Source organism: Peromyscus maniculatus, chromosome 4 (genome assembly GCF_049852395.1).
Source record: "Peromyscus maniculatus bairdii isolate BWxNUB_F1_BW_parent chromosome 4, HU_Pman_BW_mat_3.1, whole genome shotgun sequence".
Taxonomy (NCBI): Eukaryota; Metazoa; Chordata; class Mammalia; order Rodentia; family Cricetidae; genus Peromyscus; species Peromyscus maniculatus.
The window spans coordinates 116,665,871-116,737,959 of NC_134855.1; the positions used below are offsets into that span (position 1 = coordinate 116,665,871).

At 40.1% G+C, this 72,089-nt stretch overlaps 1 pseudogene; it reads right to left on the reverse strand.

The window, feature by feature from the left end:
* Nucleotides 1-1,208: 1,208 nt before the first annotated feature.
* LOC102908354 (heterogeneous nuclear ribonucleoprotein M-like) lies at nt 1,209-33,248 on the reverse strand (annotated as a pseudogene).
* Between the last annotated feature and the right edge of the window lie 38,841 nt (nt 33,249-72,089).

Genomic DNA, 72,089 nt, shown 5'->3' on the forward strand with positions numbered 1-72,089 from the left:
GATACACTTACATGTTGTGGGATTTTTGAACACTTTGTGAAAATGTATTGCTGTTATTGGTGTAATAAAAAGCTGAATGGCCAATAACTAGGCAGGACTTCTGTGCAGAGAAAGGAAGTAGGAAAAGATAATAGAGGCACAGAGAGAGGCCAATGAGACCCAGAGGGAGTTGGACACATGGAATGTAAAAAGCTAGGAGGCAAAACATAGATTAAAATAAATGGGTTAGTTTAAGTTATAAGAGCTAGTGGGACAAGCCTAAGCTAAGGCTAAGCTTTCATAATTAATAAGAAGTCTTTATGTTTTTATTTGTGAACTGGTGGCCCAAAGAATAATTTGTCTATATCTACATATCACGATAAGCACATCTTGTCTGGGAAACAGATAAGCATTTGTACCTGGAAAAAATAGTACTTGACTTGCTTTTAATAATCAAGTTAGAAAAAAAAGTGACTAGTGTTCACCAATACTATACCTATCAAAGGTATTATGTGCTGGTAACAGCAAAATATATTGATGATATCGTGGCATATGCATTTTGATTGTTACCTGTAGCTCTTGGCTCATAACTCCTACCTGAAGGCCAAAGAGTGAATACTTCAGTTTTCCCTTTTCTCTGTTCTGTGGCTACTCAGAAAAAAAATCTGGCATATCTTGATCACAAGACCTTATTGTAGGAAGGGTCCTGGAAGAAGGAGTGCTGTACATAGAGAAAAAGAAGAATCTGGAACGAGAAGTCATATACCTCACTCAACCTAGTAGCATTAGGTCATGACTCTGTAAGAAGTTTTCATAAAATTTTAAAATAACACAGTTGAGGGAGTTCTAGATAACTGAATACATGGAAGCTCCATAGGGTGTCATGCCTACAGGGGACAGTTATGCCCCCCACAGCTTCCCATGTTCCTGGCCCTCAAATATTTTTATTTTTTATTTATTTCATTTTTTAGTAACTGGTATTTATTATCAAAGTCATATTCAATGTCAACAAGATGCCACAACTACAAAAAAGTTGCATACATTGCAGTCTCAGTGCAAACAGTGAAATGGAACCACAATCATTAAGAAATTAATTCTAACTATCCCAAAAAAGCAACTGAATATTTTAAACATCTTTATACATCCAGCCAACAAGTTAACAAAGTGGTTAACAAGAAAAAAAATACAAATTCAGAGGACTGGTGTTGATGTTATAAAAAGGCAACTGCTTAAGTATTTCTATTGATTCGAACACCAATCTCTGTGCCACTCAGCTTCATGCCATTCATCATCTGGTAGGCTCTCTCAGCCACCTCAGGAGACTCAGACTTAACCACACTGCAACCTTTGGACTTTTTGTTCTCCATCTTGATATTGGAGTACAGCACTGCCCACATTCGTTTAATTGCCCTTTAGCAATTTTCATGTACAATCAAATGGGAGATTTCTCACAAGTATCTGGCAGGACTTCCTGGCCACTGTTGGTGCATGACCTCCATGCACCTAGAGTAGCCAGTAAGTTTACCCCGCAAAGGAACCTGCAAAGCTTCCTCCAAAGTTGCTCTGCTCCATCTCAATGGCTCGATCAAAGCTAGCACCTCCTGGCACCACGCATGGCCAGGCCCATTAGCTCAATGCCAACACCCAAAGCCAGGCCCACAGTAGGGCCCATATGCTTCAAACTATTGACACCCATTTGCTCCAGGCCCATGCGCTCCAGACTGTTGGCTCCCATGCTCTCAGGACCCATATGCTCCAGGTTGTTGGTGCCTATGTACTCCAGGCCAGGTGCCATAGGATCCATCACAGGGCCTATGTGCTCTAGGCCAACCCATACCTGTGGGCACCATGTGATCTATATTCAGGCCCATACACTTAATAGCAGGGCCCATACATTCAAAGGTTTGGCCTACATGGTCAGTGAGCTTGGCCATGAGGTCCAGGAAAGCCAATGCCAGCACCCATGGGTTCCACACCAGAGCCAATGTGCTCCATGGTCTGGCCCATGTGCTCAGGACTGGAGGACACGTGGTCAAGACTTAGTGGGTCCATGTGTTCAATGCCTGAGCCCATGCCCTCAACTGACCCCATGCAGTCCAAGACCAGGCTCATATGCTCAATATCACCTGATCCATGCCATGGCCTAGGCCTGTGCCCAATCATTCCATGAGAGTACTGCCAATGCAAACAATGCCCAAGGTCCATCCTCTTGATCCCAGGGACACTTCCTCTCAGCTCCATGTCCTCCCTGCTTTGCAGTGAATGATCTCTTCTCTGTTTGGTGCATTACTTAGGATTTCATTTGTTCTTGGGTGTATTCATCCCAGATCCAAATTGCCCCATGTTTTCAATGCCACCACCAAAAAGTCCTTCCATGCCTCCAATTTTATTTATTCCAAATCCTATGCCTTCCATTCCCATTCCTGCAGGCCCTAGGTTTCACATTCCAATGCCTTTGTTCAAGTGATTGGCATCAATATGCTTCCCTCCAGGCCCTAGCATCATTCCAGTAGTACCAAGTCCATAGGGAAGCTACTATGGGCATTCAGGAGGTAAAACTTCTCCCTTTGTTAAGGCATTCTCATTCGTTTTGACATGCCTTAGTCTATCAAACAGCAGTTGACTGTTAAATATTGATGTAGTTTACCCAGCTTCAGTGGATTATTCAAAAAGTCATAGTTCCTATTCCACAACTTTGTCCATCTTTATATTCCAGAATGTCTGTTTGGACCACCCCACCAACCATACCAATGCTTCCTTCAGTTTCTTCAAGCCAGTTTTATAATCCAGATTTGCTACAAATGTTCTGCTTCTAAGTCTTCCAGCCTCAAATGCATGGATAATCTCATTTAGGATGTTAGGATTATTAGGATATTAGTGGGATATTAGTCATTCCTGGGCCACCTGGGCCCATATCCACCCCACCAGTTGTAGCTATTACCTTTTGCATTGCTCTGCTTGTGTGTTCACCAACAGGATCATCTTTGATTTTCAGTGGTCATCCACTCAGACTATGCTTGTTTAGAATTTCAGCAGCTCTTTTCATATTCTCTTCCATTTTGAATTCAACAACGCACATCCCCTTGACTTTCCTTCAGTGTCCATTAAGAGCTCCATGTATGTTATCTCACCAAGTTTTCCTTTAACCAGGTCTTTAAGGGACTGCCACTTCACACCAAAAGGTATGTTGGTAATGGAGGCTCTGTATCTTTTAGTTGGATTGGCATATGACTCAAAGCGATTACCTCCTCTTTTTGTTTTTGTCCTTCCTAGTCTCATTCTGAGTACGTCTTGGAGCAGGAGCCTTTGGACCTGGTGCTCCGCTGCTACTCAGCAAGCAGAGCACGTTGCTCTCTTCCTCTATTTTGGGCTCTGTTGCTGCCACTTTGGCCTCTGCTTTGACCCCTGCCAAATTTGCTCTGGGATTTCTGTGAGAGAGCAGGTTGTGTGGAGATGCACCTGTGTGCTCATGTGACCCCCACACCTCATTTCTTTATTTTCTTGTAATATCCTTTATAATAAGATAATAACAACCCCAAAGAAGATTATGAGACTCTGATCTGTACCTTACTAGAATCACAGGTGAAGTAATCTAGAGCTTATGACAGGAGTCTGAAGTGCGTGTAGCTCATGTCCCAAACAGAACAGCTGACTGTGAGGCCTCATGTTGCAAAGAGATGGTTTCAGAACTGAACTATATTAGAGGACAGTGAATACCCCTAAAGAACTCATTACCTACTTTACAGTGGCAGGAAAGCTCCAGACTTTATAGGTTCGCAAAAGTAATCTGTCCTGTGAATGTACAATAGTATAAACTGAGTTTGAGTTTGTATTTTCTATTCGTGATCTATGCTCAGATTGCAAACTCTCAGCCTATAGGATGAAATGTGACCTAAAAATGAAACTTCACGAGGACAATATTTAGGGACACTAACTAATAATTGATTCATAACATGGATCTCTAAATAAGGCAATATGCAAAGTACAGATATGCAAGAGTAAAATAGCCCTAGATTTGTATGCTTATAATTACAAAGGAAAAGAACATGATGCAACAGAGAGCAAATAAAGTAATTTGTATAATTATATCAATTATTCAAATAAACATCAATTATTCAGATAAATATCAATCATCTAAATTCTGTCAGAATAGAAATATTATAGATTCCCGTAACATTACATAACTGTGAAAATCAAAAAATAAATTTTCTCATGCATTGCCATACATAAAATACAATAAAGATAAAACAGAGATAATCAAAACTATAATTAAAATGTACCAAGAAATCAAGTTAAAATGAAATTAAGGTGAAAATATCCAGGTCAAATAAATGAATGAGACATAGGAACAAAACCTTAAACAGGGAAAAGGAAAATAGATGATGGTCAAGGGTTTCTTCAATAGGGGGAACACAGCAGTTGTGTAAATTTATGCATTAAAAACCTCATCTGTGAAACACAAGCCAAACTAAGCAAACAGACTATAAATACAAGGAGGCTGATAAAGCTCAATGGTAATTAGCTGGTGATAAACAGCTGTATGAATTCCAAATGTCAAATAAGTCAGAAATTGGGAGCAGTCTGCAGTAATGGAGAGCATAATCAAGAAAGCCGATTTAGTTCAAGATGGTAAGATGAAGCTCCTGGAGTGAATGTATTTCTTTTACTTTGCAAACTGTTGAGAGGGAATGCATGCTCTCCCTATTTTGCTGGAATATCTACGAATATTGATTACATATTTAGCCACAGAAGAAATCTTAATAATTATATCCCAAATAGAGATCTTACCTGCTATATGCTCTGATTATGTATAATTAAAAAAGAAATGAGGAATACAAGGGCCAGAAGGCACATTTCACGGAATTGAACTTTCTCCTCTAACCCTGGAGCAATAGAGTAATTAAGTTTAAGCTACACAGTATATTAAGTATTTCAAAAACAATGAAGAAATGAACATTTGGTATACCGGCCTTTGAATTGGTTAAAGCTATATTATACAAAAATGTCATTATTTCTCTTATTATTTTTTTAAAAAAACTATGAGGACTGGGAAGCAGCTCAGTGATAGAATGCTTTCCTGGAATACATGAGGCCCTAGCACTGCAATCAGCAAATAAGTAAATATAAATAAATAAGTAAACAAAAAGTGAATGAACTCCATTTTCAAACTGAGAAATTTGGAGAAAAATGATGTGAACAAAAAGAAAAATAAAAACTGGAAGAAATATAATTATAACTTTATTTTTAATGATTTATTTTATTGTTTTTTAAATTATGTGCATTAATGTGTATCTGTGTGTGAGTATGTGCAGGTGTTCTATGCATGGGGCCCATGAGGCATCCTCACACTCTGGTTCTTATAATCTTTCTACACCTTCTTCTTCAATGATAATGAGACTTGGGCCATTTGGGTTGAGCATTCTGCAGTCTCATATTCTCTGTACCTTGACTAATTGTGGGTATCTGTGTTAATTACCATCTACTCCAAAAAGAAACTTCTTTAATGAGAGTTGAGAGATACAGTAATCTGAGTATAGCAATAGGTCATTAGGAACAGGTTTAATACTATAACCATCTAGCAGAATAATATCAATAGGTTTTCTCCTATGATCTATGGCTTATTTAGATAGGTATGTTTTTAACATATGGAGAAGATCCAATCCTTAAATCCAAGCAGAAAGTGATTGGTTACTCATATGACATTAGTGCCACCATTGCTCCAGTGGATTTGTCTTAATAGGCTGGTCATTATTGTAGCTCACAGGGTTCACAGGTAGATGAGATTGGTGATTCCATTTCTCCTCTGTTAGAGTGTAAAGGATTTTCCATCACTGAAAACTATCCATAGGGATGAAGCTGCCAAGTCAGTACCAGCTTCATTTCTTCATGTTCTATGACTAAAGTTTGTGGTGTAGTCATCAATAGGGTCATACTGTCAGTTTTCAGAGGATGACCAAAAGCATTGACACTAGTCTGTTCTTTGGAGTAGAGGTATATGGGATTTCACTGGCCAACAAACCCTAAAGAGGTAACCTATTCTTGGCACTGGGCTTTCTATTTGGTAGCCTGTGCTGTCTAGTATGCACATTGTTGTCCAATAATAGGACAACTCAATTTAAATTCTTTTTATACATGTGTAAGCACATATTTTAGGAAGCTTCTACAGTAGAAAGTTTCCATATAACTTTTGTGAAATGTCTTTAGTGTTAGCTATCCCTCCCCGTATTTCTTCTACTCTGTCTTCCCATTCTCCACCCCATTAACTCTCCTGTTCACTATTCCTCTTCAACCCTGTAGATGTAACCAACCATCTTATTAAATAAGAAACACAGAACCAATGTAAAAGAGAACGCTAAGAGGTCAGAGCTCAGAGCTAAAACCTTACCCTTCCTCCTGCAGTGGTCCTACCTCTCCAAAAGAGAGCTACTTCCTGTGTGTTTGTCTTGATAAAGTCTTTCTGTTCTGCCTCCTCATTGGTTGTAAACCCAAACACGTGACTGCCTCTGCCTCATCACTGCCTGTAAGTACAGCCCTCCAGGTCTTAAAGGCATGTGTCTCCAATGCTGGCTGTATCCCTGAACACACAGAGATCTACCTAGCTCTTCTACCAAGTGCTAGGCTTAAAGGCATGCGCCACCACCGCCACATTCTTGCTATGGCTCTAATAGCTCTGACCCCCAGGCAACTTTATTTATTAACATACAATTAAAATCACATTTCAGTACAAATAAAATACTACCATACAACCCTTTATATCACTATGTTCTATATTCTATCTCCCCACCCTTGAAAAAACCCTCCATGACCCCTAGTTAATTTCCTGAACTTTATGGGTATTCCAAATGGAACACACATACCTGAAGATTTTAAGCCAATATCCACAAATGAGAAAAAAAAAAAACCACACTCAGTGTTTGTCTTTCTGGATCTGACTTTCTCACTCAGATGAATTGTTGCCAGTTTTACCCATTTAGCTGAGGATTTCATAATTTTGTTACTATTTTATTGTATAAATGTACCACATTTTTATTATCCATTCATCAGTTGATAGACATCAAGGCTGTTTGCATTTCCTGATTATTGTGACCAGAGCAGCAATGAACACGGGTGATTAGGTTAGATCATGGAAACTGGGGATGCATGGGATTACATAAATATGTAAAACCAATAATCTTTATTTATAAGAGAAATAGCAAGTTAGAAATAGGAATAAATTATTATTAGTAACAAAAACAAGAGAATGAGTTAAAAAAAAAGTGGAATAGTTCAGAAAAGACAAAAAAAATCCCTCAAATATTATTCAAGGGTATAACATAAGATTTAAGTTAGTTAAAAGAAAAACATCATATTCCTGGAAGGGAGACTAATATTTTAAAAGTACCAATTTACCCCAATATAATATATAGATGTACTACAATTTTAATATGAATTAGCCCTGGCCGAAATTCCAAGTATATTGGAGTACTAAGTGATTTTAAAAGCCAAGAAAGTTTTGAAAAAGAATAATGACTAGGAATAGGATATAAAACTTTCTTTCCTATCACTTTCTGCCTATTCCTTTAAGGGAAGGTCTCTTCATGAATCTAGTTATCCCTGGCTAGGCTGGAAGTCAAGAAGCCTCAGTGATCCTCTTGTATCCAACCTCTGCACAACTTGGATTACATGTATGCATAGAATGCTTGGCTTGTTACATGGGTGCTGGCATCTGAACTTTGGTCCTCATGTTGTATAGCATGTGTTCTTAACTACTGAGCTATTTCTTCAGCACATAACAGCGTTTATTAAAATTTTGTTTTTGTTTTTGTTTTTTGTTTTTTTTGAAAGACCTACAGCATTGGTTTCCTATTACTGTTGCAAGAAATTCCTGCCTGATCTGGTGGCTAGAGATAATAGCAATGCATTTCCTCAGGCTCTGGAAGCCAGCAGTCAAAAGTTCAGGTGTACCTAGGGGAATCTGGGGTCTCTCTCTCTCTCCTTGTCTCTTTTAGCCTCTGGCACCAGTCTTCAGGGCTGGAAGCTGCATCCCTGCAGTTTCTGCCTACAGAGTCATGCTGGCTATCCCCGTCCGTGGCTTCATTGAACTCTATCTACTCTCATAAGGACACAGGTGGTGGTACAGATACCACACCAGTAATCCTGGGTCATTTCCTCCTGTCCACTCCCTTAACTGAATCACATTTGCAAAGGCTCTTTGACCAATTGAGATCAATTATGTAGGGCCCAACATTAATGCTCATGTATCTCTAGTGAGGAGGCCCTCTTCAGCCTACTATAATCATTATGATCAGAATATTTTGCTTGGATGACAGACAAATAGATCAGTGGAGTAAAGAGCCCTGAAACAGACACAAACACAAATGGGAACTACAATTTAAGGAATGTTTGGAATTCAATTCATTACCAAAAGATGCTTTATTTGATCATTATTTGTAGAAGAAAACAGAGATTCATTAGCTTTATCAAAGGAAAGTAAGTCCAAGGTGTATCAGCTTGCAAATGTAGAAGAAAAATGAACATACATTCTGAGACAATAGTAATAGCCAGTAGAAGAAAACAAATGTGTTTATATTAACATATAAATACAGGAGACTAACATTCCACAAATACCTCTTAAAACCTCAAGAGTCTAATGTTCAGTAGCAATTATTATCTTTTCTTTTCTGAATTTAATATAATACTTTTATTAATTTATTGAAAATTTCATACAATGTGTTTTGATAATATTCCTTCCATTTCCCCCAACTCTTTCTGGATCCACCCACAACCTTTTCCAATTTCATGTCCTCTTTTTCTTTTTAAATAATGCACAGAGTTCAATTTGTGCTGTTCATTTACTCCTGGGTGGGTTCTGTCCAAGGGAGTGTGGTTGACTTACAAGGGCTACATTCTTACAGAAAATTGACTCTCCTTTTTCCCCCCGAAACCCTCATCATTACCTGTCGATAGCGCCTCAGCTAGGGTTGGGGCTTGTAAGCCTCTCCAGGAACTTTACCTTTCTCTTTACAGATCTTTCTGCTTTGTGTTACAGTGAACATTATTGTACAATAAAAAGTAAAGTGAGTAATTTTGAAGGGGGGAATTTTACTTGTATTTTAGAGTTCCATAAATATAGGTTGGAGTCCTGGCTATCACATTATTGAATATTTATGAAGCTTTATTTGATCATTATTTGTAGAAGAAAACAGAGATTCATTAGCTTTATCAAAGGAAAGTAAGTCCAAGGTGTATCAGCTTGCAAATGTAGAAAAAAAAATGAACATACATTCTGAGACAATAGTAATAGCCAGTAGAAGAAAACAAATGTGTTTATATTAACATATAAATATAGGAGACTAACATCCCACAAATACCTCTTAAAACCTCAAGAGTCTAATGTTCAGTAGCAATTATTATCTTTTCTTTTCTGAATTTAATATAATACTTTTATTAATTTATTGAAAATTTCATACAATGTGTTTTGATAATATTCCCTCCATTTCCCCCATTTGCAATATTCAATATTCAATATTTATGAATAGGAAGCAACATTTTCTTCTGTAGGCTGAGGTATTATATGTCTTCAATTGTTTTATAGTGTAGAGTTCTAAGTACAGCACGCTGTGGAGGATGAGGGGGCATGAGTGAGGTCACAGGTCTTATGGTTGACCTGTGAAGGGAGAGTAATCCATCTCTATTGTTTGGATGTGGATTGTTCACCAAGGCTTTGTGTATTGGAATCTTGTTTCTCAGTATGGTGTATTAAATGGTGATTGCCTTTAACAGATGGGCCTTATTGAGAAGTCATTAGGTTATTAAGTCATTGGAGTTAATGTCTATGAAAGATTATTGTGATTCCTGTGAGACCCTTTTTAGTTCTTGAGAGGGAATAATTATATAAAGAGGAAGACTTTCTCTTCTCACTCCCTGTCCTGCTGTCTTGCTACATGGTCTCCTCCCTTTCATATACAGGCATCTCCCATTGTGATGCCATCTTCTCAGGAGTGCTCACTGGAGTCAGTGCTCACCCATATCCTTGAGGGAGATGAATGCAAAATACCAAATATGCAAAGTAAGCCAAATGCAGTTATTCTTGCACATTATCCAGCTTCATGTATTTGGTTATAGCAATGATAAATGGACCAAAATACACTTACAAATAAAAACCTGTGAATGTATGTATCCACCCACGTTGAAGAATAGAAACACAGAGTTAGGGATGGGCTTGAAGTCCCACTTCTACCCAATATACGGATTACTGAGATCACTTGTATCAGTTATACCTACTTCCAGTTGGCATGATGATAAGAGCACATAGCCTTTTAAAATGAATGCTTCTAAGTTTATTGTCCAGCCATCAATGCCTTGTGAGGTTTTATACATATCTTCTCTTTTCATTTTAAATTCCTAGGTTCTGAACTTATTTTGCTGAAAATAAGATATATTTTCTGAATTCTACTAGTAAGGGATTTTGGAAATTTCTTAAAGGGCTTAGGTTAAGAGGGCTTTGAATTACAGAAAGCATAATTTCTCAAACCAGTATCCATCATTTAGGACATATTCAAATCCCAGGAGATTGTCACAGCCCTACTTTGACAATTCCCATCTCTGACTTGAATAGTAAATTAGTTTTACTGTTAGAGGCCAGAATTAAAGAGGGAGGGATTTTCTAATTTCAGAAAGAAACCAAGGCCAAGAAAGAAGATTGCATTGTCCTTTTGGTGTCACACAGCTCACCAATGCCGACTGGTGACAGCACTTACACTTCTAACTCCTGATTCAAGTTTGTTCCCATGTTCATGCTCCCACTGCTTGGTAGAAAGACTTTGAGAAGAGAGACTACTCTTGGCTGTCTCACGTGGTCTTTTGTCCCAGTCACACACCAACTTGAATGGCTATTTTTCGTCTTTGAAGGTGAATCAAAAACACTGAACGTGCATTATCTACCTCAACACATAACTTTAGTTTGTCCAGATAGGTATAATGAAGCCAAGAGTCACTAAAGAATTTTTAGAGAACCTACTGAAGACACTGCTAGATTAAATGGCCAATTCGACCTAATATGCTGGCTTGAAGGGTCTGGGGGTAGGAAAAGAATGCCCTCAAAAAGGTTTTCTATTTAAAATTTACTCTAAGTCTGCTGGGGAACAACCAATTTGTTGTTGGACACATCATACACCTACCTGTCCTAAAGGAAGGCTAACACTGTAAGGATTTATTTTTCACATATTGTGGTAGTTTGAAAGAAATTGACCCCCAAAGGGAGTGGCACTATTGGGAGGTGTGGCTTTATTGGAGTAGGTATGGCCTTGTTGGAGGAAGTGTATCACTGTGGAGGTTGGCTTTGAGGTCTCATATATGCTCAAGCTTCACTCAGTGCAACATGGAGACAACTTCCTGTTGCCTGGAAGATGTAGGACTCTAAGCTACTTCTCCAGCACCAAGTCTGCCTGCATGCTACTATGTCCCACCATGATGATAATAGACTGAACCTCTGAATTGTAAAGGAACCACCCCAACTAAATGTTTTCCTTTATAAGTCTTGCTGTGGTCATGTTGTCTCTTCACAGCACTAGAAACTCTAACTGAGACAGATATAATTGTTAAAAAAATATGAACTTTATAGGCATACTGTCAAACAACTAGGCAATTTCTATCAACAAAACCTCTCTATTAAAACGTCAGTCTTGTCTGGTGGTTCTTAACCTATGAATTGCAACTCCTTTGGAGGTCACATATCAGATATCCTAAATATAAGATATTTTCATTATGATTTATAACAGTAGCAAAATTACAGTTATGATGTAGCAACAGAAATAATTTTATGGTTGGGGGTCACCATAACATGAGGAACTGTATTAGAGGGTTGCCGCCTTAGAAGGTTGACAATCACTTATCTAGACTCTTCCATTTTATAACAGTTTTTACTTCCCACAGTTCAGCAGGCAAGCCCTCATCTCCAGTATTTATGTATTTAGAGATAGATTCTCAGTACATTATTTTTCCTCAAACACAGAATTTTCAATCAAGATCAGGGCTTGGATCTGAGCAAACTTACGTTATGGGAACCTAAGCTTGAGTCTAGGTTTGAGGTGCAGATAAATTACATGTGTTCAGATTGCAGAAGCATCAAGCAGAGAGTGAAGTGTTGACAGGGAAGGCAGAGAAGCTAACTTCAGTGTGTGCTGGTAGTAAGGTACACTGTAGACCTCCAGGGCTTGCTACCACTGGAAAGCACTAGGAGGCGGAGGAGAACATGCCTCCTAAGAGAGGACAGTCTGGGTAACCATCCACCAATTCTTTCTCCTCATTGGCTGGAATATGCTTCCGAAGGTATGAACTTCAACTGCTTCAGGCCTGCTTGTCAAGAGCAGAGAGAAAGCCCCAAGGGAACAAGTTGGCTGCTGCTTGCAGAAGGTCACCATTACTGGGGCACCAACACCATCTGCCGAATCAACCTTGTGGGAAATGAGCTCACATCTTAATTTCAACAACTTTATTTCATAAATATTTTAGGCCTTCTACTGTGACCTCACAAAAATAATTTAGGCATACGTTCTTAAGCAGAGTGAAAAGCTAAATTTCTTTATTGATTGGATTTTAATTCTGAGGAGAAATACTACTTTTCATTGTGGTTCTAATTTTTATTTTATTCTTTTTTTAAAAAATATTTAATACATTTATTAGTCTTTGAGAAAAAGTAGGGAACAATACGAGATTAAAAACAATCTTTAATATACCGCCTTCAAAAAATTAAAATACTGGCAATATAATGGCTATATATATATATATATATATATATATATATATATATATATATTATAATCATATAACACAAGAACCAAAATCCTGTTCTACCAAATTTCACACAATAATTATTCAGTTGTTTAAATTTTTGTATGCTGGTAAATATTCATCTCCTGGCATGAATCCTTATGTCTCAAATTGATGTTGTTTTAGAGATTTCTAAAATGAATTCTATACCATTAATGAGCATAGACATATTAATAATCCTATCTGAAACATTGCTGCATGTATAGATTGTTTTTTACATACCATTTAGTGAGCACAATGTTTAATCTGGATAAAATATTTCCAAACTCATATCAATTGTAGAACTTCCTAAAGTGATATTTGTGATTGATATTGATTAAAATTTTGTATATTCCTCACATTTTGAAAGACATTATTATATTTGCATAATCATTACAGAATCCATACCTGAGACAAATCTTATAAATGTGAAAAATATAAAAAGTTCTGAGCCAGGCGGTGGTGGCACACGCCTTTAGTCCCAGCACTCAGGAGGCAGAGGCAGACGGATCTCTGTGAGTTCGAGGCCAGCCTGGGCTACAGAGTGAGTTCCAGGAAAGTCACAAAGTTATACAGAGAAACCCTGTCTTGAAAAAAAAAAAGTTCTTTGTCCAGTCTTTCCATTTTCATGATCATCACAGAATCCATAGTAGAAAGAAGCATTAAAAATGTCAAGAATGTGGAAAACCCTTTACAAAAATCCTCAACACTTCAAGTTCATTAATAAACACACACTAGAAAAAACTTTGTAAGTGTAAAGAATGTGGAAAACACTTCTTGTAAGCTGTCATACTAGAAGACATCAGAAAATTGGTGCAAGAAAGAAACTTTAAGAAATCCTCTGATAATAATAATTTTAATTTTTGTTATTACTTGAAAATATCGAGATTGGTTGGATCCTGAATCCGAAATTAAAGAAAGACCCATGAAGTTCCCTCCGATTCTGACACTTCAGCCTTCATTATCTTGTTGGTAGGAAATGAGACTCTTACCCACATTTGCTTCTCAAACAGACAAGTAATTAGAGCTGGCAAAGAAATAAAAGTGAAAATATTCAGTAAGTTTTCATTGAGAGTAAAAAAGAAAACACCATAGTTATACAGACCTTAAGAATCTATGCCATGGAACAGACATGGGCCTTTCTCCAGTGTTCCATGGGATGTCCACCATTCTTGTTCTTCTAATTATGCCTTGAGTGAGAACTTTTGCTGTCACTGTTTTTTTAAGATAGTCCCATTTTATTTCTTTTTTAAAGTTAACTTTTTTTGAGAGTTTCATTGTTTATTTGCCCTTCCCCAACTCCTCCCATATCCCTCTATTTCCTCTAAAATTACTGACCTGTTATTTCTCTCTCTTTCTCTCTCTCTCTCTCTCTCTTTCTCTCTCTCTCTCTCTCTCTCTCTCTCTCTCTCTCTCTCTCTCTCTCTCTCTCTCTCTGTGTGTAGCCTTATGAGATTTCCTCCATCTCCATCTGCACTGGCTAGTGCAGTTCTTACTTAGGCAGCCATATTCTCAATATTTCTTAGGTTCAGCTTCCATGTCATAAATAGAAGATACTGTCTTGCAGCAGGTGTCCATGTTCACTGGCTCTTATACTCTCCCCTCCACATAATGTTCCATGAGCCATAGGTTTATGGTGGTATTTTAGGTGTATCAATTGGGTCTGGGAATCATATGGTCAGTAGTTCTCTACATTTTGACAGGTGTCTTTTTGTAATTGTTTCCATATGCTACAAAGGAAGCGTCTTAGCTGAAGGGAGAGCTTATTTATCTGTGGATATAAAGATACATATTTAGAATTAAGTCAGAAGTTATACAGGTTTAGAAAAGTGGCTTAGTAGTAGGCTCTCTTCTAGGGTCTATGACCTTACTAGCCATGGGTGGTTGACTAGGTTTGTAGGAATAAACATGAATTCCTTCCTCTTGAGCAGACCTTAAGTCTAATTAAACAGCTTCTGTTTACCTCATGATATAAGTGCTACTACTGTACCCTGCATCTTGCCAAGCTGGTATTATTGTGGATAGTCTACAGTTGGGTATGATTGTGGGTTGCCTTTCTCCTTTGTCAGCTTAATAGCATCTGCAGATACTATGAGGGCTAGTCCTCAGGGAAGGAGGCTTCCAGAACATGCCTGCATGTGCTCAACAAGAGGAAAATCATGCCTAACACTGAAAACCTAACCAACTAACCAGAGCTAGTAAAGTCATGGATCTTGGAGGAGAACCTATAACTGTCACTTTTACTAAACAAGCATAATCCCTGACTCCATTCTAAACATTTGTCCTTGTGCCCACAGATAAGTATAATTCTTACACCTCATCAAGAAATGTTCTGTTTGCAACAAATGGAAACCATTACATGCAGAGTAGTAGACAGTCCCAGTGAACATCTACAATACAACTCCCATATCCAAGTCTCAGGGATCATTGTGGAAGAGGAGGCAGGAAGATTGTAAGAGACAGAGGAGAAAGGACTTTGCTACGAGATTGTGTCTCTTTGTAACATCAAAAGGTACATCCATAAAGTCTCACCAATATTACTGACTAAACATGAGCTGAACAAGGAAAACAGTAACAGACATGTTAGCCTGAATGGCATAAAGCTCAGGAGGTCTCAAGCATACACAAAGAACTACAGGCAACTAAGGAATGGTGAGAATGGAAGAATCAGTCTTCCTCAGGGGAGAACACTCCAATTGGCTATGCACTTCCAAATGCTCAGCTCTGAAAACATACATAAATGAACATTAGATAGACTGAGTAAGTTGTACTTAATGTATTTAGGAATATACACAGACACATAATAACATTAACATAAAAAGACATGGATTGGAAAGAGAGCAAGGAGGAATATGTGGGAGGGTTTGGAGGGAGAACTGGAGAAGGTTGGGATGATATAACTATACTATAATCTCAAAAACTAAAATAAATAATTTAAAAAATCACAATGACTTTAAGTCTGGACTTGCTCTTACATTATTAAAGCTGTTACTATGTGTGTATTGTGGCTATCTGAGGCCTATCTCTTTGCCAAAAGGTTTCATATCCTAGTTTCTGTTGAAGGTATGGAAGCAGCAACATTATTTATGGGTAATTACAAATCACCTTGCTACATTTGATTTAATGGAGAAATTTCAATCAAGGTTTAGAACTCATCCCAGGAAGCCAGTTATGCTGATAATATTTAATGATTTATTGACTCAGTTCTTCCTGCTTTTTGAGTTGAAGTTGGTGGATGTGAGAATGTTTTCATATTTCAAATGGACTGAAGGCAATGGTGATGTGTGGTAGATGCTCTGACTTCACCATGAAACCCTATCCTTGTATTTTCCACTAGTATGTGTGGATCAGAAGGGATTCTGGATTCTCTAGTGGGTCTTTAGTGGAGAATCTACAGGATACAGTGGTGATGTAACTGAAAGTGACAGGGACCCTTGGAATGACTGAGTGATTGACTTATTATATAACTTCACAAAGTGAACTTTTCAATTGCCTGAGTATAGAGTCAGTTAAATGTGAATTTTATTCTTCAGATAAGCCAATAGTACACTGTTTTTTTAAGTTCTTCCTATTGTTGAGATATACTTTCCTAGAGTCAAATTTATCAGAATTACATTCATTGATGTGTAAGTATATATATTTACACAACAGACACCCTTCCCAAGACAAAGAACACTTTCTTCACCCTAGAAACTCCCTTCTCAGGATTTCTAGCCAGCTCCTCCCACATTCAGCCAGTTATTTTATGTGTTTTGTTACCGTCAAACTATTTTCCTTATTCTTGCATGTCATATAAGTAGAATTATGTAATATACACTTTTTTTGCTGAACTTTTCCCACCAATATTATGTTTCATTCTTTGAAACTCAACTGTGTGTAGTTGTGCACATCAAGTTTATTTCTTCATATGCGGAATAGTATTCTGTTATGTAAATATAGAACACTGTATTTCTCAACCTCCTGTTGATGGATATTTGGTTTGTTTCCAATTCTTAGGCTATGTGAATAGAGTTGCTCTAAATATACTTCTATAGCTTTTTGTGGTCATATATTTTCATTTCTTTTGGATAAACCCTAGTGGTATGGAAAGTCTATGTGTAAATTTACATTATTTTTATGGCATGAGTGGCTTAGGGATAAATATTAAAAGATTAAATATAACAGCACTCATAGACTATTCTTAAAATTACGAATTTTTGCATATATATGTGTATGTACAGGGAGGGGGAAGATTTTGATTACATGCAACATTTTACTTAGTAATGAAAATGTACATTATTTGCTTTATTGGCATGTGGAGGTGTGTTAAAAATACCATTTCAAGTGTATATTCATCATCCTGAAATGTCATTCAAATTCATCTGTTCTCTTGAGCACAAGCCAATAACATCAATGAACACTTGCTGAGATATCTTGATTGCATGTGCTGTTTCTTATCTGGGAAGCATTCATTCTAGGACCAATGATGATGACTGTGGATGGCCACTCACAGATTATGTGTGTGAAAACAATTTAAAGACTCCTAAATAACTAAAGACAATACAAACAAGAAAACATTGGAGGAAGAACTAAGAAAAAAGTCAGAACTGCAGAATAGATAATGATGATAAGATTTGATGAACTATATTAATTAATTAGTCTATGTGAGTTACTTTTCCATCATTATAACAAGTGCCCGTGATACCCATGTTTTAAATAGAAAAGATATATTTTGGCTAACAGTTTTGGAGGTTTCACTGCATTAGCCCAACTGCTATGGGCCTATAATGAAGCACTGCATATCAGCGGGTAGACAGCAGAACACAAACATCACCTCATAGCCTGGAAGGAAGAAGGAGAGGAAGAGAGAGGGTCTAGGATCATACTATCTCCTTCAAGAGCATGCTACACATGACTCAAAACCTCCTAGTAGGCCCTACTTCTTAAAGGTTCTGCCACTTCCCAGTAATGCCACATTGGAACTAAGCCTTTAATATACAGGCTTTGGGTGTCATCTAAGATGCAGTCTATGGCAGGCTTCTCCCTTGTTTTCCTTACAGTGATTAGTAAAGTACTAAATAAGCAAGGGTCACAGTAGAACAAGGACAGGGATCTACTGAAAAACACATTTCATTCTGAGTTCTGCATAGAAGGGCACCAGACGGAAATTACTTCAAAAGACCTTAGGAATTCATGATTAATAGGCTTATGGTGATAGGTTCTTTTTAGCTTCCAGAGGTTCAGGTTGGGAGCTGTGGTGCACAACTTGTATTCATTACTAGGAATTGCCAACTTCTTCCAGGAATTGGTCCATTTAACTTTCTCCCTCTCTCTCTCTCCCTCCCTCCCCCCATCTCTGTGTGGTTTCTTTTCACTGTTGTATTATTGTGTGACCTCAGTAAGTTCATATTTTGGGAGTTTGGCAGTTCCCTTGAATTTGTTTTTTTATGAGTGCAATACTACAGATTTTTGCTGTAAACAAGCAAAGATATTAAAAAAAATTAAATTCTTAATTAAATGTTGGAATTTCAATGTAGGCTCTCTATCAGACTATGGATCTCCTACATGAAGAGAGCCTAATTTCATGATATGGGCATTTTGTTGTTGGGTCCTAGCTCCTGCTGACATTTCTGTGTGTTTAAAAGCCTAGAGTGATCTTTGTTGTCCCACTGATATCAAATGCTTGAATGGACATCTATTTCCTCCTCATCCTCTCTCTTGATTTGTATCAGGTATGAAACACCACCAGACTGACACCTCAGCCTCACCAGGAAGATTTGTTAAGATTAATTTATACCTTAAATTGTTTGGAAGACAGAGGGATGTCACTCTCCACTTGTGGGAATGCCAAATTTTGGACTTACTGAACATAGATTACTCAAGAACCAGGTCCCCATGTTCCAAGAAAGTATTAGTACCAAGACTTCTCTCTTCTTTTTGTGGGAACTATCATTTGTAAAATTCAATGTTGGATTCCAAGTTTTGGCAACACTGTTTTTTTTTTTAATGTTTGTTTGTTTTGTTTTGTTTTATTTATTAAGGCAGAAATCCAATTCAGTGTATTGGATTTTTTTTTTATCACTGTATGTCTCCCCTCACCTGTTGAGAATGGAAGCAGCAGGCAATTTCATTTACCCACAATATAATCTCAGGTCCCTTTGAGTAAGAGCTTTTAGCAGCTCTGTGCTCTAATTGTTGATTTACTACCTGCTTCTAGTTGGAGTGGCCTGCCTGCCTCTACTTAAACTCAAGCTTTCAGTGTTAGCTGAAGTATTCAAGACACTCATGGGAGTGCAAAGGGCCCAGGAAAGGTGGGGGGCAGTGCTTATTGATCAGGCTCCCACTTTTCCTGATACACGTTCTCCCTTGTGCTATTCATGTTGTTGTTTTCAGGAGTTCAAAAGAGTAAGGAAATAAAGGCAGTGATAATAAAATCAAGGAAAACCTTCAAGGAGAGGCAGAGAGGGGGAGAGGAAGGGAAGAAGGAAAGCATAGAGTTCAGAAGAGCCCGGGACAGAGTGAATCCCCCTGTTCTCCCAGGCCTTCCCTCCTACTTCTCTGTAACTACTATGAATTTAGTGCCTTTCTTAATTCGATGACGTTTCCATGTATCATTGAGAGTTCTTTCTGCTGAGATACTTATTTGTTTCAAGTTGAGCTAGATGAAACCTTAATCATAGCTTTAATAACCAGCATGCACTAAAACACCTTGATCTTGCTGGGAGTCTGCCCTGGGGAGGGACACAAACCCCTGACAACTCCCATCCCACCCTTGAGACTTAGCTCAAGTCTGGAAGTTGCAAGCACATGACATCTGTCTAGAGTAGTGTCACCCTTAAGTCTCTGGGACATGGATTGGGATGCAGCACTTTTCCTATGTCACTGACTCATTCAATGTATTGCCTGCACAACACAGAGAGATCACATTTACAAAAATTCTGGTAAAAACAAAGCGGCAGATTTACAAATGTGATTTCATTGTAAGTTTCCCAAGGGAGCTAGAAATCCATCCCCACTGCTATACAATGGGGTTCTCTAAAGACACACCAGTAATGGATGTCACAGTACTGGGTTGGAGACGTTTGTGAATATCAGAGCTCCTAGTGACCTGTTTTAAGGACATAAAATGTTATGATGAATAAAAACATCTTCCTAGGCAGTGGAAAGAAATGGCCAATGGCATTTACAAATATGCCCACTCACACCCACACACCCCTTGACATCAGTAAGTTAACAGCTGTATAATTTCACAGTGAGAAGATGCAGATGGCCAAGCAAGAACCTAGGGTTCCAAGAGACTCTACTCAGCTCCTTGTATAATCCACTTATTTATAAGACACTGGAAAATTTAAGGTCAGGAAAATAGCTACTCACAACCAAACATGAAGACCTCTTGTCCCTGGGATGATGTATGAAGAAGACATAATCTAGAGCTCACCAGTTTACACAGAGATGCTTCCTACATCTGTGGTGTAGTTTCCTCTTTTGCAATTATATTCAGGAGGTATGTAAATAGTGCATTCTCTGGCTGTAACTATTAAGTCTGGATAGTGAACTTGGGTTGTAGTTTTTATAACCAGAAATGCTACCATATCCTAAGTCTTATGTAGCTAGAGTTTTCCTGCCTTGCCCACAGTCAGGTCAAATCTTTGTCACCTGCCAGTCCCACAGCCGCTCAGACCCAACCAAGTTAACACAGAGACTTATATTGCTTACAAACTGTATGGCCGTGGCAGGCTTCTTGCTAACTGTTCTTATAACTTAAATTAATCCATTTCCACGAATCTATACCCTGCCACGTGGCTCGTGGCTTACCGGCATCTTTTCATGCTGCTTGTCAGGGTGGCAGCTGGCAGTGACTCCTTCTGCCTTCCTGGTCTTGCTTTTCTCCTCTCTGTTAGTCTGCCTATACTTCCTGCCTAGCCACGGACTAATCAGTGTTTTATTTATTGACCATTCAGAGCAACACATTTGCCATACAGACCATCCCACAGCACAGCCAAGTGCAGACCATCTCAGACACCTTTACTCAGGCCCGTGGTCCTAATCATCCTCTATGCGGACCTGCTGGGTAAAGCCACGAGGAACCCGAGAACGGGCTCCCACAGGACATACAGAACATCCCACAGCATTCTTACATACTATTCTCTGGGAATGAATATGAGTGGAACTCCTCAGAGATGTGGGGTGTCAGCAAGTGAGAGGTCTACCTTAAAATTGTTCTTAAAGTAAATTGTTTGAAGAAATTGCCAGAAATCTTCCAGTGGAGAACTTTGAAGTTGTGATGACTATGGTGGCTTTAATTCAGGGAGATATAAAAGAATAAAGGGCTGATAGCATAACTAGATTAAGTATCTTTCTTTGAGAAAGGGCTCTTTTCAGAAATTTTGAACCCAAGTGACCTGGATGGACAGCAAAGGAATTGAAATCCCTTAAATAAAATTTTAAGTCAATTTTGAGATAATAATATAACAACATTTCTCCTTTCCCATTCCTCCCTTCAAACACTACCATATAACCCTCCCCAATCTCCTCCAAGTTCATGGCCTCCTTTTTCACTAATTGTTATTACACACACACACACACACACACACACACACACACACACACACACACACACACGTATTCCTAAATTAAACCCATTCAGTCCAGATGATGTTACTTGTATGTGTGTTTTCAGAGATGACTGTTTTTTTCTAAGAAGGGAATGAATCCATTCTGGAAATTTCACCCATCCTTACAGTGTTTCACCTTACATGGCACCTTCTCTGAAGGTGAAAAAGGACAAATTAGGTGGAGAAGGCCTGAGAACTAGATAGCTTTGGAGGATCAGACTGTCATAGGAACATGAAGAAGTTGGAATATTCAGCATTGGAAGAATCACAGCGTTGAACTACTGTCAGGTAGACCAGAGATTCTGAGAGGAGCAGTCAAAGGTATGGGCTAGAGGAGTATTTCTCAGCTTTCCTAATACTGTGAACCTTTAATACACCTCATGCTATGGTGACCATCAACAACCATAAGATTATTTTCATTGCTACTTCATGACTATAATTTTGCTACTGCTATGAATAGTATGAATATGATATACAGGATATCTAATGATATATAACCCCTGTGAAAGGGCCACTGGACCCTGAAAGGGGTCATGCCCCACAGATTGAGAACCACTGGGCTAGAGGCAGATCCTGAATTCCTCAACTGGATGTCAATTCAGATAGCATGCTGGATAGTTTTATGCCAGTTCACACAAGCTAGAGTTATCTGAGAGGAGGGAACCTCAATTAAGAAAATGCCTCCATAAGAACAGGCTGTAGGCAAGCCTGTGTAGCATTTTCTTAATTAGTGATTAATGGGGGAGGGTCTAGCCCATTCTGGGTTGTGCTATCCCTGGTCCTGTGGTCCTGGGCTCTATAAAAAAGCAGGCTGAGCAAGTCATGAAGACCAAGCCAGTAAGCGGCACCCTTTCATGGCTTCTGCATCAATCCCTGCCTCTAGGTTCCTGCCTTGTTTGAATTTCCCTTCTGACTTCCTTTGATTATAAATAGTAATATGGAAATGTAAGCCAAATAAACCCTTTTCACTCCATTACCTTGGTCATGACATTTCATCACAGCAATAGAAATCCCAAATAAGACAGTGAATAGCATTCCCATTTTGCATCTTGATACTTGCACAAAGATTAGTTAAGATGTCAGCCAATAGCTCATCTTCCAATATGTTTTAAGTGGATGAGTAAGGCTTGAGTATCTTTCTCTTGGACCTTTGTGGGAGAAAACTGAGATTCAAAGAGCTAGATGTATTAGTATACCTGTAATCCCAGCACTTGGGAGGCAAAGGCAAAAGAATCAAACGTTCAAGGCCATCTCAAGCTACATAGTTTTAAGTGAAGAAAACAAAGGGGAGGAAAAGAAGAAGGAAGAGGAACAGGAGAAGGAGGACAGACAGCAAGAGGAGGAGGAAGAGAAGATTCTCAACAGAGAAGGAACTTCCTTAAAATCCAGTCTGTTTGCCATAAAATGCTCCACACAGAATGTGAACTGAGATGGATCCCAGGCTCCCAGAATGTGAGTTGCATATGTCTAGGAGATAAAGCCTTCCAGTCTATTGTGCTAGGACTGGCTAGGTTACAAGCTGAAGATATTCTCCTATATATCTATATCCATAGATGCCTGACACTGCGGTGACTGAAAAAAATATTTATGGATCTAGTTCTTAAGCATGTACCTTTTTCATTACTCTTACTCATCTACAGATGCGGGCTAGCCCAGTTTTTTTCCTAGCTCCTTTGCCCCGCGTTGCCCATAAACAGAAATAATTATAAATTATACCACAGGCTAGTCAATAGGAAGCCTTCTGAACCCTGGCTTTAATTCATCATGGGTGATAGTTCATTTCACAATGCCCCACAAGACAGGAATAACTTATTTTAATTGGCCATCATTTGTAGTCCACAGCATGGTCTACTTTAGAAATGACACTGCCACTTTATTGTAACTGTATTTCTCTGACTCATGGCTTTCTAACCGAGGGGAATAGATCAATTTTTCATAAATCATAAAAAGTACATAGAAAAATAAAATAGATTTCTGTCCCTAGCTCTTTCTAGCTCTCTTATACAATGCCAACAAATAAAAGACTGTCCAGTTTGGTGACTATCCAGCTTACTTGGAATTCTCCCAAGGAAGATGGCTGAGGAGGTGACAGCAGAGAGAAAAGGTCACAGTTTGGGCTTGGAAAAAGGAACAACATGAACCATTCTCCAAGTTTCTTTGACTCTTTGTTAGTGTGGCTGACAGTCTAGACTCTTGTAGCTATAGTGAATGTGATGGCTTTGTCCTAATGGGTCTTTGTTCTTCATTAGAAACACTCATAGGCTAGTCCTAAGGTTTTGACATATCTGTGTGATGTCATTAGGATTACTATAACTTTCAAAGGCCAAGGAAGTAGCAAAGTTATGCCTAAGGTATGAACAAAAGAGGCAAGATCTGGCCTCCCATGTAAGGGTTCTCTAACCAAATTTCTGTGTGAACAGAAGCTAGCTAGCAGGAACTTAGTGGTAACTCCCCTCCAACCCCCCCCCCATCCATTTCTTCCTCTCCCTCCCCTTCCCCCTCTCTTAACAAGGGATCTTTTGGGAGGAATTGGGAAATGGAAGGAAGACAAACTGTTGTCAAAAAATTGCCATTGTAACAAAGATAAGCTGGCAAGAGGAGATTGGTCCAAACAGAAGCAGAAGTCTCCATCAACCATGTTAATTTCACCAATTACTGGTGTTCCCATGGTGAATGGAGCCTGTCTTCCGGTGTATCCCATACTGCCCTTGCTTTCCTTGTAGCCAGTCATGGTCACTGCAGTCCCTACTTAGCAACTCATATGCTCTCCCCATGAAGACCGGCGCATTGAAAGATAACTTTAAAATCATTAGCTTATATTAATTACATAAAAGAATGGATGATATTGAAGGCAGACACTTTTGAATGACACTAATACATTTGAATCATAAGCTTCCAAATTATGGAAGTAGACCCATGAGGAGTTAGGAACACATGTTTCCTGTTAGGTGTTACACTTTTCAAGAAACAGAAAATGGAAAATTAAAGGATATGTAGGTATGCTTATGTGTACAAAAGCTTTGCATCCTATCCAAAACTTAAACTACTATTTAAATAAAAAGTGTTTCAACAATGACCAAGAATTAAACCTACATATGTCTCTCAAGAGTGCACATTTGTGTGTGCGTGCACATGTGTGTGTGTGTGTGTGTGTGTGTGTGTGTGTGTGTCTATGTCTGTGTCTGTGTATCTGCATGTTCTGAATAGTTTCTCACTATACAAACAGAAACATTTTTTAAGTCAGATGTTCAAATATGGAACGTGATTCCTCATGAAAGAAGTTAAAAAAGGAAGATTTCTTAGCTTTCTCGTTCCAAAAGTTAGTAAGGCCATGAGACAGTTGAACTCTTCTGTATCTTCAAAAATATTCATTAACAATAACAATGTGGGCTTTTTTGTCTGTTAAACATGATAAGGTAAACTTGCAAGTGTTGAACTGTTGGGAATTTTTAGTGTCACTTTTTTCTTTTTAATTTTTTAAACATTTCCAGCATTTCCAATCAATTGAACAACTCAACTTCTTAGAAAATACAAGATTCTCACTATCTCAGTTCCAGTTCCCCACACAACTGTTAGGAAAATAGTGGAAGCCATCATTTAAATGCAAGGATGTGGTTAAACTGTTAGTTTGGGGTGGCTTTTCAGGCATTTGTGTTAAACACCTTCACTTTTACATGTTATGGTTTATGTATAGGCACATAATTACACAGATGTACAGTGTGGTGGTTTGAATAGTAGTGGGCCCCATAGACTCATGTGTTTGAATGATTGGCCCATAGGGAGTGGCACTATTATAAGGTGTGGCCTTGCTGGAGGAAGTGTGTCACTGTGGGGGTAGGCTTTGAGGTCTCATATGCTCAAGCTATGGCCAGTGACACAGTCTTCTGTCACCTGTGGATCAAGATGTGGAACTCTCAACTTCTTCTCCAGCACCATGTCTGTCTGCTTGCCTCCATGTCCCTCCATGATGGGCTAAACCTCTAAACTGTAAGTCAGCCCCAATTATATGTTTTTCTTTAGAAGAGCTGCTATGGTCATAGTGTCTTTTCACAGCAATATTAACCCTAACTAAGACATACAGTTTACCTGTCATTGGCAAATACTCAAGTCATCATAAAACTGATGTATTTTGACTTAAAATGTTTAAATTGTCAAGCCTTCCTTCAGAATTATAGACTTGGAAATATTTTAACTGATCCACTCAGTCTCTATTTTTTTCTCCTCTCAATAACTGGTACAGTTTAGTAATGAATTAGCTGGTTCCTGGAAATATACATTATATATAGCTTCTGGTTTCTGGCTTGTTTGGGGAGCTTTGTTTGTTTGTCTGTTTATTTTGTTATTTTGTTTGTTCTGTTTTTTTTTCTTGTTGTTAGTTAGATTGTTTGTTTGGGGGGAAGGCCTGACTATGTAGTCAGACTAGCCTTGAATACAGAATCCTCCTGCCTCTGCATTCCAAGTGCTGGACTGTTAGCAGTGTGCCTCCATGCCTAGCTTACATTTGAATTCTAACTGAGTAAGTGTTGTTTGGCTGTTTTCCGGCATCCCCTGTTCAAGAACAGCAATTCTAGAATGTTACTTTAGTATTCTGAATGTATGTGTTTTGTTAGACATCCCTATTAAAGCACCCAGTGCTATACTGTGTAAGCAACGTGAATTTGGGTCAGTTTTACTATGTATAACTTCTAATGCTACAATTTCATTTTCAAATGTGCTGTAAGCATCCCATGAAAAAAGTGGATTGCCAAAACATAGATAGAAAGAAAAGGTGCAATTCCCCAGCCAGGAGTTTTAGGAGACATCTCTGAGCAGAGATGAAGATGTCTGAAATGCTTACTGCCTCTAATTTGCACAGCATTTTCACCCAACCCCCATCTGTAGGTGTAAACTCCATCTTTAAGGGAGTTTGACATTTAGCTTTAGAAGGAAAACACTTTGGGGGCTCTTCTTAACAACCACAGCAAGTTTTCGTAGGTGATTTAGCAAATGTCAAAACTTTTCTTCTAACGATAGGTGTGATTTATACAGCCAAGCTGGTATTTGCATCATCCAGATGACTCAGAACTCAGGTGGCTTTCCCAGCATGATAGCCCCCATTACTACTCACCTTCAAAATTCCTCTGCCCCAGGAGGATGGCCTGTAACTGCTCCTCTTCCTCTTAGCATCTCCACAATACTTGCTCTCTAACCTGCTCCAGTCTCTCTTCCTCCCAGTCATGATGCTAATGGATAAGCACAGTAGCACTCTTGTCCTTCCTCATTTCTTCTTCCTATGAAAACAAAGCTCACTTATTTTCATAATGACATACATTCTTGTCTTTCAGTGATAAAAGCAAAGTAAGCTAATTAAGCTCTTACCAGTAAAACAGCACATTTATTATGTGTCCATCACATGCACGACCAAGCCTTGGGGGTGGCAAGGAGAGCTGGCTCAGCCAGCTTGCCTGGAGTATGCAACTCAGTGGTAAAACCAAGAAAGACCCTTCCTCAAAACAAGGTAAGGAGAGAACCAACTCCCCAAATAGTTGTCCTTTGGCTAACACATTCCCACCGTAGTGTGGTGCCTCCCCCCTCCAAATAAATAAATACATTCATAATCCAGCTGTACATAATTCTTATTTACCCACTTAGTATCAGCTTCCATTTTTTCAATAACAACTCCCAGACTTATTGATGACCCTTTCTTTTGTTTAGTGTTAGTGCTGGTCATTTGGCCTTTGTCAAATGCCTAAAGGTGTCATGTATCCAGCCTAGCCAATTAGAGCCCAGTACTCCCCTGGCCTCACTGATAAAAATGAGGATGTTAACTTCATGATGACCAGTCAGAACTGACGTTGATGGTGGATAAAGACCTTATTTTTCTCATTGGGAATGAGGAAAACACAACCTGAATGTTACACGCATATGTACGGTTGTCCTGCTTAACACTGAAACCACTTCTTAAAAAACTAAAGGAGAGGCCGGGCGTTGGTGGCGCACGCCTTTAATCCCAGCACTTGGGAGGCAGAGCCAGGTGGATCTCTGTGAGTTCGAGGCCAGCCTGGGCTACCAAGTGAGCTCCAGGAAAGGCGCAAAGCTACACAGAGAAACCCTGTCTCGAAAAACCAAAAAAAAAAAAAAAAAAAAACTAAAGGAGGAGAAGAAGGCAACTCTCAGACTGTGGAGTCATCAGAACAGACACAGTCTGCCTTTGCATTTTCTTTCCTTTTTCCTTACACCAATTTTAGTTTTCTTTCATTTGTAATGGTGTGTGGTATACTCCTCTCCTCCGAGAACAAGTGTGGTGAGATAAAGCCACCTGGTTGTGTTTGATAGATGGGCTGATGTCATGCTTCTCACTCCATTGGTCCAGTTTATCCCTTTTCCTCAGGATTCTGTCCTTGGATGACTTCCAGGACTGCTCTCTACATCTTGGTTCCATTTAGCATCTATGGTTTAGAACAGCACCTCTGCAGGCCAGTGCTTCCTAAGCTCCTTCCTCCCAAGCCATCAATCAGTTATGCATTCTAGACTTTTTTCAACTGCCCCAAATCTTCAAACTTTTAAGTCTAAGAACATTCACTTTTGGAATAGTAGACTGAATTCCTCACCTTCTTCATAGTCACCTCTAATCTGTCACAAGCTCTAGCTATTAATGCACAATGGGGCTACACTGTCTTCTTCAAGGAATATAACCTGAAGTCATTCTATGTCCCTTTCTTTGCAAACTTGAAAGCAATAAATTTATTGTATTTCACTATCTCAATATCATAGAGATATTCTCTATGCAACAACCCCCAATTTTATAATTTCTAAAGATTTTTAAAGATCTTTTTAACTGCTTTGCTTTATGAATTTTTTTACTATGAAAGTTTTTTTGTGTGTATATGTATGTGTGTGTGCATGTTTCTCTGTGTGTATGCTTATACATTCATGTATATATGTGCATGTGTTTGCTGTGGCTATGGCTTGAATACTCAAGCTATGGCTTACATGTGGCTCTCCTTTAAAAAGTCTCATGTGGGAATTTATTTCCCAAAGACATATATGAATGATATAAAGAGAGTAGAAACTGGATTCCACTGTGGCCTTTATAGTTAAGGCCACTGGAAAGTGATTGAGTTTAAATAAAGTCACTAGAATTGAGTACCCATTATTGTATCTTGGTGGCTTTATAGCAGAATGAAGAGGCTCACACAGGCATGCATTTGCACTCTCTGTTCATTGCCATGTGCAATGGTTGATCTTGGTTGGCAACTTTACTAAATATGTTATCAACTAGAACCCATACAAGTAGACATGTTTGAGAGAGACTTCCTTGTGTGGGCCATTTGTCATGGGAGAACCACTCTAAATCTGTGACATGCTTTCTGGTGGCATACCGCAAAACAACATGGTAGACGGAAAAGAAAGCTTTTTCATTTTGTCTGCTTGCTCTTACTCTTGCTGGCAAGTTCATCTACTTTGTTGCTGAGGTACTCCTTCACTGGTATTAGAACCTACATCTTCAGGATTCCAATGCAGACTGAAGACCAGCAGCTCTCTAGGAATTATCCAGAACCTTAATACAAGAGTGGTGCTATTGAGACATCCAGTGTCATGGACTGAACAACTACCAGATTCTTTACCTTCCCATTGGAAAACAGCCATTATTAGACCACCCAGACCACAGCCTGGAAACTACTTTAATAAATTCCCTTTTGATGCTATGAACCATACTGGAACTCTGCCATGAAGAAGGTCATCACCAAGTGTGTCCCCTAAACCTTGCACCTCTATAACTATAACCCTAAATAAACATCTTTTCTTTATAAAAGTATCTTCCTAGAGTATTCCTTTTTTTTTTTTTTTTTTTTTTTTTTTTTTTTTTTTTTTTGGTTTTTCGAGACAGGGTTTCTCTGTGTAGCTTTGTGCCGTTCCTGGAGCTCACTTGGTAGCCCAGGCTGGCCTCGAACTCACAGAGATCCGCCTGGCTCTGCCTCCCGAGTGCTGGGATTAAAGGCGTGCGCCACCAACGCCCGGCTAAGAGTATTCCTTATACTAGCAAAAACCATGAAAATATATCCATACGTACTTATGTTTTCAAGTATACTTTTATTGCATCACAACATGTCTTAAGTTCCTTTTTGCCTAAATGAGATTAGATCTAAGTTACTAATAGCACTTTTCCTGATCTGGCCCTTGAATTTCTTTTTTATTATCATCTTTTATAAATCACCAACTTTATCAAGCTAGTTACACTTACTGAAAACACTATGCTCCAAACTAGAAGGATAACTGATATTGTACACTGAGAGGAGCAGAGAGATCAAGCATCAGTCCTCCCAGATAAGCGAAAGATTAAAAAATAAACAACAGTCATGTATAGTCAGCATTCAAAGACAAAAAGATTGACTACTTGTTCTAACATGGGTGGAAGCAGAATCCTCTGGACCACAATGTCATCCAAGGAAGATCACAGCAGAGAACAACAGTGTGTGAGTAATGGACAGTACATACCAGAAGCTCATGACGTCTAATTACCTTCAGGAAGCCAAGCTACCCTGGCAGAAATAAGCTTACATGCATGAAACTGGGATAATTCTCTCTGTTCAATGACAAAGATCCCTTCAGCTGAGCCAGGTGCCCCACATGAACCTTGGAATCAAAAGTAATGTGCAGAATAGTCAGACCTGAACAAAACCTCACAAGTCACTGTTTTGCTCTCCAGGTTAACGATACAGAGCTGAAAAATTAGTCCTGACCCGGGGGTGATTACTCACTCATTGGGTCCATGGTATTGAGGTCTTTATCCTGTAAGATGGACATTGTAGCAGGATACAAGGGTCCCTTTGTCAAATTTACATTGTCTGTTTTAATCTCTCTTCCTCTACTTGGTGAAGAGCTACTCACCTCTTGAAGTCTAGAGTAGTTGTCCCACCTTTGTAAAAACACCTCTATCTTTTCACTGTTTTGTCCTTCACTTTATTTTTCACACCTCCACTTCTAGAACACACTAGGAAGGGCTTTCTCCTGACTGTATTTGCTCTGCTTGTCTTGACATCTCAAGGATATAGGTCTGTCTGACACATAATAGGTACTCACAAAATTTTTTAAGTGACTGAATGAGATTAGATAGAATAAGAAAAGGTAACAGGTCCAGAGAGTGAAATGTACACAGACTGTTTGTGAGATCCTATTAGGGATTTGATGGAAAATATGTTGCTGAAACAGATCAGGGACATCAGTTTTATGTGAGTAATGAAATGTTATTGTAAATATATAGTACATAGAATCTGGTTGAGAAAAATGTGAAATATTTAAACAAATGCACTAATGAATTACTATTAAGAGAATATGGTAGAAATATATTTCTTGGTAAAAAATATATTTCTTGGTTAAAAACTGTGCAGTTTAAATGTGAGTGTTGACATTTGACAATATCACATAGTATTGATTCTGGGAATGAGCTCAGCCTGTTAGTGAAGATTTAGCTACTACATAAACCCTCAAATCCAGTGTCTTCCCACAATAGAGATTTGATTCTTGCTCAAGCAATGGGAATAGTTTTTGCTTGACTGTTCTGCTCTGTGTTGCAACTCAGAGACACAAGTGACTTTTACTTCCTAAGTATTCAATGTCAGACCTTCAAGGTGGCTTTGCCACTTTCAGTTTGCCGCAGGAGTTGGCAAGGGGTCATTAAAGTTGAGGGTTGGACTGACGAGGATTACTGCTGCCCAAAATCAGCTATGTGGCCACACTAAGTGCACAGGAGTAAAAAAAATCATTAGAATACATAAAATGTTTTAATGATTACAGGCCTCAGTCCCTTCTGCACTGTGAAAAAGGAAGGAAGAAATAAGAAAGAAATGAAATAAAAAGTAGGAAAGGGAAGGGGAAAAAGGAGTCATAGAGAAAAGGAAAATCATGTGGATGTTTATATGAAGGAAATAAAACATCAGTAGAAAATAATGTTCCTAGTCCTATTTTGCCTATCATAAGAAGTCTGCTTTAAAAGATGTCTGGAAAAAATTTTAAAAGCCTGTGCATTATTTTTTAACTTAGTAAATGCTCTGTCCTTATTCAAGTTGACAGGATGATTTAAATATGGTGATTCTATTATTACTGCCACCACCACCAGCAGCAGCAGCAGCAGTAGCAGCAGCAGCAGCAGCAGCAGCAGCAGCATTATAATCACTGTCATCATCACATCTTCATTGCAAGTCTAACATGATGTATATGTCACTGCATCAGGTAATGGAGTTTCAAGGAGGCATAAAGGCCTTGAGGATCTTATAACCAAGTTTGGAAGTCAGAGTAACTACATTTAGAAGGTAAATCACAATGCAAGTCTGTGTGTGCTTAGTGCTAAATGAGCAATGGTGATAGCATAGAGAAATGGGCCTCCACAAGATAGATGTAATGGACTTCAATGTATGGATATTTCCTTCACCGAGAATCATAGGCTATAATAGCCACGAAGGCCTTTAAGGGATTTAGGTCTCCTTCTCTTTATAAATGTGGCAGCTGCTTTATAAAGATGACCTCTTCCCCGATTATGTGGAACTCTCTCCTTGAACCTGGGCTGCCCCTACGACTTACATTTCACTCAGAAAATATGATAGAAGTGGGATTGTGATAGATCAGATGCAAACCCTGAAGACCTGATGGCCTCTGTTCAGGCCTCTTAGAATTTGTACTCTAGAGAAAGTCAGCCATCGAATAAGAGGATGGCTATGCTATGAAGTAGCTTATGCCAGACACATGGAGTGTCTGTGGGGAAGGGGGATGCCTTGACAGCTGTTAGTCATTACAGTTCAAACACTGGGCATGGGAATACAGTAGCCATCTCGGATGCCTAGCCAAGTCACTTATTTCTGTGACTCCATCTTCTGCCACCATCTGCCTACAAGCACAGCAGTGAAAACATCCTCTCTGACTCCAGCCAACCAAAGGGAGCCATGGTTGCATTGAAGCTGCTGAATTTTGGAGTGGTGTTAGAGAGTACATGGTATAACCAAAACACTGAGAAACAGAGGACACAGGCTACAAGGTCTCCCTGATGACAGATACTACGAGTCACATGCCTTTACTATTGACCCTGTGCCCTTAAAACCAGACCTTCTTGAACTTTAATGGGTCTTAGAATCATGTGCTAGGGAGATATCTGGGCTCCACTCCTCTAGTTATTCTGCTTAAACCCTTCTGAGGCAGGACCTGTGTGTTTGAACTTCTGACAGGCTCCCAAGTGATGGTGAGGCTGTCAGTGTATTGACCACACTTTGGATGGTTTGCCAAGGCCCTGGCCTAAGAGCATCTCAGTGCAGGTTAGGCAAACAGCATCCATTCATTTACCACTGTGCTTCTTCCTGGCTTCCTGTTTGCTGCATCCCTAGGTAAGTAATTGAAAAGCTCAAAGTATAGGCCTTGTTCAGAACGTGCCCATTTGTAGCTGAGCCTGGCTTTTGCTTTTTTAGCTGTAGGCTGCAGAAGCCCATGTGGTCTGAAATCTAGACACCTTTATCTAGCTCTGTTTTCTCCAGGCTTGACAGTGCTGGTTTTATAACCTGGTTACCAGAAGCAATTAGGAGCATCATCCAGATTTTCAGATCCATTTCCCATGGAGACACACGTTAGGAATCTCCCACAGTGAATTTAATTAGCAGAAAATGTGGCTAAGCCAGTGACTTGCTGTGCAGATAAGAGCCATGACTGCCCAGTGAGAGCAGCTCCCCTTTCTTTAAAAATGGCAAGTTCCCTAAAAAGGGGTAATGGATCTCAGCCGGACATCAGGTGGGACTCTCTGTGCAGCCTAATTCTGAGTAGCCAAGCAGCTCACATATTTCGCTTCTATTCAATTGAAAGAACTTACCTCAGCAGAAACACTAGCAAGAAAGGATGAGGCTTGCGAATGACAATGTCAGACATCTCCCTAGTGTCCCTTGGTCTGTGTTGTCCACTGCAGATGGTTTGGGTGAGATACAGCAATCATATTTACTTTTGGAATTGCTATTGTAGGTTATCTTATGAGTATTTATATCCCATTTTCATGGCAAGTGTGCTACAGATTTGCTTTAGGTCATCTCCACATAAAAAAGCTATGTTTATAGTCTTCTTTCATTGTGTGAGATTTGAGTGTGACCTTGTTAGGCTTTAATGAAAGTCACAGGTAAACATTTGTGAAGCATCAGTGAGTGAATCGGCCCCTCCTATGCAGAATATCCATGCCATCTATTACAATGCCCATTAGATAGGATGTGAGAAATTGATAGACTATGTTCCTTGTATTATAATTCTATATGAGGATTAATGGATGCATCAAGTGCCATATGGTATAATTTGACATTGACTAAAGCTATCAATAAATGGAGAGTTTTAAGTATCCCCCAGAGTTTCTGATTTGAGATAATTGATTGATGAAAAAGAATTTAGTCAGGACTTTTGCACTAATGGGGCCCAATGGGTTATGGTGGGTGGCCACAGCCTTGGAAATTGGAAATTGGAAAAGTGACTTCTAAGGAAAAGATTTAGTTACAAAGGAGGAAGTGTTCGGTGCGTTTGTGAACACTTTCTATTTGTGGTTACAGTACCACTTCCTACAGTCACAAGCAGCAAAATTTGAAGAAATTTACCCTTTATAAATTCATCACTTCCAAAGTAAAATAGTTTTCTTAAATACATTCTCAATCCTACCCTTAAAATCAAACACAGGTGTTTTTATTTTCATATATTCAAATCCTGCTAATTTTTATTGGGCCCCTGCATTTCTTTTTCTTTTTCTGCCCTATATTCATCAGTGTTGATCTTTTATTTCCTCTCCCTTACTCAGGAAATTGGTATTTTTACCGTTATTTTTCATGGGTTAAAAAGTGATTACATGGATAAAAGCTTGCTAAGCTATGGGCTTTCAGACCTGTCAGTAGCTTGGTTACTGAAAGATCTCAGAAGTGCATTTAAGCCCGATGGCCTGGAGAAGTGGTTTTCTGAAAAGGGTAGGAGCAAAGGCAGGTGTCTGTGGATCTCACCTAAATGTCTCCATGGGATGGTAAGTGAAAAATAGTTTTGATCCGAAACTAACAAGTGACTCTGTAACGGAGCTGAAGGTTTCGGTCATGTACTGTTTCATTTACACTGACTTCCCAGTCTGTGCACACGAGAGTTTTTAAAAGAGACTGAACTTTAGTAGTTACTGATCACAGTAAGGTTGCTAGCAGCTGAGCAGAAAGTCAAGCTGCTTGAAGATGCTCCTGAGCTATGCTGTGTCCACCCAAGACAGGGCTAGCGGAGGCGTGGTCAGTAAACACGCTGCTCTCTGACCTTGAGGGTTATTTGTTTTGCTCAACATCTCAAGATTTTTTTTTTCTACATTAACATTTTCTGTAGTGTTCTGGTTTTGCCTGTCTTTGAAAGGCCTATAAATATAGGTTGGAGGCCTTGGAAGGAAAGGCATTACCACGTTCATGTTGGTGCATGAAATTCACCGTGTCAGTCCCTGTGAAACCACAGAAGGCTTAACTTCTACATCTTTTGGTATAAGGGTGAAACTTAATTTGTATCTGGAGCCTTCTCAGGAAGGAAGGTTTCACCTTCAGTAGCCCCCACACCCCAAAAAAAACCCAACCTCCTAAAATGCCCAGAAAATCTAATTTAAAAAAACCAAGCACACTAATTTTCTCACATTTAGCATATTTGATTGACATGGATGGTCTGGTTATTTTAATCAAGGAAAAAAACTATATTTGAGGTTTTAGTTTGTTACTACTGGGAAATTTGATTTATCTGTTTTGAGCAGCCATCTGGAGTAAGTTTATTCATATTACGTGTCAGGCATATATTTATGCTATAAGATCAAAATCCCTAAATTGCATCCTTTTGAAATTTTAGACATTATATAATGACAATTCCCAACACCACAATGAAGTGATTACATGGCTTTCAAAAGATGAAACATTACACAACAAAAAGATGACTATGTATAATGAACAAGTTCATTTATTCCAATATAAATGTGTGGAGAATCATGCAATGCATACACAATTAGCTGAGATGAATCTTCTGCCATTAGAAATACAATTATGGTATATTGAAATTTCTAAGGTTTAGGAAAAGTAAATAGATATGTTTTTATCCAGTCCAAATCAGATAATTGATTTGTTAAAGATTTTCCTTAACTATGTCATAAGCAAATCAAATAACTCATAACTGATAAGAACTTTATAAAATTATTGATAATATTTGTGTTCATGTATATTTTTTCAGTGAGAGTTGTGTTAGCCCTGGTCAGCTCCATGTATTATACAAAGTCCCTTAGGTAGCTTTGAGCCTTAAAACTGTCAACCATCTGTCTTTCTGAGAGCATCATTGTTCCCCATATGCCTCACAGTCTCCCTACCAAATCCAGTAACAGAAAAAGATCAGAGGCACTCAGCCAAACTAAAGGATGATGTAATGGTGATGGAATACTAACTCTGTCTGCATGTGGCACACAAAATCTCTCTTTCTGTTCAACTTGACCAACATGAGTTGGGCTTCTAAAACTGAAACTTAACTATTTGATCTTAGGTAAATTACTTACCCTTTCTGTGTGTTCTTTTATAAAACAGAATATTCCTAGCATCCTCCTAGGGTATGCTGAGGATTTAATGAGGTACTTTCTGCATCGTTCTTGATAGAGTGTGATGCTCATGTTAGGCCAATAATGTTAATTATTTTTTTTCTCCACTATAATATTAGACACTTTATTTTGTTAACTGCAATCCAGCCTTCTTGGCTAAGGCAGTTAGCTTCTCTGTTGTATCAAGATGTTTTAGCTACAGGCAATGAAGCCCACCTGTGGGAATGTGTACTACATCATGTAACAACAAATCTAGAAATAGGTGTCTCCAAAGATGTGACAGTGGCTCATTGATGTCATCAAGAATCCTTCCTTCCTTCCCTGCACTGTTATCTTACTCTAGTCTCTTTATGATTACAGGCTGGCTGTTACAATTCCAGGCATCACATGTAACCATGGTAACATCGAGCTGAAAAAAGAACAATGATTCTCCCTTGAATATCTTTTCATCAAGACAAAGTTTTCTCTACCTCTTACTAGTCTCTAGCAGATTTGTGATCAGGCTCCATTGGTCAAAATTAGAAAACATCCCTATATCCTTAAGACTTTTGCAAACTAACTAGGTCTTCTTATTTTTCTTTTTTTTTTTTTTCTTTTTTTTTTCTTTAATGGAGGGCTGGTGAGGTGGCTTGGAAGATAAAAGCACTTGCTAAGCCAGCCTGATAACATGAGTTTGCTCCCTGGAACCCATAAGAAGGAGAGAACTGACTCCACAAAATTATACAGATGGGGGGAGGGAGTAGAGGGAAAGAGAGAGAAATCTAAATGAAGAAAATACCTTTCTAGGGGCCGGGCGGTGGTGGCGCACGCCTTTAATCCCAGCACTCGGGAGGCAGAGCCAGGCGGATCTCTGTGAGTTCGAGGCCAGCCTGGGCTACCAAGTGAGTTCCAGGAAAGGCGCAAAGCTATGCAGAGAAACCCTGTCTCGAAAAACCAAAAAAAAAAAAAAAAAGAAGAAAAGAAAAAAGAAAATACCTTTCTAAATGTTTTTTCCAAATTACCAGGTAGATGGGTTTCTTCTCACTCAAGTTCATTGCAGGAACATGTTGGAGTTTATAAAAGAAGTTGAGGTTTTTCTTAACCTCAGCTAAGAGCAGGAAACAGCTCTCTGAGAATTCTGAATGGGGGTGTAATGACTGATAAAGAGTCGCAGTGAAAACTGAGTGATAATATGTTCCTGTCATCCTGTGAACCAATAGGAAGGTCTTCAAGATTTAGAGAATAGAGTTAGCTGATACTAAAGGCCAACCCTCAATGCTTGTATGCATTCACTTATTCTACAAAGATTCATTAGAGATATACTGTGAGCAGGCACTGGTTAGGTGCTGGAGCCTGATGAGGACCAGACAGTCTCTGACTTCAAGAATTTTCTGATTAACTGCCAAAAGCAGTTATGCATAAACAACTATGAACTCAATTTATTGTTCTATTTCAGCCACCTGTTGTGTGATATAAAGTGCTGAGACTGAGATATGCAGCTGTGTGTTGATGAAGTGAAGTCACCTGGATGCTTCAATGATGATGGTGTGCAAGTTGCAGCGAGTGAAGAAGAGAGAATAAGACTATTCCCAGATGGAGAGTAGTAAGAAATTCCTTCAATGTGTACTTCACTCTGTGCTCCCTGCATATTGTCTCCATTGCTTACAACAGATAGGGAAAAAGGGGAATCCAAGATCACTTTCTTGTCGTACAGATGAATTACACGAAGCATTACATGGGCATTTACATTTCTTTTCCAAAATCATAGTAGATGGAAAATTTGGCATGGGAATCATGATATAGATGGTGTGGAGTCCCTGCCCTTATAGCTAGACACCCTGCCTTCCCAGTGCCTCAAGTAGACACCCTGCCTTCCCAGTGCCTCAAGGAACCTTACAGCTATGAGAGCTAGAGTCCATAGTAATAGATTGCATACAAGAGGACGTTCTTCATTAGGGGCTGCCACGGTGGAAGCAGCAACACTACATTTCTAATTATTTACTTATTGACCTCTAGGCTGTGACTCACAGAGCTCAGTCTAAGCAGCGCTGGAGAAAGGAAGATTCTTGTACATTGTTCATGAAGAGTCTGAGAAACCATGCAAGTGGATTCCCTTTGTGGATATCTGATTTTAGTTCAAGTCAGTCCCAAATCCCATTTAAGCTTTACCATGCCAAAACCTTGATTTGCCTCTCTTGATAGTCCATTGAAAACTTCTGTTTCTAAAAGCAAAATGTACCCTACCCCACAGCTTGGTGGGGCTTACATTCATGAGTGGGTATATGCTAGGACATTCTTACAAAAGACAAGGAAACTTGAAGCAGAGAGAAGCTTTCAGTAGACATAGAACATGTGAGCACTTTAGGAACTGTAAAGCTAATACATTTATTGTCACCCAATCTTGGCATTCTGTTATAGTAGTGCACAACACACTAAGAGAATGTCTACTGAAATCAGATTTTCAGTGATACTTATATATCCAAATGAACTAAATTTATAATGTGTTTGGTATGCACACTTACTTCTCCTGTTTTATACCTTTAAGACACATCCAATTTTCAATCAGTACATATTGATATTCCCAAGTGTCTCTGTTTACCTAGAAATCTAAGCTTTATATTAGAAATACCCAGGAAATTAAAAACAAAAATACTGATGTCCAAGACTTATTCTATACTAATTAAATAATAATCTATGTAGTTTTTTTCTAATATATTCCTGGTTGACTCTTACAGCCTAGGTGGAGAATCATTTAGCAAGCTGATCTCTTCTCAAACATCAATGAATACATCAAGCTCCTGAGTTCCTGGAAAAAAACTTAGATTTTTGGCTTAGTGTTTCTAGGACGAAGCTTGAGATTGAAACTTTAACATACCCTCAGGTGATGCTGTGCTGCTGGTCAATGGTTCACATCTTGACTAGTGAGAGGTACTTAGAAAGAAGATTGCCACTCTGGCCAAGGATATTGATCACCTCAGTCCAGTACAATTGGATAATATTCCCAAACTCTGGTAGGATACCTCTTTTTTGGAAAGTGTAGGTAAAAGTTGACTACACTGAAATTGCCTTTGGTTTCTTTTCTTTTTTCTTTTTCTTTCTTTCATTTTTTTCTTTTTTTTTTCTTTTTTTTGCCTTCACTATTTCTTCATGTCATAAAGCCACAGCAGGATGGTCTGGGGCCACAGAGGCAGTACTTAGTATCCCAATCTGTGCAGGTTTTCTCAGAAATAGAATGAGCTGAGGTTTTGCTGCATGACTGATGGGGTCTGCTCAGAAGCTGCTGGAGGCATGGGCACCATGGAATCTTAAGGTGTCTATCCTGAAACACCATCAACCTTCAGTACAACTCAACAAGCAGGCACTGCATGGGTCTTTAGAGACATCATATCTCAAACTTAACATTCATGGCCTGGGAGTGGTCTGAAGTGGGGTGGTTTGTTTCAACAAATCCAAAATGCAGTTTCTATTTGGTAGATATGGGTGGAAATCCTAAAACTTTGCATCTAACCAGCTCCCAAGTGGTGTGCTAGTTTTGGTTGTTCTGTAGAACTCTTCAAAGTCAGTGAGGGAAAGCCTGGAGCTTCCCATCATCTTCATTGACTTCCCATCTACTTCATTTCAAAGTAGACTCAGATATGGTTCACCTCTGGGAAATGTACAACAGAAGACCCATGTAGGATGGGGGGTAATTCCTTCCCCCTTTCAATGCCACCGACATCAAATGGAGAAGAGAGCTGAAGGAGACACTGTGGGATATTGGGGTGTAATTATTTGGATGCAGATGTAAGTGATGGGATGGGGTTCTTGATTAGCTGTGGTTATTTAAAGGAGGCTGGTGGGTGAGGACACCTTATTTCCAGACTGCAAGAGTGCTTTCCCAACCCATGCTGGAGAATGCTTAGTTACATACACGAGCCTTCCAGCCTCATAGGATGTATACCTTTCCTGGGGAGATGGGCATGTGATGAGGCAGCAGTTTTCTTCATTACCAGAAAGGCTCCTGATGCTACTGTCATGTGGCCACATTGGCATTGAGACACACAGGGCCCTTGACCTTCTCTGTGACTAGCTTCTGCCTGCTCAAAAGCCCCATCTTTAAGAAAATCCTCCATTTCGGTTCAAAATGTTACCTCTCTGATGCAAATATTGGAGTGATTTGGACTTTGAGGACTTGCTAAGCTGAAGGCCATATTCCCTTTCTTTAGGGTTCCTTTTTCTCTGGAGTTCCCAACATGGCAATCAGATTCATTCCAGATGTGCGCCCTGTGAGGAAGGGATCCAGTAAGAATTTCTTTCTGACCTCCTGTCTTCTCCTTGGGGATTTGGGGACTACCTCTGTTCCTACTATCTTTGGCCATTGACCGTGTGCTCCAGTGTACATCTGTAATCCTAGATGTGACTTCTTTTTTTAAAATTTTTTATATATTTTTAAATATTTTTATGTGGTGGTATTGTGTTCCCCAAAATATTGTGTACCCTAATAAACTTATCTGGGGTCAGAGAACAGAAAAGCCAGTAGATACTTAGGATAGGCAGTGGTAGCACATGTCTTTAATCCTAGCATTCCAGAGGCAGAAATCCATCTGTTCAAGGATACAACCAAGCATGGTGACTGACACCTTTAATCCCAAAAAGCAAGCCTTTAATCCCAGGGAGTGGTGGTAGAAAGCAGAAAGGTATATAAGGTGTGAGGACCAGAAACTAGAAGCATTTGGCTGGTTAAACATTTGGCTGGTTAAGCTTTCAGGCTTCTAGCAGCAGTTCAGCTGAGAGCCATTTGGATGAGGACACAGAGGCTTCCAGTCTGAGGAAACAAGATCAGCTGAGAAGTTGGCCAGGTGAGGTTAGCTGTGGCTTGTTCTGTCTCTCTGATTTTTCAGTGTTCATCCCAATATCTGGCCTCAGGTTTGATTTTATTAATAAGACAACCTAAGATTTCTGCTACATTTTTATTTTATAATTAACTTAATTTCACATATCAGCCACAGATTCCCCCATTCTCCCTTCTCCCAATTACCCCTCCCCCCCCCATCCACCCTCCATTCCCACCTCCTCCAGGCAAGGTCTCCCCTGGGGAGTCAGTCCAGCCTGGTAGACTCAGCCATGGGCAGGTCCAGTCCCTTCCTCCCTACACCAAGGCTGAGCAAAGTGACCCAGCATAGGCCCCAGGCTCCAAAATCCCAGCCCATGCACCAAGGACAGGTCCCGGCTCCACTGCCTGGGTGCCTCCCAAACAGTTCAAGCTAATCAACTGTCTCACTTATCCAGAGGGCCTGGTTCAGTTCCATGGGGGTTCCATAGATGGAGGCTAGGCTCACAACCAAAAATAGATGTGACTTCTAGTTGTGATGTCTTCTGTCTTCCTTCTTCAGTGGTGATGATGAAGGGTGATTGTTGGAGTTGAGAAATCTTCAACATCTTCCTAAAGCAGGAGAGATAGCTCAGTGGTTAAGAGCATTTGCTGCTCTTGCAGAAGACACAAATTTGGTTCCCAGCACCACATGGTGACCTCACAATGACTCATACCTGGAGTTCCAGAGGACCCTATACCCGCTTCTGGCTTCCAGCAGCACCAGGAACTCACACATGCACATGCATACATGCAGGTACCCACTCATACATATGAAATAAAAAGAAATAAAAAACAAAACCGCAACAACAAAACATTCCTGTGTGCCATAGGTAGGGGCCTTGACCAAGGCTGAAGTAGGAGCTCCTGATTGTTCCTGTCAATACAGGCCTGACTGTTTTAAGCAAGCATCCTAGTGATGCTTAGAGTTCCAAATACAAAGTTGTGTGTTTGTTTCCCTTGATGACAGATCTCCTGGGCTTCTCCTCATTAACCTAAGCCCAGGAAGGCCCATTTCTATCACTGTGGTTCAGAAAATGCCCTGGAAGTCATATCTTTTCTCTCTCAAATCCTCCAGATTCTCCAGCATTTGGTTAGCAAAACAAACAAAAACAAAATTACTCCACTCTCTCTGTCAAGCCCTCCAAACTTTCCAAAACAATAACAAAGTGAAATGAAAAACATTTCTGGCTTTGTAGATGAAATTCTGGAGTTTACCTCTCTTGGAAATGGGCCTCCTGGGTTACTTTGGAATTTGCATCTGAGTGTCCAGGCCTCAACACTTCCCTTGTTTAGGTGCACACACATCCCTCCCCAGGAGTGGGTACAAAGAAGTAGGTGGGATGAGATAATGCAAATCACCAGGACGGAAAAGACATTGTCAGGACAAGTCTTTTATGAGATCCCACTGCCTTATGGCTCTCCAGGCCCAGGGGTCTAAGACAGCCAAACTCAGAACCCCATACTGCCAACCCCCTCCCTCTCTTCTCTCTCCTCTATTCTGTTTCTCTGAGTTACTCCAGCTCTAGCAGGAGGGGCAACTGTGTGAGAAACTTACAATTAAGTAGAAGACATTGTACTCTACTTCTTCTGAATTCAAAGGAATGGCATCCCCCAAAAAGCTTGTAGTTCTTCTCAATAGGATCTAAAAGTTCTCTTCTTTTTTTTCTTTCCTTTTAATGTTTTAAAGCTTGAACTAAAGTAAAATGTAAAAGGTTTACATTTTCAAACTATTTCTCTTAGATATGGTTTTAAATGTAGAAGTTTTGAGATTTCTCTTGGGATGCTAATGAGGTCTTTTTATGTCTAAAGCTAGTGTAGAGGTGTAGGGACAGTGTGCATGCATTGGAAATGCCTCTGGAATTTAGCATAATGATATGTTTCAAAGACAATGGTGCAGTGAGAAAGGAAAATCTGTCTGCTTCAGCCTGCTGACTACCATTTCCAATGCACATGCAGTCTGTCTGTATTGAAAATGTTTCCACTAGGCAAGCAGGAAAGGGTGCAGTGAATTTGAGAAGAAAACTGTAAAAGTGGCTGTGGCTGGCCATAGCACAGTGGGACTCGAGGGGGAGAACTCCCAAAAGCAACAGCAGCAGTAGATCTGAACTTACTCTAAATAGGATATTGCATTGGGGTGCTTTTTAGGTGTCCAATTAATGTAGGCACTAGAAACTGGCTTTCTGGAGTTTCAAAGTGAAGATTATTTACCTCGGTCCATCTATCCTACATTTCCCATCTATGATGCTTTTATTTCTCTTTTGTTTCTTAGCTTGATTTTTGTTTCTTCTGTTGGCATTATTTTTAATGAGAAGCCAAACTTCTAGCCAAAAAGTTTCTTGTATGCTTTTAACAGATCCATTCATTTTTATTAGCTTATATTAATTGTACAGACATGACATTTCCATGTGTACATATAATATACTTTGATCATTTTTGCCCCATCTATTGCCTTTTCTTGTAACCCACATCTTGTTTCTGCTTTCATATGACTATGGTCCCCTTTACTTTCATGCCCTCCATACTCCACAGGCGAGAAAACATTTGCAACTTGGCTTGGTGAGACCTTGCTTAACATTATGATCTCTAATTCCATCTATTTTCCTGCCATATATGTAAATTTGTTCTTACTTATGGATGAATAGAAGTACATTATGTGTGTGTGTGTGTGTGTGTGTGCGCGCACGTGAATACACTGTTTTCTTCATTCATTTTTCTGTTGATGAGTACCTCAGCTGGTTGCTACACTGGCTGTTATGAATAGTCTGCAATAAACAAGGGTGGGAAGTTATCTTGATTATATGTTAGCTAATTCCTTTAAGGTATACACCCAGGCATGGGATAGCTGGGTAACACAGTATTTCTATTTTTTATTTATTTGTTTAACTCTATCTATCTATCTATCTATCTATCTATCTATCTATCTATCTATCTATCATCTATCTATCTATCTATCTATCTATCTATCCATCTCTGTTTGTGTGTGTGTGTGTGTATGTGTGTGTGTGTATACCTACATTTGTATGTTATGCAGACATACAGAGTTCAGAGGACAACTTCCCAGAGTAGGTTTTCTCCTTCCATATATGTGTTCCAGGGATCTAAGTCAGGTCCTTAGACTTGGTAGCAAAGTACCTTTACATGCTGAGCTATCTATCTCACAGGCCCCAGGAACTTCTTCAGGAATCTCCATGGTAATGTCCATAATGGCTGGACTGATTTACATTCCCAGAGTGTAAGGGTTCCCTTCTCCCACACACACCAGCAACTTTTAACATATTGTCTATACAGATTTAAATATAACAATATTGTCAGAAGCCCTGGGATATTCCTACACAGGTCCTAATTGTTCATGTTGATGTTGATCATGGAGGTTCTTGTTTAAACTGTAGTGTATCATTTTATCTAGTTGTGCATTATATTTCAACAAAAGATAAAACTTTCAAAGTATAGCAGAAAGGATATACACATCACTAAAATCTCATTCATTTGGGTAATACATAAGACTGTTTTATAAATAATTTCAGGGGAATGCATCACAGAATCAGGCAAGGGTATGTGGATACATAGACTATTTGATATAAAAAGAACCCAGGTACCTTATAACCCACTACCCTTGCTTTAGTAAGAAGAGGAGAGTTGAGAGTTCAGTGATCTAATCAAGGTGGCCTGGTTGAGACACTGGAAATGACATTGAGAACAGGCCATCTTTTCTAGTCCTCTGTTTATGCAGTACCATGAAGGATATCTACTATGTAGTAACAAGAGCTAATATTCGTTGGCCGCTAAATATGGTCATCACTATGGTCTTGTAGAAGAAACTTACAGTGAACAACTGTAAGTTCCTCTTATCAAGTGTTCTTATACAGTTATGAATATACTGTTTTTCCTTGGGTTTGAGAGCCAACATTCTCTATATGACAATAGGGATTTCACCAAACCTTGGTACAATAGCAAGACAGTAGACACAGAAGCTGCAAAAAAGAATATGTTCAGTAAACAAAGACCTCTCAGCCTTGAAACTGAACGTACAGGTTTCTGTGTGGAGTGGAAATAAACTGAGAGTGGTGTCCTCTTTACAGCATTGTTCCTAACCCCCATCAGTGTAGAGAAACAAATAGAGAGTTTCCAGTTGGTAGCCAGTGCTTTGCACAAAAGCCAGACACTTCTCTACAGAATTATGAGCCTAGTTCAGCGTTCTGTGGAAATAGGCACTTTCCATTTCTTTCTGTGATCATTTTGATGATGGGGTTTACACTAAATGCTGTCATTACTGAGCTATAATGTGTGGAAGTAATTTTCTTTCAGCGTTGGGGACCAGAGAGAACTTGTTTTGTGCCTGTTATTAGTCTACATTCGAGAGAAATTCATTTGCTGGAGGAAAGTTATTAAAACAACCTAATACAATATTTGTGTGAGAAATAATAAAATTGATAAATTATAGGTGAGCAAGGCCAGAGTTCTTCTGTATTTCCTTCTGGGACCCACTGCAGATTTCCAGTATTTATTATGTTGCGGCTTCTTAGATGGATGATTTGTCTGTTTGATAAGGGATTAAAGACACATGCTCTTGGCATAGAAGCCAAAATACAGCTGAAAGATTTACCACTGCTAGATTATTATCATCTGTCATGCCACCATATATGCGTGTGTGTGTGTGTGTGTGTGTGTGTGTGTGTGTGTGTGTGTGTGTGTGATCTCAAAGTGAGTAAAATTTTATTTTGTAGAGGACAGTCTCAATTTTGATTCGCTGTTAAGAGGTCCTTTCTGGGGCTGCTGACTCTAGCGTGTATCTCCACACAGTATTCAACACTCTGTAGAAGACAGACTAAGTGTACAAGTAATTTAATCTTTTCTTGATTTTATGATGAAATGCACTATATTTTTTTTTCAAATTCCATTGGGAATCTTTTGCTGTATTGTTTAGTTTTGGGCCTGTGAAGGAATTCTCCATTATACCAATACATTTTCTCTTTGGAATAGATACTTTCTTTTAAAAATAATAGTTTTGTCAATTATTGGACAATTCTGTACCATGTATTTTGATCATCTTCAAGCCCAGCTCCTTCTATATGTACCCTTTCCATCTTTACTTGACAGCCTAACCAACTCCCTCTCCCAGCTGCTATTGAAAGGCAAAAGCTCAGTAGCTAGTGGAGGATTTCAGACTGCCCGCCCCCTCATGCTGGGGTGTTGTGTGGCTTGAATTTGTGCAAGTCTTGTGCATGATGCCACAATTGTTGTGAATTCATATGTACAATTGCCCTATTATTAATGATTTCAACAGCTTTCCAGCCCACTGCTTCCCAAACGTCAGAGCACAGAGAATCACCTGAAAACTATTGAGATACATTGTGGGCTTCATCTCAGATTCTAAGTCAGTAGCTCAAGTGGAGTCCAAGAAAGTGCATTTCTTTCTCATAGTCTTTCAGATGGGGCTGCTGGTCTGTGGCTGTACTCAGAATAGTGTCACTGTGGAAATCAGGTGCTTGCATTTAGTTATATAACACTAAGTCCTAGGTCTTTCTTAAACTTCTGAAATTTTACTGGCCGGCTCCTAGGGATCTCAAGTGTAGGATGACCCTTGCTAGTATCCCCAGTCATTTCTCTCCTATGTCTAATATCTATGCCTCTTTTATTCTGGGTATACAAGCCTTGAGAACTGAGGGTCCACTTGTCCAACTGTCTTATCTTTAGCTTTTGTTCATTGAGTATCAGATCCATCACAGATCATCTTTACAATGACCTTCTACCTCCTGACTTTGCTACATACTTCTGTAGTTCTGGGGGCCTGTTCCCACGCCTGCCTTGTTTGTGCTGTCTGTCTTAGAAACCCCTATTCCTCAAATGTCTGTGGTCTAAAGACACTGTAGACCACAAGTGCCTTTTAAGTATACATTTAACTTATACCATCTGTGTCCCTTTTCAATTGTGACACAGCTGAACTCTCTCATAGGTCACAGAAGGATAGAAAGCTGGGTTACATTATGTTAATGCCTCTGGCCACTCAGATTTCTAGAGGAAATTTAAAATAATTGAGTTTGTAGATAGGAAATTCTTAAGGCAATGTGAGGTGAGAATAAATTTCTTTTGTCTTAGCTCCATTCTTCTGATTCTGTGACTCATTTTAACCAACCTTAACTTAATAAAAGTAAAACCACATCCCGCTTGCTAATATTAGTCTTATATTTTACCCCTTGCCCACAGTATTGGTTGAAAAATAAGCTATTCTTAATGGTACAGAGATGACCTTTACATTGGTTGAATAAACTGTGTTAATTATAGGCTTTTAAATTTAATAGGGAAAGAGAAAAGGAAGAGATTACAATATTGGAATAAAACCATGATATTAACTACCAATTTCTATTGCTGTTTGCTTTCTGTATTGACAAACTTAACTTGCCAAGGGCTAAAAATTGATTTGTCCTGCCTCATTTCCGTTACAGTTAAAGTCATTATGTGGAACAACAACAGCTTTTACCAAAGAGGAAAAATGTATCTATCTTCACAATTAACTAGGGAGCTGGCATTTAAGCATTTCAGACTACTGTGTCCTTACTGTAGAGAATATAATTGTTAAAGATGTGATACTATGAAATGGCAAGTCCCAAACACTTAGTTAACCTTTTCTGTGCTCTGACAGCGAGGTTAGATTCTATATCCTTTGCACTAGGAAACCTAAATATAACTCTTGACCTTTCCTTCTAGCTCATTAGTCAATACACATCTTTTTGCATGTGGTATTATGGAATATAGCTTATTAAGAAAGACATAGTTTCTTACTCCTAAAGATCTACTATTTAAGTGGGGCAAACAGACACATGGATGAAACAAAAGGTAAAGGTGAGTATCATACATGAAGACAGTATATAAGGACTCCCCTACCCCTGCACACAAGGGTAGGGAAACATTTCCCAGGTGGTGTTAAGGCAGGAAGGAAGTGAAAAAGATGAATATGTGTTGGAGGAAGAAGGAGGTTTCCTGGTGGAAAGGAGTGCTTTCCAGAGAGTTCATGAGGGACCTGCCTAAGATGCAGGTTGCCTGGGATGTGTGATATCAGAAGGGTTAGAGGCAGAGGAATCTTTATATGATACCTGGGTTTTGAGAAGGTGAACTTTGTAATACAGAGCTAAAGAGAGGAAGAACTGGGTCTTCCTTGGAGCCAGGGAGAAAGAAGGAATTAAGGCAGAGTGCTGTTGAGGCAGCTTGTGATAGATGGTCTCTGACTTTTCAGAAAAACTTTGCTAGGCTGTGTGCCCTAAAAAACTGAACCTAGGATGGGAGTCTAGAGCAAGGGATTGATCAAGCTAGGACTGCAGGGGAAAAGGAGAATGAGAGGCAGAGTGGGGCAAGGAAAGAGGTCAGGGGGTAAAAAGTTTCTACAAAGATGGAGCCTGCTCCAGCAGATACTCTAGAATTTGAATCAAACCAGAAGCTTGTCCTGGATTGAAAAAAAATGGGTCGGGCTTTTGTGTCTAGTAGACATTGGTCAGCTATAACTTGCCTCCAGGTGGAGCATGAGGTGTAACCTCCCAAGTGTTTCATGGCAGATGGCTTCTGCCTGCTGGAGGCAGTTCTCCAGAAGAGGGCAAGTGGAAGATGATGACGGCCAATACTCCCAGCGGTTTTGAAAGGAGAATACACTTGTCCAGTGGTTGGGGCACTGCAGGATCTGCTCCATAGATCTTATGCTTCAATAAAAAGTTATTTTGAGTCTTCTTCCTCCTCGTTAGGTCATTTAATCGCCCAGACCAACTATGACTCAGACTTAATGAGAAAGTAAAAACAGTGTAATATTCTTAATGTCTGTTCTCTGCCTCCTCCTCAAAAGAGCTACTGCTACTGCTACTACTCTCATAATCGTTTATGCCAAATCTCTAATCTAAATGTTAAGCCAAAACGTGGATCTGTTCAAGCTAGCATCCAGAGCAAAGGCAGCAGAGACCTTGGAGGCTAAACTCTCTCATCTACCTCATAAGCTATGGTCTTGCATGTTTACATCAGGGGCAGAAATTACTGCCACATTGCCTGGAAAGACCATTTGAAAGGTGTTTTACATGTTGGAAGACAGGTTCTTATTCTTCTCGTGATATGTGTGCAAAAGCAAACCTATCTTAGAATTATCTACATATAAGTTAGCAAATATCCCACGTGGAATTTTAATATTCTGAGGTGTCAGAACAGGACTTATAGGTTAGGAAATGTGTAATCTTGGCTGGACTTCAGAATCACCTGGGAAACAAACAAAATAAAATGATACCCAGACACATTAGGCTAGGGAGGATACAGAACAGAAATCAGAATATTTTAAACCCCCAGAAACTTGGCATTGTGCTGTATATCTGTAATTCCAGCATTTAGGAGTCCTAGACAGAATGATCATAACTTCAAGACCAGCCTGGGCTATACAGAACTAGACCCTAAAATCTCAGGAGAAAATAATATATAGCTGGTATACTCTGTTATCAATTAAATCTTATGAAAAGAAAGAAAGAAAGAGAGAGAGAAAGAAAGAAAAAGAAAGAAAGAAAGAAAGAAAGAAAGAAAGAAAGAAAGAAAGAAAGAAAGAAAGAAAGAAAGAAAGAAAGATAGAAAACATAGAAAGCTCTTAAAATGTAATGGATCAAAGCACTAGCACTTATTATTATTCCCTGTGTATCTTCAGGCTGGCTGGCTGGTATATGGGCTAAGCTAGTTTGCTCATGTACTTAAAATCAGTGACTATGTCAGACAGGCTTGCTAAGCTTGGCAGTGTACTCCCAGCAAGCTGTTCTGTGATCCAAGGTGAGACAATGGGCTCTCCTCCATATGGTGGCTCATTCCTAGGTTAGCTGAACATCTTCACGTGATAGCATAGAAGTAATCTGGGAGTCAGAGCAGCAACTCACACTGTCTCTATTTCTAAGCTAAAAAAATGGCAGGTCTTCACTTTTGTCTTAGTCTGTTCACATCAAGTCAAAGGATTAGCATTGGGACAGAGAAGAAAGGGACCCTGGAGTTAGGAAGCCAAGAGAATCAATTGGGGGAGGACAGTCAGTAAGGCTTATAGTTCAATTTAACATTTTGACTAAACTTTTGACTTTATGGTCATCAATGTGCTGAATTTAAAACCTGAATGTTTTATTCACAAAGTAACTGACAGCTTCCTCCTCCTATACATACTCCTTCATGATTAGCATATTTGAAGTAGACTTGTAGCCATGATATAGACAAAAACACATAAAATATGCAAATTTCTATAATTTTTGAAGCCAAATGTATTTAAATATGCTTGTACTCTGCTTTTAGTTCACAGATAATATATCCACTGGCAGATAAGCAAAGAGAAATACACACCTGAAACTCATTTTTGATGTATTACTTATGGAGTATTTGTGTGACCTATAAGCCACTGGAGTATGTTCTGAGAAAATGATTATAGACACCTAATCCCTCACATTTGACAACCTGTACCATAAGAGCTTCACCATATTTCAATCCTGCAGAGGTGTTACTCTGCGAAGGAGGGAGGGACATGAAAGAGAAAGTCCCCAGCATGTCTTCAGACTGTGTGTGAGGAAGTTGGAAGGGCCCATAGCTGCACATGGCCCCTTATTCACCTTCCAGTTATTTTTCAGAGTGAAGATTAAAGGTATTGTTGTGTCTTTATGGGTGTCATCACAACCAGTAATATACATTACCTGACTATCTAGCTTTCCTAATTGCCTTCTTTGGCATAAATTGTTGCTTGGCAGGAGTCATCAATCCTAGTCCCTCAAACATGCCTATGTTACCATCTCCTTTCCTCTCGTCTGTGTCAAAGTTTACCATATGCTCAAGAAACTGATCAGAATGTCTGGGATCCTATACTTCACCTAAGCTGAGCAACAATTGTAACTCACTATCAGACTCACACTCTTCTGTCTGAAAAAGATATGCCTGGCTCTTCTTAGTTATTAAACTTGGCCTCTTTTTATTTTGATCTTCAAGTCTAGTGGGTGAGCTATCTCAGCTGTGCATAAACTGGTTGGCTATGCTGGTCCCTAACAAAATGCAAAGTGGCAAAGTGGCTCTCCTGCTTTACTACTCTATCCACATTAAAATGCCAGCCCAGAGAGATGCACAGTGGCATCTGCAGAGCAGACAAAGAACAGGCAACTAGTAATTAATTAATATACCAGGATTTTAAAAACAAGAAACAAAAGTTGAACATTTTACATCTGTTTAGAATCCAACATTTCTCCACTTAGCTAGCTTAAATGAATCGCTTTTTATGAGGACACTTTCTAAATATTTGAAAATTAAGAGAAGGCCTAGTCCATCAAAATCTTATAGTCCTGCATGGACAGACCACCATTATTGAGTGATTTTTGTAGGTCAAGTATAGACATTTGTAATGTTAGAATAAACAATATTTAACGCTAGGATATAAGCTCTATGATTTTTGGTCCACATGGAGTCTTGTATAAATCATATACTTTTTCTTGGGCTCTGTGTTCACATCCATAAAAAGAGAAAACAACACAAAGAATGATTTTAGTCCTGTCATCAGGTTCTTTAAGAAAAGCTTGGCATCTCTCTGATAGTATGAGATGGTTTTGAAATCTCAGCAAACAAATTCAACACTTAAAAGCAAATCATTATTCTCTTACTTGCTCAGCGTGCCTTTCAGGTCCAGGACTATTTTCCTTCATCCCAATGTAGTCAAGAAGCTAATTCTTGTTGTAAACACGTTTGTCATGCACCAGAAATGTTCTCAGCAAATTTCCATGCTCTCTACAGTCTTAAGATTGTTAAAACAGTGAGAACAGAGGTGCTTATATCTTCCTAACTTGGCTTGATCAAAAGGATGTTTGTCAAATCCTATTGTAAATATACTCATCCAAGGGCTCCCTTTAGTTCTACCAGGGGACATAATAGAACATTTGGAAATTTATTGCTGGTAGGAGTGGCCTCAACTTGAACAACGTAAGTGGTGCAAGGCCTGTTCTGGCAAAATTTATTCCTTAATCCCAAATTCCTAGAGGAGTCCCCAGGGAAAGTGGATGTTATCCTCAGGGTTTTAGAGACTCTCACAAGTAGATAAGAGAGCAATGGTCTGTTTGCTTATGACTTACTTTCCCCACCCCTGTCACTGATCTTTTCTGTGCCCGTGTTTGCAGACCACCCAGCCTCATGGAATTACAAAGTGAACACTTCCACAAGCTCAGCTCCAAGCAGGAGTGCCGCTCACACTGGTGTGCTAACCTGTTCAAGACTTTTGCAATGATGGATTATTTTAAGGTTTGTCTTTCTGAGGCTCTCGGCATTGAAAAATGCTTTGTTTCTGGCACTGCACTTGCCTGTCCTCCTACACGGTGAAGCAAATGTCTCCGTGACAGATGGGCCATGCTGCAGTCCCTAGAAGTCAGCAAACTGGAGGCTTATTACACCACAGGGGAAATACTGTCGAGAGACCTCCATGGAAGTCAGCCCTTCTCAAAAGGCAAATCGTCAATATGAGGTCTAACAGACAACTACCTGCTCATGGAGGTGGGTATGCTCCATACGGCCTGGAGCAGTGCTTGGCAACATTCCACTAGATCCTTAGAGCTACTAATTACCATAGAGGAGCATATAAAAATTTCGTGCTGAGACATGGTGGGTGAGATCAGTTTGGCATCGGCGACTGCCATTACAAGGTAAGAGGTATGCTCCCTCTATTGGAAACAAAATTCTGCCTGAAGGCATTTAAGATGTTGCCCCTGGACCCTGATCTCTCAGTGGCACTTAGATCTGGGGGGTGATGGAATTTAATTGTAATCCAGTGACTTTCCTGCAAGAGAGAAAGCATAGTAACCCCCAGGACCTGTCCCCTTTTTGGTCTAGCTCCTTCTATCAAACCTCTTTTTTTAATTTGTTTTCATTATCTAGCAGTATTGTCACTCAAAAACTGAATGGCTGAAAACAGTGATAAACATTTATTTTACTCAACTCTGCATCTCGCCTCGGGTGTTTCTTTGCTGCACATGTCATTAGGTGAGGAGGATCAAGTAAAGGTCAATGATACACTTCTAAGCTGGCTCATTCCTGTGGCAGCTGGCCATTGAATGAAGCTCAGGTCCTGCCCCTCTTCACTTAATCTTCCATATGACTTGGACTTGCCTCCTCACAGAATGATGACTGCTTCCAAAGATCAGCATCCAGTGAAGAAAATATGGGCAGGAGCTGTCCTGCCTTTTATGACCTAGCCTGGAAGTCACAGGGTCACATTTGTTATTTTACCATTTTTCTCCAAGTCCATGTAGTTATAAAGAGCTTTCCAGGTTCAGGGTGAAAACACTATAATTCACAGAGGATTAGGATAGGTGTGGGTGACAAGGCTCTTCAAGGTTACATGGGGAAAGAAATACTGAGGTGACTACTTGTGGAATATGAAATGTGTGATCATCCCCTCATTACACCAGGCATGTTCTCCACTGGAGCTTGATTTTGTTGTTGCCATAGTGTTCTTCTCTTAGAGATCCATGCAGCTCCCTCTGTCACCTCCTTTACATCTCCCACAAAATATTTATTGTCTAAAAATATTTTACTAGACATGATGTAAACATTTAAAATATTTTGCAGCTCTACTACTTTTTTAAAAACTTCTCAGTACATAGATTCTGCATGTTTAACATATCCTGGCATTTGTTCCTTCCATTAAGTTGTAAATTAGCTTCCACATAGGTGAGGACTTTGTTTATTTTATTTACTGTTCTTTCCTTAGTGCTAGAAGATTGTCTGACACAAACTAGGACTCAGGGTATATTTGTTTAAGTAAATGAATGAACATCTTCCCTAAGAAATGGCACTGACTCTGGACCCACATTCACTTTGTTTCTTATGTGTTAAACAGTGGTAAACATGTCTACATAATACAATTTTTAAATAATGATTATTAAATATGATGGTCTAGAATAACTTGATTTGGGGGAAATCAACAATGAACCAACAGTATTCAGTTTCTAATCACTCATATTTCTTCTCCTTCCTCGTCTACAAATATTCAGAGCTGACCAGAGAGCTGACATCCAGTGCTCCTCTCATAGTTCTTCTAATCAGATCCAGGAGCTGTATAAAAAGAAAGAGGAAAATCATAGGTGATATCTAAGAGGCAAGATGTCACTTTGGCAATGAACCTCTAGGTGTTTGCTTGCTATTCCTTCCATTGCCTGTCATCTGAGACAATTGACCTACAAGTCAATCAGAAGGTGGTCCTTTCCCAATAGGGATCGATGTTCAGAGCTCACATAACAGGGAGCTTAGAAAATGGAAAGAAAACAGAAAAAAACTATTATTACCTCAACTATTATTGTATAGTTGGTTGGATAATTTTGCTATCCTGTGGGAATGACCTTTTTCATTTCAGCATCATTTTTGAAACAGACAGCCACTGCTCTTGCTTGTTAGCACATTCCGCAGAGGTGTCTGGAAGAAAGTAGTGACATTTCAAAATGGATTAATCAAGGATGTTTTAAATTGGATGTGTTCTTGAATTTTATTTAAATGTTACTTGCTGTAGAGTACAAGTTGGTATCAGGCTGCCATGCCCTGGAACCCATTATCACACATAGAGTTCCAAAAGTTCACAAGGATGATCTTAAGGGACATTTCTCTGTATGTAGTGAATAATAAATTTATTTCCAGCTAAATAAAAGAGAAATAAGACCCATATGCCATAGCACTTTTAACCTGGTGGGCCCAATGATAATAGTACCCTAGATACATCATCTGAGTCAATTCAGCACACACAGTTGCATCATCTATCCCTGCTCACACAAAGACAATGAATCCAGAGATATCTAGCAGTGAGGGTAGAGGTGGCCTTGCTTTCTATGTTTAGGGGTGTATGGGACAAATGGGATCCCAGAGTCCTGGCCGAGATTCTACCTCCTTAAGCATGGATTACAAGAATGAAAGGAATTCACATGCTTTGATTGCTTCTGAGACTAAGCAAGAATAATATAGACTATTAATGTAATTTATGGACAGGAGCACTTTGAATTTAAATGAAGCAACCAATGGCCCCTTGATTGGCATTTATATCTCCTTTTATAGAGAACACATAGAGTAGTGTTATAATTCTTGACAGTTTTGATTGTAAAATATATGAGACTTTAAGCTCCCTGGAAGAAAGAATAGATGATTAATGTTAATAATTAATGACTAAATATACAACAGATATGAATAACATGCTTTATATTTATACAGCTATTGTCTTACCTTGTTGAAAAACACTATATGCTTTATTGTTAGAACTGCAATAATAGCCGGGCGGTGGTGGCGCACGCCTTTAATCCCAGCACTCGGGAGGCAGAGCCAGGCGGATCTCTGTGAGTTCGAGGCCAGCCTGGGCTACCAAGTGAGCTCCAGGAAAGGCGCAAAGCTACACAGAGAAACCCTGTCTCGAAAAAACCAAAAAAAAAAAAAAAAAAAAAAAAAAAAGAACTGCAATAATAGGACACTATGTTGTCTAAGCCACATAAAAGAAGACATTCAATCTAATCCCTAAATCCTATTAATTTCTTTACTCACATTACAGAACAAAAACTGCAAACATTTGACATTACTGTTCAAACTAATGTTTTCAAAGCAGTATTACTGATTAAAGACATAGATAAAAATTCAAATAACTTGGTTAAAATGCTTAGGTACAAAGCCATTGGGAGTGTCAAGAAAGAATATGGAGATCTAAAATAAATAGAAATAAATATAAATAAGAAACCAGGCGGAGACCGGCCTCCAGCTCCCAGCCTGCCCCCGACGACTTCCCTTCTGGACCAGAGGTGAGTGCCTGGGTCCAGCCAGGACCCCATCCCTGGCCACCAGCCACTCCTGAGAGGCCTGCCCAACTTGGCACCAGGTTCTGGCCACCGGGCAGCTCCCCTTCTAGCCCCACCGGGAGGGATCCCCATTTCCAAGCCCCCGGCAGCCCCTGCAGTCTCCGCGCCCTGCCCCCACGCCCATCTGCCCAAGACCCCACCCACTTCCTGAGACTTAGAGACCGGCCCCCAGCTCCCAGCCTGCCCCCCGAAGACTTCCCTTCTGGACCAGAGGTGAGTGCCTGGGTCCAGCCAGGACCCCATCCCTGGCCACCAGCCACTCCTGAGAAGCCTGCCCAACTTGGCACCAGGTTCTGGCCACCGGGCAGCTCCCCTTCTAGCCCCACCGGGAGGGATCCCCATTTCCAAGCCCCCGGCAGCCCCTGCAGTCTCCGCGCCCTGCCCCCACGCCCATCTGCCCAAGACCCCACCCACTTCCTGAGACTTAAGAGACCGGCTCCCAGCTCCCAGCCTGCCCCCGACAACTTCCCTTCTGGACCAGAGGTGAGTGCCTGGGTCCAGCCCGGACCTCATCCCTGGCCACCAGCCACCCCGGGAGGACCTGCCCAGCTTGGCGCCGGGTTCTGGCCACCGGGCAGCTCCCCTTCTAGCCCCACCAGGAGGGATCCCCATTTCCAAGCCCCCGGCAGCCCCTGCAGTCTCCGCGCCCTGCCCCCACGCCCATCTGCCCAAGACCCCACCCACTTCCTGAGACTTAGAGACCGGCCCCCAGCTCCCAGCCTGCCCCCGAAGACTTCCCTTCTGGACCAGAGAGCTCCCAGCCTGTCCCCGACTGCCATTCTGGACCAGAGCTTGCCCCTGACTTCCCTTCTGGACCAAAGAGTTGGACAAGAGAACTCCCTTTTGGACAAGAGAGAGAGTCCTCCTGAGTCTGTCAGATCTTTGTGAAACAAGTCCACTGATAAGACCAAGAAGGAATCACAAGGAGATGGGCAGACGTCAAAGCAGAAGTACATACAGCAAAATGAAGAGCAATACAGCATCACCAGAACCTAGCTCGCCTCCAACATCTAGACCTGAACACCAAAAATTGGAAGAAGCAGAAGAAAGTAGCCTTATGAGTAACTTCATGAAGAAGGTAGAGGCGTGTGTAGAGGAAAAGACAAGAAAATTGGAAGAACGCTGTAAACAACTAGAGGAAAGGGCAAACAAATTAGAAGAAAACAATAAAGCCCTCCAAGAAAACAATAAAGTCCTGGAAGAAAACATTAAAATCCTGGAAGAAAACAATAAAGCACTGAAAGAAAATCATGAAAAAGCAATGAAACAAACAAAGGAAACAGTCCAAGATCTGAAAAGGGAAATTGAAAAAATGAAAAAGACACAAACAGAGGGAATGCTGGAAATAGAAAACCTGAGTAAAAGATCAGGAACTTCGGGTGCAAGTATAACCAACAGAATGCAAGAGATGGAAGAGAGGATTTCTGGCATTGAAGATACAGTAGAAGAAATAGTTCCATCAGTCGAAGGAAACACTAAAGCCAACAAAGTCATGAACCAAAATGTCCAAGAAATCTGGGACACCATAAAAAGACCAAACTTACGAATTATAGGGATAGAAGAAGGTGAAGAATACCAACTCAAAGGCACAGAAAATATATTCAACAAAATTATAGAAGAAAACTTTCCCAACTTAAAGAAGGAAATGCCTATGAAGATACAAGAAGCCTATAGAACACCAAACAGACTAGACCCCCAAAAAAAGTCCCCTCGACACATAATAATTAAACAACTAAATGTACAGAATAAAGAAAGAATATTAAGAGCAGCCAAGGAAAAAGGCCAAGTGACCTATAAAGGTAAACCCATCAGAATAACACCCGATTTCTCAATGGAGACTTTGAAAGCCAGAAGGACCTGGACAGATGTAATCCAGACACTAAGAGACCATGGATGTCAGCCCAGACTAATATACCCAGCAAAACTTTCAATCATCATAGACGGAAGGAACAAGACATTCGAAGACAAAACCAGATTTAAACAATACCTATCCACAAACCCAGCCCTACAGAAAGCACTAGAAGGAAAATTCCAACCGAGGGAAGTCAGATACACACTTGAAAACACAGGCAATAGATAAAGCCACAACAGTAAACCCCAAAGAAGAGAAGTACACACACACTACCACCAAAAATAACAGAGATGAAGAATCACTGGTCATTAATATCCCTTAATATCAACGGACTTAATTCACCTATAAAAAGACATAGACTTACAGAATGGATACGAAAGCAGGACCCATCCTTCTGCTGCATACAAGAAACACATCTCAAATTCAAAGATAGACACTACCTAAGAATAAAAGGCTGGGAAAAGACTTTTCAATCAAATGGTCTTAAGAAACAAGCAGGGGTAGCCATCCTGATATCCAACAAAATAGACTTCAAACTAAAATCAATCAAAAGAGATCAAGAAGGACATTACATCCTCGTCACAGGAAAGATCGACCAAGATGAAGTTTCAATTCTGAACATATATGCCCCAAACATAAGAGCACCCACATATGTAAAAGAAACATTACTAAAGCTTAAACCACATATAAAACCCCACACATTAATAGTGGGAGATCTCAACACCCCACTTTCACCACTGGACAGATCTCCCAAATCGAAACTTAACAGAGAAATAAAGGACTTAACTGATGTCATGACCCAATTGGACCTAATAGATATCTACAGAACATTCCATCCTAACAAGAAAGAATATACTTTCTTCTCAGCACCCCATGGAACTTTCTCTAAAATCGACCACATACTTGGCCACAAAGCAAATCTCAACAGATACAAAACAATCAGAATAACCTCCTGTGTTCTATCAGATCACCATGGTTTAAAGCTAGATTTCAACAACAACAAAAACTACAGAAAACCTACAACCTCATGGAAACTGAATAATGCTCAACTGAATCACCAATGGGTTAAGGAAGAAATAAAGAAAGAAATTAAAGACTTCCTAGAGATCAATGAAAATGAAGACACCACATACCCAAACTTATGGGACACTATGAAAGCAGTGCTAAGAGGGAAATTCATAGCACTAAATGCCCACATAAAGAAGTTGGAGAAATCGCACACTAGTGAATTAACAGCACATCTGAAAGCTCTAGAACAAGAAGAAGCAAAGTCTCCCAGGAAGAATAGACGCCAGGAAATTATCAAAGTGAGAGGTGAAATTAATAAATTAGAAACTAAGAGAATAATACAAAAAATTAATGAAACAAAGAGTTGGTTCTTTGAGAAAATCAACAAGATAGACAAGCCCTTATCCAAACTAACCAAAAGACAGAGAGAGAGAATCCAAATCAACAAAATCAGAAATGAAAAGGGGGACATAACAACAGACATTGAGGAAATCCAGAGAATTATAAGGTCATATTTCAAAAACCTCTACTCCACAAAACTGGAAAACCTAAAAGAAATGGACATTTTTCTGGATAGATACCACATACCTAAGTTTAATCAAGACCAGATAAACTATTTAAATAGTCCAATAACCCCTAAGGAAATAGAAACAGTCATTAAAGGTCTCCCAACCAAAAAAAGCCCAGGACCAGATGGTTTCAGCGCAGAATTCTACCAGATCTTCAAAGAAGAGTTAATACCAATACTCTCTAAATTGTTCCACATAATAGAAACAGAAGGAACATTACCAAACTCCTTCTATGAGGCTACAATTACCCTGATTCCTAAACCAAACAAGGATGCAACAAAGAAAGAGAACTACAGACCGATCTCCCTCATGAACATTGATGCAAAAATACTCAATAAAATACTGGCAAACAGACTCCAAGAACACATCAGAACGATTATCCACCATGATCAAGTAGGCTTCATCCCAGGGATGCAAGGGTGGTTCAACATACGAAAGTCCATTAATGTAATACACCATATAAACAAACTCAAAGAAAAAAACCACATGATCATCTCACTAGATGCAGAAAAGGCATTTGACAAAATCCAACACCCCTTCATGATAAAAGTCTTGGAGCGATCAGGAATACAGGGAACATACCTAAACATAATAAAGGCAATATATAGCAAACCAACAGCCAACATCAAATTAAATGGAGAGAAACTCAAAGCAATTCCACTAAAATCAGGAACGAGACAAGGCTGTCCACTCTCCCCATACTTATTCAATATAGTACTTGAAGTTCTAGCCAGAGCAATAAGACAACATAAGGAGATTAAGGGGATTCAAATTGGAAAGGAAGAAGTCAAGCTTTCCCTATTTGCAGACGACATGATAGTATACTTGAGTGACCCCAAAGATTCCACCCAGGAATTGATAAAGCTTATAAACACCTTCAGCAACATAGCAGGATACAAAATCAACTCAAAAAAATCAGTAGCCCTCCTATATACAATGGACAAAGAAGCTGAGAAGGCAATTAGAGATACATCACCCTTCACAATAGCCAAAAATGACATAAAATACCTTGGGGTAACACTAACCAAGCAAGTGAAGGACCTATATGACAAGAACTTTAAGTCCCTGAAAAAAGAAATTGAAGAAGATCTCAGAAAATGGAAAGATCTTCCATGCTCATGGATAGGCAGGGTTAACATAGTAAAAATGGCAATCTTACCAAAAGCAATTTACAGATTCAATGCAATCCCCATCAAAATACCAACACAATTCTTCACAGATCTGGAAAGAACAATACTCAACTTCATATGGAAAAACAAAAAACCCAGGATAGCTAAAAGAAACCTGTACAATAAAACAACTTCTGGAGGCATCACAATCCCCGACTTCAAGCTCTACTATAGAGCTACAGTAATAAAAACAGCCTGGTATTGGCATAAAAACCGACATGTGGACCAATGGAATCGAATTGAAGACCCTGACATTAACCCACACACCTATGGACATATAATTTTTGACAAAGAAGCCAAAAGTGTACAATGGAAAAAAGAAAGCATCTTCAACAAATGGTGCTGGCATAACTGGATATCAGCGTGTAGAAGGCTGCAAATAGATCCATATCTGTCACCGTGCACAAAACTTAAGTCCAAGTGGATCAAAGACCTCAACATAAATCCAGCTACTCTGAACCTGCTAGAAGAAAAAGTAGGAAATAGTCTTGAACGCCTTGGCATAGGAGATCACTTCCTAAATATAACACCAGTAGCGCAGACACTGAGACAAACAATCAATCAATGGGACCTCTTGAAACTGAGAAGCTTTTGTAGAGCAAAGGATACGGTCAACAAGGCAAAGCGACAGCCTACAGAATGGGAAAAGATCTTCACCAACCCCACATCTGACAGAGGACTGATATCCAGAATATATAAGGAACTCAAGAAATTAGACATCAAAAGGACCAACAGTCCAATTGAGAAATGGGCTTTAGAACTAAACAGAGAATTCTCAACAGAGGAATCCCAAATGGCTGAAAGACATTTAAGGAATTGCTCAACTTCCCTAATCATCAGGGAAATGCAAATCAAGACAACTCTGAGATACCACCTTACGCCTGTCAGAGTGGCTAAGATCAAAAACACTGAAGACACTTTATGCTGGAGAGGATGTGGAACTAGGGGAACTCTCCTCCACTGCTGGTGGGAATGCAAGCTTGTACAACCACTTTGGAAATCAATATGGCGCTTTCTTAGAAAATTGGGAATCAATCTCCCCCAAGATCCAGCTATACCACTCCTGGGCATATACCCAAGAAATGCTCAATCATACCACAAGAGCACTTGCTCAGCTATGTTCATATCAGCATTGTTTGTAATAGCCAAAACCTGGAAACAACCTAGATGCCCTTCAACTGAAGAATGGATAAATAAATTGTGGCACATATACACAATGGAATACTACTCAGCAGAGAAAAACAACGACATCACACGGTTTGCAGGCAAATGGATGGATCTAGAAAAAATCATCCTGAGTGAGGTAACCCAGACTCAGAAAGACAAATATGGTATGTACTCACTCATAGGAAGATGCTAGATGTGGAACAAGGATGGCTAGACTGCTACTCACATCACCAGTGAGGCTACCTGGAAAACGGGACCCCAAAAAAGACACGGAGAAATGGACAAGATCTACATGAATAGCCTGGTCATGAGTGGGAACAATGAAGGGCGACAGTCGAGGGAAAGAGTGGGAGATCCTAGCTGGATCAAGAAAAGAGAGGGAGAACAAGGAATAGGAGACCATGGTAAATGAAGACCACATGGGAAGCTGAGAAGGGGAGGAAGCAGAGAGCTAGGGAGGCCCACGGAGATCCACAAAGATACCCCCTCAAAAGACTGCTGGCAATGGTCGCGAGACGGCAGGAACTGACCTACTCTGGTGATGGAATGGCCAGACACCCAAATAGTGATGCCATAAACCCCATCCAAGGACTGAGGAATCTGAAGGCAGACATCCACGGCTGGGCCCCTGGTGGAGCACTGGGAGTCTAATTAGTGAGTATGAAGAGGATTTATATGAGCGAGAATTGTTGAAGCCAAGGTTGGATAAAGCACCGGGATAAATAACCAAATGAATGGAAGCACAGGATCTATGAACCAAAGGCTGAGGGGCCCCCAACTGGATCAGGCCACCTGAACGGGTGAGACAGTCAGTTGGCTTGATCTGTTTGGGAGGCAGCTGTGCATTGGTGCCAGGTCCTGGGCTCGTTGCATGAGTTGGCTGTTTGAATCCTGGGACTTATGCAGGGACACTTGGCTCGGTCTGGGAGGGGGGAATGGACCTGCCTGGACTGAGTCTACCAGGTCAACCCCGGTCCTCGGGGGAGACCTTGATCTGGAGGAGGTGGGAATGGGGGGTGGGCTGGGGGGAGGGGTGGGCGAGAGGGGGAGAACAGGGGATTCTGTGGCTATTATGTTGAACTGAATGGTGTTGTAAAATAATAATAATAATAATAATAAAAAAACCAAAAAAAAAAAAAAAAGAAACCAGGCAAATAAAAGTCACTTATATCAAAGATGTGAGCATGGTTCTTCTTTTTTGTGTGTATGTATACACAGGATGCTGAGCGAAGCACCTCTCAGCTGTCAGCAAAAATACAGTTCTAATAAGAGTGTGTATTGTTATGGGGGAAACTATTTCAAGAGAAAATGTACATATCTTAGATTATCTCAGGCACTTAGAAAATTGCAAAATGTTTTATCACCTCCATTTCCTGCCCCTTCCTTTCCTGTAACCATAATCAGGGCCAGAAACAAGGTAGGAGACAACAAAAATGGATGGGCACTGTATTGAACTGAATTTAAGCTTTGCCTTTACATCAAACTAGAACAAATCAATAAGTACAGTAAATGCCATATCTAGCAGGGTTTCACTCAAAAGCTATTTGAAATATTTTAAAGAAAAAGCATAATAGGTAATTGGTTTAAAATTAGTGAAATTGGGGTGAATATTTTTGTGGGATGAAGAAAATGTAATCCCCACAGCCATCAGTTTGTACATTGTACTAAGAAAAATCCTTTCACCTGTTAGAGATGGGATTTAATTTGAATTGATTTTATTTCAAAAACAAAGAAAAGAGAAAATATGAAGAGCTACATAGTTTATATTGCTTTAACCACTCTTCTTAGGAAAATACACCTGTTCCATTTCCTTAGTTTTGGGAGAAGCTTTTCATTTGATTCTGTACTTATGTTGTTCACTTTGTTTTCTTTCTTCTCTGGGCTTTTAAAACAAGATTCTGATGACAGAGCAAGAGGCAGCTTCTCCCAGTCTATTCCTTCAAGGTTTGTGGTGACTCTTGCAGTAGAAGCCTCTGATGCTGCATACCTTATCTTTTGTGGGTGCAACTATTAGCCTTTGCTTTATAAACAAGCTATTCCTAATCCTAGCACTCAGGAGGCAGAGGCAGAGGGACCTCTGTGAATTTAAGGTCAGCCTAGTCTACATAGTGAGCTCCAGAACAGCCAGGGCTACAAAGAGACCTTGCCTCAAAACAAACAAACAAACGAATGAATGAATAAATAAATAGAACAAAGCTACCTCGAAACTTAACAGCTTAAACCAGCAGTGAGTTACTGATTCAGAATTGTGTGGATTGACAATTAGCGCTGATAAACCAAGACATTTGGAGCTATTCTTGCTTAACGCTCCCCTCCCCCTGCTGCTTCAGGCCCCTGGCAGCTTTGCTCTGGCTGGCTGGACTGGGATGACCTCACACACAGGTTTGGCAGGCTGAAGACCTCAGTGCCTTGGCTATTGTGTACTTGTTCTCTCCAGAAGGCTAGCCTGAACTCTTTTAACTGACTGTCTTGGACCTCCAAGTGTGCCATAAAAAGCAAGCTTCAGCATGCAAGCTCCTTGTGAGTCTCTCCTTGAATGTCATTTGTTCATGTCCCACTGGCTAAAGCAAGGCACATGTCTAAGCTGAGAGTCAAGGGATGGAGAAAAGGACCTTCGTCCTGTAGGCAGGACTTGCGAAGGATTTGTGACTTCTTTCTATTTTCCTCTCACCACAAGTTCAACTTTGCTGTTGGCAGGGGAAGGGAGGAACTGCCTTTTTCTTACCTACAGGGTAGTTTAGGGAACAGAGCTGCAGCTGCAGCTTTCTACAAAACATCCTTTGTCCTGTAGGGAGGTCGACTGTGGGGACTGTGTGATGATGCTCTTCGAGAAAGAGAGACTCATCTCTTCACTCATCTCTTCAGCTGATGTGACAGAAATGAGAAACCACTTGCTCTAGGAGGTGTAGAGAGACTAGGAGAGGCAGAAACAAGGCAGCTTGCAACTGTGTTGTGAAAGTGTGTATGTGCCTGATGAAGATGCATGAGGTGAACTCACCTGTACTGCTGTGTTACCCAACTTTCAATTCCTGTGCACAAAGGAGAAATATTGAATAATTACGAATAGACTATCATAACTCTATTGTGATATAAAATAGTTCAGGTGGTTTTTATTCCTTTATTTGCCTAACCATCAGAAGGCATTTTTACCTCATGCAAAGCTCCCATGGTGCCTTCTATTGTTTCTGACACACCCTCCTATGACAGCCACCACATATGTCCTTATACCACAATCTTCTCAGCGACCATGTCATACCATTTCCCTACTTCTGTTCCCTGCAGGGAGCTCAGCTTCTAAGGCCACTGATACTGGAAAAGGCTCTTTGAAGATACTGGGGTACTTAGGTGCTGGTGTAGGCTTTGTCTCTGAGCAGTAATGAAAGTGCAAGTTCCAGTGTTGTTGGATCTGTAGATGCTGCCAGCAGTCTCATAGACTTATAAGGGTGCCTATAATAACCACCTCTTTGGATATTTATATTTGTTTTCTTGACAAAATTGCTTGTTTTCTTTTCCTCTCACTCAAATAGTTTTGACAGATCTAGATTTGGATCCTTCATATAAATTTTGTATCAGTTACCCATGGTCACAAAATACTCTGTAGTAAATTACCCCCAATCTCCTAAATCTGTCTTCCAGCTGGTGCTCATAGCTCACATACACCTGTGGTAAGCTGGCTTCATCATTTTGGCTATATTTTCTGACATATCTAAGTGACATAGCTCCATGTCTCATCTTTGGTAAAGAAAGTGGCCTAGATTTGAGAGAGGGAGAGAGAGAGAGAGAGAGAGAGAGAGAGAGAGAGAGAGAGAGAGAGAATGAGAGATCTTTTGTTGTTGTTTTATTACTAATTTACTAATTTCTCATTTTTATTAATTATATTTATTCATTTATTTTACATCCAAACTGCAGTTTCCCCTCCCTCCTCTCCCCAAAACTCCCGTCTATACCCTCTCCAATCCACTCCTCCTCTGTTTCTATTCAGAAAGGGGCAGGCCTCTCATGGGTATCAACAAAACATGGTATATCAAGTTAAAGTAGAACTAAGTTCCTCCCCTGATGTTAAGACTGAACAAGGCAATCCACTAAGAGGAATAGGTTCCCAAAAGCTAGCCAAAGCATTAGGGTCAGCCCCTGCTCTCACTGCAAGGAGTCCTACAAATAGACCAAGCTACACAACTGTCATATGTATGTAGAAGGCCTAGATTGGCCCCATGCAGGCTCTCTAGTTTTCAGTCCAGACTATATGTGCTCCTATGAGCCCAAGTTAGTTGTTTCTGTGGGTTTGCTTGTGATATCCTTGATCCCCCTGGTTCATACAATCCTTCCTCTCTCTCTTCAGCAGAATTTCCCGAGCCTGGCCCAATGCTTGATTGTGGATCTCTGTGTCTGTTTCCATCAGTTTACTGGATGAAGGCTCTCTGATGACAGCTGGGGTAGTCACCATCCCTCAGCACATCCCATAGGGAGGACAGACTAGGTCAAAGGTTATGTGGCTGGGACTTTTTTGTTTTGATTTTTTTTAAAAAAAGATGTCTTTATTTATAGGAGTGCTATGTCTGTATGAATGCCAGTAGAGGGCATTAAATTCCATTATAGATAGTTGTGAACCACCATGTTGTTGCTGGGAATTGAACTCAGGACCTCTGGAAGAGCAATCAGTGCTCTTAACTGTTAAACCATCTCTCTGGCTCCCTACAATGACACTTCTATTCAAATAAATTCACTAGGAAAGCTCAGATTCAAAGGACAGGGAAGTACACTTTATCTCTTCATGAAGAAAACTGGAAAGTCACATCACAAAGTACATAGATGCCAGTAAGGACAGCTGATTGGAGATATCTATACAACCAGTCTAACTATCACACACTAACCACCTCTGAATCCTGGGGCAAGTACAAGTTTGCAGGGCAAACCATTCCAAATAGACGTTAGAGAGATTAATTTTGTGATCTTTCTAAAAAGGTAGAAGATAAATTGACTTGCGTGGGGATATTGGAGGTTGGTGTAGCCAAGGAAGTGGCTTTTGTTTGAATGCATGTGATAAATCAGGAGGGCCCAAGACAGGGATAGCAAATAGGCTGCGGGCTCTGTGATCGATTTGTAGTAAATGCCCAGGGTGAGGTGTTTAAGAGAGTTATGGGACCACTTTTCTGGGTGAGCTGAGCCCATGGCCTAGATAGATTGGCCATGTCCATTGTGGTCACTGAAGGGAGAACCTGTGGCATAGTGAATGTATACGCCATAGTCTCTGTCCCATCAAGAGCAGTAGCCATGAGGTCAAGGGGTCTTCTAGAAGTCATTAAGACATAGCATTAGAAAACACTCGTCAAAGGAAGAGATGAATGTCAGAAAATCTGGAACTTTGGACTTGGATTTTTGGTGAATTATGTTATTTCTTAGATCTATTTAAGGAATGGGCTTGAGTATTTTATAGATCTTTGTCATTTTTTAAGAAAGCATATGTATTATTCTGGCTTTTTTGATATTTATATAACAAGACATACCAATGCATAGAAGCTATAATAATGGGCTCTGGGATACCCAGACATTTGTTACATTACACTAGCTATCTTTGACTCATGAGGCACATGTACCAAGACCTCCAGTGAATGGCAAAAGCCATGGATAGTTTGAATACTATGTGTGCTATGTTTTTCCAACACACATTTATAGCTCGGGCTGAAGTTTAACTCACCACAGGTACAGTAGGTGATGCTTTCTTTTTCATGGTTTTGTGGGTAGAATATTTTAACATAATTCTTAGCAACTATTTTTTATTCATTAAGTCGAGTATTTTGACCTTTGACTTCAAAATCTATACATCTCCTCCAGCATGTCCATATTGGCAGTGCCAGTGTTCTTGTCCTTTGGGGCCACTAGTAAGCAAAATAAAGATTACCTCAACATGAAGCACTATAATACTGACAGTCCTCAGTCTGAGAGCCTACATGGCTAGCCATTGCCTAAGAGGCAGGCAGTACTTGCATTTGGGCTATACTGAACAAACAGGCAATATCATCATGAGGGATGGTGTGAGATTTCACCATGCCATTTGGAATGCCATGTAACATAAAACTTCAGAATTCCTTGTTTCTGGAATTTTCCATTTAATATCTGCACACTGTGGTTAATAGCAGATCAACTAGTCCATGTGGACAAGGAGCAATTGCCATATTCTGAATATTTCTGTGAGGGTGTTTGGATGAGATTAGCATTGAAATCTGGAGTAAATGAGATGATATTCTTCAAGGTGGGTGCCTCTCATCCAATCAGGTCTGTAGAACAAAAAGATCAATTAAATAAGGAGGAATCACACTTTCCCCCCCTGCTTTTGTCTGCCTGCTTTCTTTTTTTTTTATTAAGAAAATTTCTTTTAATCATTTTGCATACCAAAGATCCCCCTCTTCCCTCCTCCTGCCCCTCCAGCCTCCCCCTACCAACCAACCCCCCATTCCCTCCTACAAGAAGGTAAGGCCTCCCATGGGGAAATACATTTAGCAGACGTAGGTTCAAGCACCTCCCCTTGTCTCAAGGCTGTGTGAGGTGTCCCATCATAGGTAGTGGGCTCCAAAAGGCCTGCTCATGCACTAGAGATGGATTCTAGTTCTACTGCCAGGGAGCCTCTTAAGCAGATCATGCTACACAACTCTCTCACTAAGTAGAGAGCCTAGTCCAGTCCCATGCAGGCTCCATAGCTGTTGATCTAAATTACATGAGTTCCCACTAGTTTGGTTTCATTGTCTCTGTAGGTTTCCCCCATCATGATCTTGATGCCCCTTGCTCATAGAATCCCTCTTCTCCCTCTTTGATTGGACTCCTGGAGCTCATCCTGGTTTTTGGCTGTGGATCTCTGCATCTGCTTCCATCAGTTACTAGATGAAGGCTCCATGATGATAGTTGGGGTATTCACTGATTTGATTAGTGGGGTAAGTCAGTTCAGGTACCCTCTTCACTATTGCTAGTAGTCTAAGCTGGGGACATCCTTGGGGATTCCTGAAAACTTCCCTCGCACCCTGTTTCTCCCTATTCCCATGATGTCCCCCTCTATCATGGTCTCTCTTTCATTGCTCTCCCCCTCCATCTCTGTTCCAGTTCGACCATCACATTCCCTTATGTTCTCATCCCCCATACCCTACCCTCTATTGCTCCTCCTCACCCCTGTTTACTCATGACGATCTCATCTATTTCCCCTTCCCAGGGCAATCCATTTGTTCCTCTTTGGATCTCCTTGTTAGCTACTACTCAGCAGTAAAAAAACAATGACATCATGAAATTTGCAGGCAGATGGATGGAACTAGAAAATGTCATCCCAAGTGAGGTAACCCAGATTCAGAAGGACAAAACATGGTATGTGCTCACTCATAAGTGGATATTAGATGTAAAACAAAGGATAATGAGACTACAACCTACAGCTCTAGAGAAGCTAGCCAATAGCCTTTTAAATTATTGATAGTTTTAATCTGCCTTCAATTTCATATTGAAACCTTAGCTCTTCCTAAGTTTCCAGTCTGTAGGCTATAACTTTGCTCTGAAGTTTCCTGGTTCTTAGAACTATACACTCTTAACTGATGAGAGCAGGAGATTCAAATCTAGTCAGGTGAAAGCAGCAGGGCCAAGAGTGTTCTAGATAGAAGCCAAAAATTGAACAGGGTGTGCTGGTTCTACATTGCTTGTCATCTCCCACTCTTGTCTGGAATCTGTAAGTAAGGACATGAGTGACACTGAGATGAGGCATCTGGACACCTCATAGTTGGGCCAACTAAACTGCTTCTCTCACCCCCTTCCCCACATTTCACATTGGTTCTGTCATAAATCCCCCATACTCATAGCTCAATGGCACCTACTTCTTCAGATCTGTTCTTGCTTCATGTGGGCGCCATGGGCCCTGGCCCCCGACTGTGAGTGGCTGCGGCCTTGCTTGCTGACCTTGATCAGATGTTCTCCCTATTCAGATTCCCTGCCGGTATCCACCCTTCTGAATGCTTAAGGGAAGTTCCTTGTTTGTGTATCCTGCATTTTGGGCGTTAACAACTTAGATGCAAGAATGTAGAACATTGGGTCTGGAATGTAGACCATTGGTAGCGAACTTCTGCCCTCCGGGGGTTCCTCCATTTGTGCTGTAAGCCTGTATTTAAGGTTTCTTCCCTCTTTCAATAAACGGCATTCGACATCCAGTCGTGGCAAATGACTTGCTGTCTCTTGTCTCTATTTTTAATCCGCAGCCCTTCGCTCGGACATGGTGAACGGGTATCGGTAATGCGGGCGTTACCGCTACAGCTTCATGGGAGCTCTACCCCTCCTTTCTAGCTCTCAAGCTCCCACCTATAAATCTATAATCAACTTTCCCTTAAAACTCACCTTCTGTGGCCTGCAGTTTTGTCCTTCAAGTTCTCGGGACAAATACCCAAAAGCCATTGGCTCAAGGTGGCTTTGGTAGCCTGTGAGTTTTCTGGGCTGTAGCTCCCTGACTCCAGCTAAGCCTACCTGAAGGGAGAGGAAAGGTTTCTATTGAATTCAAAACTGCCTCCAAATTCCCCTTATCACAATCTTTGTTCTTCCTGAGGCTTTCCCACTTGTATTGGAGCTGCTGTCTTTCTGGACGCTCACCCTTGCCAGTTGATCCTGCAGCTCCTAGTACTTCTTATTCACATGAACTAACATGATGTTTTTCTTTTTCCATGGTTTCTGTGCTCTGGGGGAATATTAATGTAGAAATTTCAAAAAGCATCCTGCTTCAAATAAGACATGTGGACAGAATGGAATGGGTTACTTTGGGATATTTCAGATCTTTTCTGGGGCCTTTCACATCACAATCTCCTTGCATGGAAGGCTATTCCAAGCTTCTTTATAGCAGGTGTCACTGGGATATAGCATTCCAAGAGGACAAGCATTTCTGAGACCTCTGCTTCTGTCATATTTGATTACATCTCATTGTCTCAAGCAAATCTCACAGCTAAGGCCAGTGTCAGTGTGAAAGGAGACAATACAAGAGCATGGATACCTGGACTGTAGTGCATTCAGAACACTAAAAGCACCACTAGTGGGTGTTGTATAAATTCCACCTGGGCAAGTTGACTAAGATGTGTTGTGTGCAGTAAACATAGGAAAGCCAGATGACGTGTTTCTAAAGCTAGGAAAAATATCTTTAAGCTAAGTAGATACATTTAGAAGTTATGATTATAGAGCTGGTACTAATACATAAATATTCAACAGTCCTTGCAGCATAGACAATAACTAGTTTGGTGCTGTGGGATGTCTTTCTGTATGTTGTTAATATGTGTTGCTCTGATTGGTTGATAAAAATAAAGCTGTTTGGCCAATGGTGAGGCAGAATAAAGTTAGGCGGGACATTCAAACTGAAGAGACAGGAGAAGAAAGGAGAGTGAGGGGAGAGGCCAGCCTGCCGCCCAAGGAGCAACAGGATGCCAGCAGACCGGTAATGCCACAGCCTCATGGCAACATATAAATTAATAGAAATGGATTGAGTTAAGTTATAAGAGGTAGCTAGCAAGACGCCTGTGTTTACTTGGGACAGGGGTGGGAGAGATTTGTCCTGACCGTGTGGCCAGGTAGAAACTTCTGGCTACAAGTTGGAACAGATTTTTGCCTTTAGCCTCATAGCACTCTCAGAGATCTGTAATGGTAGAGGTTTTTCAGGGGCCCCAGAGAAGGAAGTAGGACATGGGCCCTAGTGTGAAGATAATGGGTAGTGGCTGGTGCCCAGCTGGTGGGAAATCCTGCAGTCTGTTTGTTCAGACAAATGTATAAAAAGCTTCTGTATGTTGTTCATTTCCTTTGTTGACAAGTCACATCAAGAAGAGGATCACAAAGATATTTTGTGACTTATTGAGACATGATAGTGAGCCTTAGTATCAACCAGGAAAGTAATTACTGATGCCACAAGTAATGAATAATATTCCTACTAGGGTAGAGGATTAGACTAAACCTTAGATTAAATCAGTGTTTATCTATTTGGGGCCTATAAAAAACATACTTTGATATACTTCAACCTAATTCACAATGGTATGAGAAGAGATCTAAAATGCACACCAACAAGTAACTGTGGAGGGGGTGGGGAACATAAGAAGCCCTCAAAAGGAAATGAAAGAAATGGCTGGGTGGAGGCCAAAGGAAAACTCCCCTTGAGAGGAAGGGAGTGGAAAGGCTGTGCCTGCTTTAGAGGACAAGGGGGAGGAAGAAAGACAAAAGGCCTCCTGTGCCTTTTGTGTTTGTCAAGGAGGGGGCCATTGGAGACTGGGTGAACTCAGTGTTTGAGAAAAGGTCAAGGGAGTTGCATTTGAGATAAGCCCCCTGGGGTGTTGTTACCCAGGGGAGACCTAACGATATCTTCCAGTTTCACTTGCTTGAAGGTACTTGTTTTTAGTGCATTACTAGTGTCCCACATTTTGCTATAGATAGTGCCTCCAGCATGTGAGGTTGGCCATCATAATTACTGACTTAGTTTTCAAGGACTCGGTGGCCAACTTTGTCAGGCATTGACTCTTCTTCATGTGTGCCTGTGCACACTTCTGATGGAGAGTCAGCAGGGTGAAAGGCTCAGCATCTCTGCCTGGGGTTGTGTCTGTCTCCTTTATTACCTCCACTCTGAGGCAGGCTATTTCTGTTCAACTCTGCATGTAGACGTGTTCCTTACTTAAGGACTATTTGTTCAGACTGGCCTACAAAAACCTTACTTAAGTTGTTTTTCCCCTTTGTAGA